General features: G+C 42.9%; 3 protein-coding genes across 6 annotated transcripts; 1 reads left to right on the top strand and 2 right to left on the bottom strand.

Annotated features, from left to right (window-relative positions):
- Positions 1–894: 894 nt before the first annotated feature.
- Positions 895–11,546, bottom strand: LOC306804487 (organic solute transporter subunit alpha-like). The gene is made up of 8 exons (XM_079311182.1): positions 11,444–11,546; positions 9,352–9,503; positions 9,160–9,233; positions 7,671–7,829; positions 4,867–4,978; positions 3,841–3,987; positions 2,381–2,486; positions 895–1,921 (listed from the first exon to the last, which is right to left on the bottom strand). The coding sequence occupies exons 1-8, from the start codon at positions 11,520–11,522 to the stop codon at positions 1,734–1,736; spliced, it is 1,017 nt and encodes a 338-aa protein (XP_079167308.1). The 5' UTR covers positions 11,523–11,546; the 3' UTR covers positions 895–1,733.
- Positions 11,547–30,938: 19,392 nt separating this feature from the next.
- ZFX (zinc finger protein X-linked) lies at positions 30,939–54,918 on the bottom strand. 4 transcript variants are annotated; one of them, XM_079311128.1, is made up of 8 exons: positions 54,786–54,918; positions 48,957–49,045; positions 47,940–48,506; positions 39,092–39,241; positions 38,754–38,897; positions 38,531–38,665; positions 36,196–36,336; positions 30,939–34,765 (listed from the first exon to the last, which is right to left on the bottom strand). In XM_079311128.1, the coding sequence occupies exons 2-8, from the start codon at positions 49,015–49,017 to the stop codon at positions 33,579–33,581; spliced, it is 2,385 nt and encodes a 794-aa protein (XP_079167254.1). In that variant the 5' UTR covers positions 49,018–49,045; positions 54,786–54,918; the 3' UTR covers positions 30,939–33,578. The 4 variants fall into 4 exon arrangements, with proteins under 4 accessions (XP_079167254.1, XP_079167253.1, XP_079167255.1 ...); XM_079311127.1 differs by lacking the exon at positions 54,786–54,918 and adding an exon at positions 54,577–54,729; XM_079311129.1 differs by lacking the exon at positions 54,786–54,918 and adding an exon at positions 54,115–54,340.
- On the top strand, positions 54,204–58,936 carry LOC306798218 (uncharacterized protein; the record flags this gene model as incomplete). Its single annotated transcript, XM_079298170.1, has 2 exons — positions 54,204–55,395; positions 55,746–58,936. One exon carries the CDS (start codon positions 54,204–54,206, stop codon positions 55,392–55,394), a length of 1,191 nt encoding a protein of 396 aa, XP_079154296.1. The 3' UTR covers position 55,395; positions 55,746–58,936.
- Between the last annotated feature and the right edge of the window lie 2,012 nt (positions 58,937–60,948).

The raw sequence follows: 60,948 nt of genomic DNA, 5'->3' as shown, positions 1-60,948 counted from the left end.
ATTTCAAAACACAAATAATTCAAGTTTTCTACTACAATGGAATCCTTCAGTTGTAAAAGTAAATATTGTTTCTGATCTCAATCAGAAAGAAGAAAACATTTTAAGTCAGCCCCAATTTCTACTTTAGGTGGTTCGCTAGTTGTTTTCAGAATTCTTCATTTCCCACCAACTCCTAAACTGAATGTAATGTTTTAATTCAATGTAAACCATAAATAAAGCCCCACTGTGTGTTGCAGTGGGTCCAGAGGAAGGCCACAGAAATGATGAGAGGGCTGGAGCACTTTAGCCAAGAAGACAGGCTGAGGGAGATGGGACTGTTCAGCCTGCAAAGAGAAGGTTCTGGGAAGAGGCCACCTTATTGTGGCCTTCAGTACCTAGAGGAACTGCAAGAAAGATGGGGACACCCTTTTTAGCAGGGCCTTTTGCAATAGGACAAGGGATAAAGGTTTTCAACTGCCAGAGTATAGATTTAGATTAGATATAAGGAAGGAATTTATGAAGTGAGAGGTGTGAAATAATGGAATGGGTGCCCAGAGAGGTGGCAGGTGCTCCATCCCTGGAAACATTCAGGGTCAGATTGGATGGGACTCTCAGCAGCCTGATCTGGTGAAAATGTCCTGCTCGCTGGAGGGGCTTCGACTAGATGACCTTTAAAGGTCTCTTCCAACCCAAAGCACATTGTGACTCTGTCTGCCTGGCTTTGTTCTCTTGCCCTTCTCTGGCCACACTCCAGCCCCTTGATGTCCTTTTTGCCATGAGAGGCCCAAACCTGAACAAAAGATTTGTGGTACAGTTTCACAATCCTGCCCTGGTCCTGCTGGCCACACTGTTGCTGATACAGGCAGGGGCCATTGGCCTCCTTGGGGACACTCTGGCTCGTGCTCAGCTGGGGTGACCAGCACCCCCAACAGTCCTTCCAGCCACTCCCATCCTCACACACCCTGTAAGTGTGAGCATCCTGAGTATCATTATCCCCATTTTCCAAGCAGAGAACCAAAGCACCATGTAACACCACAGACCAGTGGCAGAAGATATCACGAACTCCTACTTTCCTTTTCCAGGTCACTGACAGAGAACCTGCTGTCTACAGAAAGAACACCTGACATATTTACAAACACTAACTGTGTATTTACCAGTTTAGGAGGTGAATTGCCAAGGAATGTAAAAAGTCTTGCCCTAGAGAGATCATTGTTTCTGTACGTGGAGAGTCCACATGGGTGTGGAGATTTCAGAACAAACATATGAGACTGTATTTACTGATCAGAATTAGCTATGGTGAGCTCATGGCATAGAGTGAGAAGTGATCTACTGTAATGGAGGAAGCATGGAAAAATGCTGTGTTGGACATATGACAGCAATCCAGGGGGAAAAAAAGTTTAAAAGACAAAAAAGATGAAAAATAATCACTCTGAATTAACTCTAAATCATAGCCATTCTAATCAATAAAAAATAAAATAAAATAATATTATAAGACAGATTGGCACTACCAAGTGCTCAGTAACAGTATAAAATGGTATGACATCTTATTAAATTACATGGTGTGAAAAGACTCACACCATGCATACATTCTTGGATAATCAACAGGATTATCTTTACTAGTCCTTTCAGTACTACAGCTCACAGGCATTTATGCCAGAAGTTGTTTCAACATGGACAGTAGTTATTTTTGGTGTAAGAATATACAAATTCTTGAAGTTGATCTTACAGCTCCTGCATAGGAGCACAGGAGGCTTCTAAACCTTTGGCAATCCGTCTTCAACAACTGCACCATTCAGGGTAATCTTAGGAATCTGCTTCTTGTCCCTGGGTTCTTCAGCCACACACTCTGGAGGCTCTAGGTCATGGTATTTTCTCCGGTAGACCACTCTAGAGATTACAGTTATCAGAAACATTTCCATGATGAGCAGCTGATGGGCTATATCTGCCAAAAAAAGAAAAAGGGAGACAAAGAAAAGCCCCAAAAAGGGGAAATTGCTATCACACAAAAAATGACTAATTGACTTATTAATTTCACCTGTGCAAAAGGAACAAACTCTGTCATCCTGTCCCCCATCTCCTGCACTCAGCAATATCAGTTACAGAATTCCAGTATTACCCATCAATAAGCATCCAAAACACAAGAGATTTAACAGTAACTATGCAGGTTGATTTCTTTTCCTCTCATTTCTGATTCCAGCTCTTCTCATTATCAAGTTGTTCTCTATGACCATGACAGCTATAAAACTTTTGCAATTGTGTTTAAGCTAAAAAATTAGATTCTCCAATAGCTGGTGATAATATGAAATTTGTATTTTGGGAAAACACCAGAGATTGCCATTAGCAACATTGAGCCAGTACTTTTAGAAGTAAATGAAGAACATTCTTCCCCCAAAAAACTTACATGATCCTCTTACTGTAGAGGAGAGTGGTGGAGCACAGGGAATGATTTTTTGTGTGGCGAGCATGTTGATAATAGTGATCTGCAGTTGGTTCAGAATGACAATAAACTGCACCAGAAAGGGAAAACAAATGCCTTAGCTACCAGAAAGGGGTTTAAAATTCACACAACAATTCTGCTTTAATAACAGAACCTCTTTTGCCTCACTCCTCCTTGCTTGCCCTCCCTTTCTCCCCACCTACCAGCAGGGTGCCTGCCATTCTGCAGAATTCACCTTAAAGTCAGGATGATATTGCTCTGAATAGGAGTATTATATTAATCCTGGACTTGAACAGTATTTCTTCTCAGCCCTTCAATTGGGAGGTACATTACATACAGACTTCCCAGCAGGGATTTCAAATAATACTGCCATCTGATTAATTGGTAACAATGTTCAAAAAATGCCAGTTAATTTGACCCATGAGCTCATGTTCTTCCTTAAGAAAGACTCAAAGAACATTTTGCCTGTTGGGTCTTCTTTTTGCCACAGCAGGGAGATGTAGTGGTCCCCAAATGATATGAGACTGGCTTCTTTGCCAGAAGGTATGAAGGACTCTTCACAGCTTGAGTTCAGCAACCACCCCTTCCACATCCCATTACACTGAGCCAAACCTTCACTGCCATGGAGTTATCCAAGTGCCTTGGTAGCTGCTGGTGGAACTGCTTGAGTCTTAGCCCTCACATCAACAGAGTTTGCTATCCTGAACCTGAATTCACCCCAGCACAGCTTTGCAGGTGTGACTATCCTGTTTATTGCCTTTATAAGTGCTTAATAATTTACCTAATCTCGGTGCACCAGCCTTGATGTATGTCCTGTTCAAGAAGGATTCTGCTGGACTCTATTCAGAGTGATGTGGAAGAGTGTGGTTTTGTCCCTGTGCTTTTTCAATCTAACCTGTGTGGTTCTGTTTCTTACTATTTAATGATTCACAACCAGTATTTTCACTATTATCTATTTCTGAAGTGCAGAATAGTCAAGAAAAATAGTGTTAAAACAGCATATTGTGGAATGTTGAAACAGTTTGAACAAGAGCCACCCACACAATGCAACATATCCTTCCTGAGGTACACAGCAGCACTTTAACATTGCATTTCAGGACACCACATCTCCAAGGCTTCCTTCAAGCCCCACAGAAAGTGCTGTTGTGATTTTCATGGTCTAAAGATAAATAGATTTTATATGATTTTCACATCTCCAGCACTCCTGAGAGACTAGAGATAAATTGGTTCAAAGTGAAACTGAACAGCAGCCAAGGAGAGGGCTTCAAAGGGATGCAGCTTTAATCAGGTAAAAATATGGATTTGCACAGTGTATTCAACAGGAAAAAAATATCATGAATTTTCAACAAAGGAGCAAGAACTAGAGAGGCAGAGTGGTATCAGCAGTTAAGAGAAATTCTTACCAGAAATATTAAAGTTCTCACCTGATAAAGAGCAAACTTTGGGATAATGTTCTTACACTTAAGGAGAATCCTAACTTTTCGGAACATGATTCCCACTGCCCACAGAGCAATAAGGGTGAGGGCACCAACAATGCAGCTGATCCACAGTGCAGGTCCTTTGGGAGACAACTGAGGAGCAAATCAGAAACCTGATAGAACCTTACTTTACTGTTTCCAGGAAGAACTTGTGAACAAGTTAAAATACTTTTTTCTATCTCCATCAAAGCTGCAGCAGCAGTTGCTGGGTTTTGCATGGGGAAACTGCCCAGTCCCAGCTGGAGTGTTGGCACAGGCTTTCCTCCTGCAGGCACCAGCATGGAGATGTGGTCAGTGCCAAGTGACAACCCCTGAATGGTGCAATTGCCAGCCATGGAGTGTGTGCCTTTTCAGACCCCAGCAGCACCTGGCAGTGCTCAACAGTTCATGAGGGCATGTTCAGTCTGACATCTCAGATGGGTCATTCATTTTATACCATGAAACAACAACAAAAATATTACTTCTAGTCTGAGTTATCCAAAAGGTGCCAAATTATTATCAGATACAGATATCTCCATCATCTTGCAGCTGCAAGTTGCATGGTACAAAGCAGAAGTACTGTACTATTTTTTTCATTTTGCACACATATAAAAATCACCATGACTTACTGAAAAACATAGAATTAGGCTTTCTGTCAACATGCCAGTACATAGAATTGTTTCTTAAGGCTGTACCTTACAAAACACAGGGCAGATACACCCCACAGAGCAACCTGCAGTCCTGCTATTCTAACCATACAAGCTGGCAAATGCATTGCAGCATAATATGATGTCTGACCCCCCTGATGTCCATTTTCTTTCCAAGAGAGCCAGGGAAAGCAGAAATTATATGGTACTGGTCTCAAAAGAATACAGGAAGGACTCACTTGGAAGTGGTCTCAGATTTCACAGTTTAACTGTACACTAAGACAGTTACATCAACCCTGAAACCTATGGATTTTGAGGATCTTCTCTGATTAAAATAGTTACTTACATTGTATAGGACATAATTGTCATTAGTCCAAAGAACAATTGACAAAAACACGAGCACAGGCCGAAAGACAGCAAACTGAAAGGTGCTCAGCTGCAGCCAAAAGAGGGTTTTCCTGGCCAAAGAAAAATCAAAACAATAACTAAATTAGTTAGGCCAAGATCATATTAGCAACCTTAATAGCATTTTCTGGATACTGTCAACGGCAAAAGGTTTCCACTCCAGTAGCAGTGCCTAAAATCTGGGGAGGAACAGCTTCAAGATTAGAAAATATTTCCAAGAATTTCCCAATGTTTATTTAGTAAAGTCTCTACAAAAGCAATACTTTCCCTGCTCTGCAGCAAGTACTACTAACCAAAGCTGGGCAAAACACTATGTCTTTCTCTGTCCTGAAGCCAACCAGGAGACAGTAGCTGCATAACCAGTTTCTGAACAATAACACCATTTGCTCTTGCCTTGTTGCCTTATTATTTCAGTTCTCCCATGAAATTGGACAAATCAGCCTGTTCAGCCACTTTCTAGTCCTGTGGTAGATCAAGAAAGGGAATCACACAGACCTAGGTGAAAAGACTGTGGTTTTCCAGTGCATCACAAGGAGTACCATGTAAACATCTGGGTTTGCTCCTCTTTGGTGTAACAGAAGGAAGGAACAGTCTCTCTCTCTCAGCAAATTGCACAAGGCCAGCAGGACAGCTCAGGATTCCTTCACTTCTGTCAGTGTAAAGTGGGTCCAGAACACAGCCTGCTGGCCAGCCAGCACCAAGGGCCAGCAGGAAAGGGGCAGATGAACTTTCTAACAGAGGGCATGAAAGCTGACTGGCCTGAACTCCCCTTCAGCTTCCACAGGAGAAGTTGCAGCTGCTACAGCTGCCTCATGTTTTAGTGTGTTACTATGCATTACTTCCCACACTTTCAGTGTTTTTTTCACTGGAGTTCCTTGACACTGCCACCAGAGATATCTCACAGACAACAGGCTACCATTTAATGTGCTGAAGGGTATAGCCATGAACCAGAAATTACAGGAATTGCTCAATGAAAATAGCTATTCTTGTGGTTACAAAATTATCAACAGCACACGTGGAAAGACCTGCTATGGGCCAGACACTTAATGTGTGCTTTTTCAAAGATTTATTATTCCCAGAGGGCTTTAAAGAATAACACATATGACAAACAGTGCAGTCACTGCAATGCCACGAGTTGTTTCCCTTGTTAACATGGGCCCACCTTCACTGATCACCAGACCTCTTCTGACACATCTCTCCCTATTGCCTCATTGATTATTACATTGCCTCATCTGTACCTTGTTATGTTCCTCAGAACTGCAGATGTATATACATATATTTTTTTAAGTGGATCCTTGTTTTGCCATAAAATACCTATAGAAGGAGTGAGAAACTGACTCTTCTCTCCTATAACTTGCCAATATATTTTTTTAAAGGTACCCTGCAATGGGAAAAGGCTAGAGGTTAGAGGCAGAGAGCAGATGGGTTTCTCAGTGGTACAGACACTGGAAAAGGAGACCTAAGCCCTCTACAGAGCAAAAATCCTTTTTTATTTTTTTTTTAACAGACAGATGTCCTTCCTGCCAGCTATAATAGGCAGTGTCTAGCTCCTGAAATGAGTCCATGCTAGCTGACATTATCCTGCATAAGCTGCCACTGGGCTGAACAACAGAAGGCAGAGTAGGGGATCCTCTCCAATACACAGAGGGTGTATAGATATGGGATATGTATAGATAGCTATACAGAGGGTGACAGACATGGGAAGAAAAACAAATAAAAGTACAATTTTATTGGTTTACTACCTCTTCTTCTTGGTACCTCCTTCATGTAAATATTTTGTGTTACTATATTAAAATAAAAATATTGAAACCAAAGTTTAAATTCTAATACCAAAGGAGGCAGTTTAAGGAATATTTATGGTAATAAAAAAATAGAATTTTTGAAAATGCATCAGAAACCACTATGCTATGTTCTGTTTGATGCTTTCTTTAAATAGATCATGAAGACCCTTAGGTCCCTCTGATGCTTAAGTCTACACCCTGATAGAAAACTCTCCTTTGTACATTCAGTCCTTCAGATTTTGCTTATAAGGAGAGAAAGAGTCTCCTGCTCTATGCCAGTAGGAAAGTTCAGGGAAATACATGAGGCATCCAGGCTGTGGAGAGGTGTGTAAGTGACAGGATGGCACTAAGCAGAGGAGGAGTTCTACCAGGCAGTGCTCAAAGAACAGGTTTATGTTACATTATATGGCTCCTGTAGCTCTCCATCCTTACCCCTCTTCTCAAAGATGCTTTAATATTAAGTTAGGAAAAGAAAACATCTGCTTTTGCCTCACTAGGCAATGGCATTTCATTGAAAGCAAAGCTTTACAAGAATTACATCTACTTTTTGTTCTAAAAATTATTTTAGTCTCAAGTAGTTTTAAAGTCAAAATCAGAATGAAACGTTTCTATTTTATCAAAGTGAGAGAAATTTTCTATCAAAAGAACCTCCATTTGACAATTCTGCTTGTGAAAAATACCCAACCTCAAGACATTTGTTCCCTTCTGGAATGAAAAGAAACTGAAATGTCAGTTTTTAGGTTTTCTAGAGTAGAAATTTCTCCTCCCACGCACTTCTGCATTATAGAAATGAAATAAATTAGTGGTGATGTACAGCCCCAAAGAGATGATACTGTTTAAGAGAGACAGTTTGAGAGGGCCTGAGACTGACTTTTGGGAAGTTTTACCATAATCCTGGCCCTGCCAAGCTGGCTGAATTCCAGCAGCTGTTTTCAAGCTGAGAATCCTTAAAAGGGTGGCTCACCTGGTGATGGGCACACGAGGGAGGCAGGGGCAGCAGCAGCAGCAGGGCCCAGTGCTGATGGTGAAGTGACCATTTTCAAACCTCCTAAGGAGCACCTTCTGGCCTCCACACTCTTTAATCATCATCATCAGAAACTTGTGGATAACTATGGCAAAAAATCTAGGAGAGGAAGAGAATTCCAGCTTAAACTTGCCTGTGTGTCTCATATGCCTGTGCAGGCCAGTGCCACCTTCTGTACAGCTTATGCTTTGCAATCAACACAAATTCTAACTTTATCTTTGAGACATCTTCTGCTTTCCATCAACTTGGGGGAGCAGAGCTGCCCTAACCTCACTGAAAGAGGAATAAACCGAGGCACAGAGCAGGTGTGGGATTTCCCTAAAGCCATTCTGGTGGCTGGTGGCAGAGTTGGTATTAATGCACAGCCTTTCCTGGCCCCAGTCATTCTGTCTGTATTTTTCCATAAGTTATCTTGTTCTGACTAGTCAGAACTCTTTTGAACAAGTCCTCTTCCTCCTCAAACATGGCTTTCAACCAACAAACATGGCTAGGTTCACATAAATAGCTATCACTGAATGTGCTGGCCCAGGCAGGGTGTGGTTCCTCTGCAGACAAAGCACCGATTGCTGCAACCCCACCTCTCCCTCCTTTCCCAGCTGCACATTCTCAACCCTACCCAGGAACTGCAGATTATGCCACTAAACATGGAAATCAAATCAATAAAAGAGGTCCTCTGCTGCCTTGGCTGCAGCTTGGGCAAGGGAGAAGAGGGGATTTAAACATGCTTGAAGTGCCACAGGACTGGATTGTTGGAAATTTCTAGCAATCTGCACTACCTGCACATACTGCTACATGCCAACAGTATTCTCTACTACTGTGTTGTCCCTCCTCTTTTACTCATCTGCAGATGTGGAGTGCTCAGGGCCACAGCATACCCCTACTTGGTCCTGCCCACCAGGGCTGTGCCATCACCTCCAGAGAGCAAGGACCACATTTCTCCCTCCTTCTCTGTGCATGCCAGAGCTGTCATGCTCACATAAAGTGCTTTTATCAGGACAACAGTGGAACATTTTACATTGATATACTCATTGGGGGCTCACTTGGCACCATTAATAATAGACCTCCATGGCTCATCATTTGTAAAAGTGCAGGGAAGAAGTCACAGGCCAGACTCTCACTCCACATGTCATGCAGAGAGAGGAAAGACAGACTATGCTCCAAAGAGACTGTCAATCCAAGGAATCAATTACATGCAAGTCACAGATCCTTCATCCTGATGTGCCCACACTGGGGGACTGTAGCACCAGGAACTGTTTCAGCATTTTCCACCTCCCAGGAAAGAGCTGCCAAGAGATTTCAACTCAAAAAAAAAAAAAAAATTACTGAATTGTTAAATTTATAGAATTACTTGTGTTAGCATGAGCAGCAGATGTTTAAAGGAAGAAATTCAGGGTTTGGAGCAACACCTAGAAACAAGCAGAATACTCACATTCCTGCTGTGAAATCTGTAAACATTGCTGAGCGAGGAATCCACATGCCAATGCATGAAGTAGTAGAGATCACCTAAAGAGAAAAGGGAGGAAGGTTGTATGAAAGACATAAAGCTTATGTGGCTCATGTGGATTTTCAGGAAAGCCCTATTTTCAACATTGAATTTTATCTCATTTCTATGTTAACTTACTGGAGCTGCAGCATTAATCCAAATAATGATTGATCTTTTGGAGGAGGGGATTTTCCTGTAGATGTAGACTGCTTCCTCTATAAACACCAGAATGGCAATGAGCGTCATCAGAGTCAAGGTTGCAAAGAGAAATCTCCCTGGTAGGTCAAGACCTGCAGAGAGAGAAAAGAAAGCAGAAAGTTCTAATTTATTTCATGAGCTTTTCAAACATGTTAGTGTAATAACACTATCTCTGAGGGGCTTCTTTGCCCCACTCCTGCAAATACTTGCATTCATCTCTAGTTACACAGGCAGACCACTGACTCCACAGAACCATTCAAATACTGAACTTCATGACCAAATCTTTCCAGGATCCACAGACAGCAGGTGGGGAAAATATGCCTTCACCTTCTCAAAACATTATGCAATAGTGTCTTTTAGAAAGGGGGAGTTCCGGGACAAATATCCGTAGGTGAATGTAAATACGTAGCAGAAATAAATACATAATCTGGGAACTTTTCCAGGCAGGCTACTAGCAAACATATATCCACTCAGTATTAGTTCTCTGCTTCCATCATATGTTCATAGGCATGTTACATGTAACTTCCTTAGGCAGGCAAACTTACTGGAAGCTCGGTGGAATTTTGTAGGGCACACGAAATATGTAAGGAAAAGCCACTGATAAACCCTGAGATAAAACCTGATAGCCTGAGATAAAACTTGATACCTTCACCAAAAATATTTTTGCTTCTGCCTTAAAGCTGCATATGGATATCAACACTACCCATAGGGGATAGGTTTTATGTCTCCATTGACACTGGGTATGGATATTGACTTTGACCCACAGCTGATGGTGGAAGTGTATTTTCTCCCAAGGGATGTGTTTCCAGAGACAGAAAAAGGCACGGTGGTGGAGTCATGTTTAATTTAGAAGCTCATGCTCATCGTCAGTACTAACTCCCCGCTGGACCTGCAGCCTGTCTGAAGGCAAAGCAGAGCCTCTGCCCCAGCCTCTTTAACCTAACCTGCTTCAGAAAACCCTGGCACTTCCATACTTGGCTGCAGGCGGGGCAGTGCACGTCTCAGTGAACATCTCCACCCTTTAAATCCCCCCGCAAGGAGCCTGAGACGCAGGTCCCGCCCGACCCCGCTCGGTGGCATCGCCACCGCGGCCGGGGCTGGGACCGGGGCCGGGGCTGGGACCGGGGCTGGGACCGGGGCTGGGGCTGGGACCGGGGCTGGGACCGGGGCCGGGGCTGGGACCGGGGCTGGGACCGGGGCTGGGACCGGGGCTGGGGCTGGGACCGGGGCTGGGACCGGGGCCGGGGCTGGGACCGGGGCTGGGACCGGGGCTGGGACCGGGGCTGGGGCTGGGACCGGGGCTGGGACCGGGGCCGGGGCTGGGACCGGGGCCGGGGCTGGGACCGGGGCTGGGACCGGGGCCGGGGCTGGGACCGGGGCTGGGGCTGGGACCGGGGCTGGGACCGGGGCTGGGGCTGGGACCGGGGCTGGGACCGGGGCCGGGGCTGGGACCGGGGCCGGGGCTGGGACCGGGGCTGGGACCGGGGCCGGGGCTGGGACCGGGGCTGGGGCTGGGACCGGGGCTGGGACCGGGGCTGGGGCTGGGCCCGGGGCCGGGGCTGGGACCGGGGCCGGGGCTGGGACCGGGGCCGGGGCTGGGCCCGTGCCGGGCTCTCACCCTGCCCCGGAGCCAGTTCGGCCCCCAGACGGGCGGAGGATCGGCCGGGACGGGCCGGTGCCGGCCTCTGCTCGGGGATTTCCTCGCCGGGGAAGAACGCCGAAGGGGCACGGAACGGCAGAGACAGGGGGATGGACAGTGATAGGGACAGCGACAGGGACAGGGGAACGGACAGGGACAGGGACAGGGAGACGGGTACGGGTACAGGTACAGGTACGGGTATGGGCAGAAGCAGGGAGAGGTACAGGGACAGGGACACGGGCAGGGACAGGGACACGGGCAGGGACAGGGACATGAACACGGGCAGGGGCAGGGCCAGGGCCAGCCCCCGCATCCCTGCCCGAGGGCGCTGCCGGGCAGGGGCCGCTCCCGGGTGTCCGGCGGGCATCCCCTCTCCTCCCGCCCCACACTTACTCCGGAGAAGCTCCTCCGCGTAGGGCGGCTCCCTGGAGCCGCAGGTCGTGCGCAGGGTCCCGTTCGCCTCGCCCTCCATGGCGGCCCCGGCGCGGTGCCCTGGCGGTGCCGGGGCTCGGACGAGCGGCGGGGTCGGTGCGAGCCGGGCCGCTGGTCCCTGGCGAGTGCGGGCGGCGATCAGCGGCGCGGTGCCCGCGGCCGGACCCGGTTAATGATTACCCCGGAGCCGGGGCGGGCGGGAGGCGCAGGGACCGACCCTACAGGGACCGACCCCGCAGGGACAGACCCCATAGGGACCGACCTACAGGGACCGACCCTACAGGGACCGACCCTACCTGCCCCGGCCCGCGCACGTTCCCAGCTGTTCCCCTCTGTTCCCCGTGTCTCTCCCCGGTCTCGGTGGAGCTGCTCACGGAGCTCAGCCGCCCCCCCCCCCCCCCCCAGCCCCAAATTCCCATCCCCAGAGTGTTGGGGCACCTGGGGCCGAGGCGCACAGGGACCGGCCGGGGGCGGGCGGGATGCCCAGGGCCGTGTCCGCCTTCGCTCCGGCCGCGGGGCACGGGCGGAAAGCTGCTCGGGAAATGGCGCAGGTGTTGGAGGGATTTTCATGGAGCCCTTCACCAAAGGGTTCCCGATCATCTTGGCTGCAGCGAGGTGAGACGCTGAAGGAGAGCACAGTGAGGCTAGGAATATACCGAGACACTCTCCACTTTCGCACACGTTTCATCTGCTGGAAGGATTCTTTTCACAACCTGAGCATTTTCAGGCTGTTTCCCAGAAAAGGCAATGAGTAGTGAAATGATGGGATTTGGTGACCCACCAAGTTGTTCGGGATACTCGGGCTGAAAGCTGGCTAACCCTGATGGTTACAGCGCTGAGTGACAAAAGGGCAGGGACGCACCGTAACAATGAGCAGAGAGTGGTGTCACGGGGAGGACAGTCCTAATTACCCGTGCTGTGATAAACGATTGCCACTCACGAAAAAGATCCTGAGGGCACTGTGGGTAGTCCTCAAACAGCAAGAGTCAGTGTGGGACAAAATGTGAAAGACTGTGAGAAATTTGTGGATACATGAAGGAAGACACAAAACAGGGGAAATCATGTGGAGGTCTCCCTTCACCATGGTGGTGTTCTAGAAAGCTGAACAAATTAAAGTGAGGTGGTGGGGAATTTAGGGACATTTTTAAACACCAAGAGCCCTTGTGGTAAAGGCTGTCATCTTGCAATTTTCACAGGATTTCCAAAGGTTTTACAGGAAGTTTACTGAAACACTGCTTGATAGCACAAGGAGCACAAGGATGCAGGGGAGAACTGGACTGCTTACTGCCTAACACCAGCACCCAACTGAGAGAAGGCAGGCTCCTTCCAGAGTGGCAGCATTGGGAGCAAGACAGATGAGGCTACTGGCAGCCTGTTCTGTTACTGTCAGAAGAGCTTGGTTACACATCAAAGTAATTTATTTCGAGTCCTCCTTGGCATTGCTGACATTGTTTGCACTGCATTGAGAGGTGAGGATGAAAGCCTTCCAGTTTTACCAGAAGGGATGCAACAGTGAGTAGCTGTTGGAATGAGGTATCTGCCCAATTTTCAGAGTCTGCCCAGAGCATTTTCCACCCAGCACATTTACTGCTGCCCAGCTGCAGAAATATACAGGCAAAATCCATGAAACACTGTTCCAGCTTATTTTCTATTTGAAAGTCTGTTTTCTCATCCTGAAGAAACAGTTGGTAGTAGAGAGGGAAACGACCTTAAAAGACCATTCATTTTCTACACAGTTTGCTTGGTTTTTTTTACCAACTATTTTTAGGTGGTCACATATTCCAAAATGTAACTGAAAACTCATTAGGATTGCTGAGATTTAAGGATGGCCCAAGGCCTTTGAATGTTCTTCCTGAGCAGACACAACAGGATTCCCATCTGTTGCTGTTTTGGTTTCCAGCTCCTTGTATTCCATGAAACTAAAAATAAAAACCCCTTACCTGTGAGTTCCTTTTTTCTGAATGAGGCAGGTTTGGCATAGCTTACATTAAAGACATTTATACACTAAGTAAAAGAGAATCAATAATTCCTTGAACTCAGTAGTCATATTGAGTCACTGACAGTCATATTTAAGCCATTCAGAAATACCAGTTTGGAACAAATACTGCAGCAGACACTGAACATTAGATAGTTTCCTGTCTCAAACCTATAGAAAGTTAATTGGTTGAAGTTTAGAGGTTAAGGATTAATTCCTATTTGCTGCTGTAGGGGTCCAACTCTCCAACTCTCTTCTTCTACTGGAGATTCTCATGCAAAATAAAGTCAAAAGAGAGAACCACAGACCTATTGTGATTCCTTTTTGTTAGAAACATCATTTGCTATTTTTGAGTCAAACATTGGACCCACTTCCTTAAAAGCTGCCATATGTCCTGGGAGGAGTGTGCATCACCTCTCCCTCACATTCTGGACTGTGTCTTGGCAGCAATATTTGCCTGCCAGTGTTTAGATGTAATAAAGCAAACTGAAGAATGTGCCATGATCCCTCAGTTACCACAGCCACAGGTCTGCTGCTCTGTGCACACTTTCTTGGATCAGACTCTTCAGCAGTGCCCTCTCTGCTCTGCTCTCTAAGCCAAATGCTGTGTCTCTGCATCAACAATGGATCCTTCAAACTCCCATAAGCCTGAATATGCTTTCCTCCCAGCTTCACAATTCCAGTTTTTTGTTGAACATTTTAGTTCAATATATTGTATTAAAAACCAGCCAACCAAACCCCAAAGCACTAGAACAGTATTTATAAATGGATCACATATCCATTTAGATGCATCAAGAGATTGTCACAGAATAAAAAGCACCTTTTGAACACAGTTCCCTGCCTCTGTTGACCAGGGGCTTTTGAGAATTTTGTGGTTCAGCCCCTTCCAGACAGTGCACAACTCAGACTTGTTTCTTCTTAAGAAATATTTGCTTCTATTTTGCCCCCTTTGCTTCTACTTATGTTCATCTTTTAAAGAGCACTGCAGATGCTTATCTTTCTTCCATTTTTATGATGACTTTCATTTTCCCCTGTCTCACTGCAGGGATTACTGGGTCCTCTCAGCTCTGTGCAGCAGGATGCCTGCTGTGATCATTGCCCCATGGCATGTGGTCCAGAGGAGCTGATGCCATCTGTGGTGTCTCCCTGAAGAAAGAATACTGGCCTCCAGAAGGTGACACAGTCCCTCTACCCCATATTGATGTACCCCATAGAAAAAAAACTGATGTCAGTCCTGGCTCAGAAACTGAACAGCAGGAGATCCTGCTGTTATCTCAAAGCTCCATGGCACAGGATACACAGGACAGGCTATTTATTGCATTTTGGTAGGAAGTGCAGCAGACATCAGCATCATCAGTGCAGGTGGGAAAGGTGGGAAATGCAGCCCCTCTCACAGAATCATTGGGTCTGGGAAAGACCTGTAGGATGATTGTGTCCAACCACAAACCTAATATTGCAAACAGTTCTGAGGCAAGATTAACTCACCTCCTGGAGGGGTACACAAATTCAAAACCTTTACATTCCTTTAGTCAGTGAAAATGTACATCACCTGGAGAGGGTTCCAGCTAATTCTGAAAGGGCCTCAACAACTCAACAACCAGGGACAGATACCAATATCTGCTGCATTGGCTAAGTGAGGTTAAAAAACAAGGTAGGCACTTCAGTTGTAGAAAGTAAAGGATTTGAGTTGTAGATGAACATTCTCCAGAGGTGGCAGAAGGAAATGTTACTATTCCTACCTGATTCTCTTCTGCTGACAGTTCTGGTAATGAACTCCAACCACACAGGTAAATCAGCCAGTTTGACAGAGACAAATTATTTTAACTGTTTAACCTCCTCCCACTGTATTTGCTTAAGACAATTTGGAGACTAACTGATTCAGAGTGGTGAACTGAAATCATCCCAGAATGAGCCTAACACTCATTAATGGGAGAGGTAATTATTCTTTTAAGTGCTGTTGCTGGATTTGAAATGCTACATTTTTACACTAATTTGATGAAAAAGGAGGTAGAGTTTGAACAGAGCTAGAGCAGAGCTAGAGTGTGGACACAGGGAGCACTATAAAAGTACTTGCAACTATGCTTATATGAAAGGATGTGGTCTATACTGATGCAAGAAACTCATAATGTCAGTAAAACTTGTGTAAAGGAGTTTTTAAACTTGGGTTAATATTTCAATGCAATGAAAGCATCTGGTTCTTCATTAGTTTTTCATTAATTTCATTAATTTCATTCATTTTGTGATGGACAGAAAGCAAAAAGAAATAAGTATAAAGAAAGGAACATTCACAGAAAGGAAAGAAAAAATGAAAGATGAGAGGAAAAATAATACTGACTGATGATTTAAATAATGCCAAACCAGAGATATCCCCAATTCCCTTTAGAAATAAATTTAAATTCTCCCTGTGTGCACAAAGCTATGCTTTAGTGAAACATGAAGCACTAGATGAAAATTCAGAGGAACAGGGTGAAAATTTCAGGAAAGGGAAACCCCTTTTTGAGGTTTTGTCCTGTTGAGCAGAGTTCAAGCTAACAGGACAAATTCAAAAAAATTAGACAAATTTGACAAATTAGAAAAATAAGTCATCAATTTTCAGTGCTGTAGAGGACTGTACATCACATTTCCCACAGGTTTGGGTACCCAGATAAGAACCAGGAGAGTCAGCTAAAATTGTTCAGATTCCAAGGGAATGTACATGTTTAATAATTAAATTAAATCTTGTTTTTCATCTATAGCATAACATACAGTTGGGCATGCAAATCAGCCTTTTCCACTGTAAATCTGTTGATTTTTCACCAGCCACCAGTAATAAACTACTCATTTCAGGAAAGATGGGTCATTAATGTAAGAAAAAGAACACCTATATCACTGTAAAAGAAATTAATAAAGGGATTTGCTTGTTATCTGGATCATGACAACAATAATAAAAATAAATAAATACAGTCATGACAATGAAATAAATTAAAATAACAAAACTGAATCATAATTTTAGTGCTTATTCAGGTGGACAAATTTTTACCTTAAAAAGAATATCAGGTGTGCCAGAAGCTTCCATGCTCTTAAGATGAAAGCTTAGACAAAGACCCTTATCAGTACAGAAGCAATAAAAGAGGAAAGAGGGAAGCTTTCATTCAATCTGAAGCTAACAGGTTTGATTTTATCTTACTTCCAAAGTAGCAGGTCAGTTTCTGGCAGTCAATGAAGGGGAGAAATACAGAGACAGAATCAAACCATTAATTTTTTAATGTATTGTTACACTTTCCTCCAGTTGCAGGTAATTATTTGCCCTCTCTTACCCTTTTAAAGTAACTTAGGAGCAATTGCCTGTGTCAGTAGAAGAACAGAAAGGAAATTCAGAGCACTTCATAGTAGAACAAAGAGCTGAAAGAACCTTATAAAATTAGGAGCCCAAGTTGGTGGTAAGGGGGGCAGCCAACAATCAGCATCCTGAGGGAGAGCAGAGGCAGGGAGTGCATTTTCCCTGCCATTGCTTTGATAAAGTACACATATTTGATTGCAGAGCTTTTCAGCAATGGGAGAAGTTTTTCCCCAAAGGAGTGTTGATGAGCAGTAAGACAAATATGCCTTAAGGACCAAGTAAATGGCACTTTGAGAGCATCTCTTAGGTATCCTAGGGCACTGATGGGCAAAGACAAACCTCACAGATCTTGAGCATCAAAAGGAATAGATAAGGATTGAGAAGTTCTGTCTCTCGGGTGAATTTCTGTAGATTTTTCCTTTCCAGTCTTGATTTATAACCCCCAACTTCTAGAACAGGGTTGTCAAGGATTTTGAGATTTTGTGTCAAAAATGCCAGTTCATCTGAAGGAAGACTTCTGATAAGAGGGGTGATTTTTAAAAGATTTATTGCCAGGAAGCTATTTTGTAACTTTGGTTTATGTAAAAACATTTCAGCTTGACATTTCCTACAGGAATCTGCTGTTTAAAGAAAATTTTGAAATATGAAACATTTTGAAAATAATTAAAATAAAAAAGTAATGTAAATATGTAGTGTAAATAAAAAAGCAATGCTTCAAAATGAGAAAATTACACAAATTCATTGATATTGATATATTGATTTTTTTTTTAATGGAAGTTTCTGCTTTTCAGCTTGATTCAGGACACCAGACCTTATAAAACTGAGGACATCCTATGAAATAGAGTTTCTGGAGTCAAAAGCATGCTGAAGATCATGGTTTACAGCAGTTTCCTGGAGGGGAGAGCAGGGTTCCCTTCAGAAGTTATTGATGCTAATCTGGCTGGGGCATTTCAGGCACTCTGCCATTTATGACTCAGACTGATTTTTTTCACAACAGTCAGGTGCTGGGCAGGACAAATCATGCATTTCTTCCAACAGGTCATAACATGATAGAAATGTTTTCTGCTCTCTCTGTACTGCTGTTACTGGGAAGGAAAAAAAAAACCAGTGAAACCTAAAAGCGTAACATGCACACACAACTGAAAAACTGTAATATAATATTACAATTAAAGTATAGTAAGATAATTTAAACACAAACAAACATGCTTCAAAACTAGGAATATGCTGTTTTGTGGAACAAGCAGAGCACCCATTAGCAAGCAAGGAGAAAAGAGCACATATGTATATATGCAAAATATTGTCACCATGGGCTTTAGTCACCATGGCAGTGAGACTGCCTGTGCCAGCAGCCTGGGCATGGGCGGAATCCTGCACTGAATACCTACAAGATCAGTTCTACAGCCTGAAGCTGTACTTTTTACCTTAATATAAAGACAGCCTGTGAAAAAAAACTGAAGCTCTTACTTCTTTTTTTTCCCTATAAGTAATTAATAGAAATTTTATTTTGAATGTCACAATCAGGAAAATGTTTGTTGCTGTTTGAAAACTACCTCAGTGCTATAGCTCTTTCTATATACATGGGAAATTCACGGTTTAGAAAACACTGAAAAGCCACAGGCAGTGTCTGAGTTTGTAGTGAACTGTGAAGGTTAAAGAAGGGCACAAACATCCATATTGAATTTTGAAATTTTGTCGTGTAGTCCATGCACAGAGCCAAGTGGAGAGGTGAATAGGTTTGGTAGAGAAGCAAGAGCATTTGGAGAAGTTTGGCTGGAAACAAAATACAAAATTGTGCTTCAAATAAACATTAGGCACACATTTGTAACAGCTCAATGATGCACTGTCTGCAGATGAAAACTGGAAGCTGTGCTTCAGACAAACACCTGAAGTGTGCAGGGATAGCTGCAGGGTCAGGGATGTTAGGAAATAATACACAGGTCACAGTAAACCAGAACATTATGAAACTTTTTAGCAAGAGAAAGGCTGCATGGCTGTTTGTAGTGCATCTCCCTGTCTGTGCAAATGGTGTCTGTGCCTCTGATCCACGTGTTGAGGAAATGTGCCCCTGACATAGAACTGAAAATCCAGGGGCAGCTCTTGTCTTGAGGCTGAGGATGCCCCACTTGAGGACTTACAAACCTTGCTAAATTGTAGTTCTGCAAAAAAGGAAAAAAAACCACCCTGAAACACTAACTTGCAAAAGACCCTGCAGCCTTTTTCTGCACACCCCTGGATGTTTTTGCAACCTCTGACACCTGTGGTGACCTGTGAGGGTTTTCCCTTCTGGAATTGGTGTGTCTGATGCACCTGCACTGCCACCCCTGAGGGTTCCACTGACTCTCCCCCAGCTCACAGAGACAGGCAAGGGCAACCCAGGCTCCCAGAGGGAAACAAGGCATTGAAGAAAGAAATTGGGTCCTTCCCAAGGAAATGGTCATTTCTGCTGATTTCCAGTATAAAACAGCTAAATACCCACATTGTGCTGATATTGCCTTGATAATGAATAACCTGTACCACCCTGAGGGTTCTCTTAAAACATTTTGTTTCTGTTGTATCTTCATTTGGATAGAAATAGGGGTCTTGTGAATACAGTAAAGGAGATTTACAATAGCTGTGGTATCTGTTTACTTTTGGCAAGAACTATTTTGGAAGTCAAGCAGCCTGAGTTTGAGCTTTTTTCATCTGTGCAGTGCAGAAGTGCACTTGTGTGGAGGAAAGGGTCCCTCCAGAGATGGATACAGGAGGATAAGAAGCATTAATGTTTCTTGATCATCACACAAATAGACAAGTGAATTCTTCTGATGCTTATCCTATTTGGAAATGCATCATTTTCCAACAATACTTTAAAAAGTGGCAATCAAATCCAAATATTTGTTTTTGCTGGGCAGAATTGTTATGATTTATTCCAAAGTATAAGGTTAAAAGTATAAGGCTTGCAGAGGGTGTCTGGATAGCTTTATTATCTGGCATTTGTATTAGCCAAAAGATTTGTTCAGATTAGCTTACTCCTTGAGCATAATGAGCCATAAATTACTAAAAATAATCACATCCTATCAGCAGATGTCACATCATTTTAGCAGCTGTCAGGGGGTACAGCTAGGAATTTGTGGCTGTCCAAAGAGAAAAATGGAGTCTGGAGTATTATAAAAAGTCATCACCAAATAATTGTAAGAATAAGTACACATCAGGCTTAAAAATAAATAGAGAGCATTATATACTGAACATATATTTATATTTATTTAGAAGTTTAATTTTCTCTACCCTTCTGCCCCCTCAAATCTTTGAATGGAATCTGATAGCCATGCTTTATTTCTTAAGCTTCAAGCAAATATGCTGCAGAATGCCACCTTCTCCTGATGCAGCTCTGCTGAAGCAGCACTGACACACTCCTGACAGCATTAATTCTCGTGATCCATTGATATGGAAGATTACAAATTAAGCAAATTTGCTAAGACCTGTCAGAGATGAAAAGCAATTTGAAGTGGAATAGGGTTCTAATGAGTATTGTCATCTACTATATACAGATCTTGATTTTATCTGAGTGCAGTTTTCTTCTATTCCTGGCACACATTCATCCTGCTTACTTCAAACTGTTGATTTGTCATCCTCTTCTGTCCTGAGCAAACACATAGGCACACACCACAGCCATTCTGAGTGGAGACAGGCTCCTGAGTGACTGTGGATTTGGGCTGCAGTCTGGAGAAGTCTGCAGAGCAGGATTTCAGGATATACCTGCCATAACCCAGGAGGGGTCTCTTTGGCAAAGGCTCAATGCCCATTTCATTAGGTGAAGCTCAAAACCTGTCTTCACATAAGGAAGTAAAAGCAGTATCTTTCAGTAGACAGCTTGGAAGGTCCTAATTGTGTCTTTCAAGCTGAAATAGAAATTCCAACTCCATTTGTCAGATTTTTGGCTCTCCTGCATTTCCAGAAGGTCCACACTGACCTGGTGGAACATTGGGGCAATAAATATACATTGAGGTGACTCACCTTTGCCTTGGTACATCTTGTGCATCCCACTTCTGCTCACTCTGTAGGAAGGCTGGGGGGAAGAAGGAGAGATCTGTGAGATGTTTCTAGTGAGGTCTGGGACCTTGGGTGTGCAGGGCTTGCTTTGGGCTCTCACCCACAGCCAGCAGCTGGTATTTAGCAGGAGACCAAGCCTATGGGCTGCTCTGAAGGCAGCAAGCTGATTTCTGTAGTATTTCTGCAGCAATGAGGACACTGCAGCAGCATATCCCAGATGCCCACCCTGTCTGGGTACCAGCAAAGCCTCTTTTCACACCTGTCTCAGGACACTACTCTCCCAATGCAAATGCACATACTGGATCAAGGTGAATTTCATCAGCATCTGCTTCAGGAAGGAAGGAGATAATTTAGTGCCACGAGGTATTGCACTGCTGAGCATTTTCTCCTTATTTCTTGAACCATTTTCAAAACAGCTGTTACTTATTCCTCTTACATTTCATCATTTCAGGATGTGGAATAGATATATATTCCAGAGTTCCTGAGGGGACAAAATTCATTGTACAGAGATTGTTAAGAAAATAAGAAAGAGACAGAAAAACAGATGTTTTGCATGGTAGTGAGGCAAAGTTTTAGGAAATGATAATTTTATTAGCCTCACTTGGGAAAACTGGGAAAAACAGGAAAGTTTTTAGATGTAAGAACCATCAGAGGCAGTGGAGTGCCAGTGACATGGCTCACACTATAACCTTGGACAGCAACTAAACTCAAAAGGCAGAAGCAATTTTAACATACTATGAGCTACACTATAGAGAGACATTTTCAAGACACCTTTCTCTTGTCTTGACAAATTCATTAAATATTTCCAGATACTTCTTGCATCCTGATAGCCTCCTTCTCTTGTCCCCTCATCATTTTGTTATTTTCTTAGAATATATTTTGTTTCACAGTAGACATTGTTCATGTTAATGTGTAAGTTGCAGGGTGTGTGGTCTCTCTGAGACCCAAGCCAGCTTTTCTACTCTTGCTTGGCAGTTCCCATGGCAGCATCTGTTATCTCTCCCTTAGTCTAACATCTGTCTGATTTATCTCTACTTGCCTCTTCTATTATCTCCTCTTGCCACCAATTTCCTCTTTTCTAGCATCTGACAAGTTGACTAGCACCTTCACACAGCAGCTATCACAGCTTCCCCAGCATCCTTCAGCCCTTGCTGACAGCTGAATAATACGGTACCTGTCCTGGTTCAGAACTGTCATTCCTGCATAATAATTTTCAGAGAAAAATTTCTCTGATGCCCTTTGTTTCTTTTCCCTCTCTTTCTCAATTCTACCTAGTCAGTTTACAGTTTCTCTGATATTTACTCCCCACCAATTCATTCTGACTTTGTAAGTGGAAGCAAGAATTTGAATAAGTTCCACCCAAATGCTGAGTTGTGTATTTGGGGGTAAGGGGGAGGTGTTGAAGTCTCATGACAGAAAATTATTACTTCGTCTGACTGACAGGTAATACTTAGGGGGCAATTTCTGCAGTGCAAACACATGCATGTCCAGAAAGTAATTAGTAAAAACATTTGTCAACAGTTGCTTAGCGTTTACTATGACTGAAAACATTCATGACAGTAAAGCTAATTCAGTGAAATGCTTGCAAAAAGCCACACTGTTATCTTGGTAGAAAAAAACATGAGCCTCAAAATACTTGGTGTTTAAGAATTAAATTATTTTAATAATTATTTTTTTTCTTATGTTCTTATATTCTGTGAAAATCTCAGCTGTCACTCAAAATAGAAGCCAAATTTTAAAAGCGGTTTTTGTCAAAAAAAATATTGAAAATGTGATCTATATCCTGAAGAAAAAACAAGCAAACACACACAACAGAAAAATTAACAGAATACTGTAAAAGGGGTACATATACATATACATATACATATACATATACATATACATATACATATACATATACACATACATATACATATACATATACGTGTATGTGTATGTATTTAAATCTCACAGTTGTCTGAAGTAGGCTTTTATCAGCTCAGTCCAATAAACTAGAATACTGGAGAAAATGTATTTAAACCAAAATTTTATATAATATTTTTATTGTATTAAATATATTATTATATAATATTTATATTATATATATATTTTTTTAATAGTTCTTGGTTATTTTTGCGGCAGCTGACAAGCCAGTTTCCTTTTTAAAAGTCAGGTATAATGCCTCATGTTTTATAATGCCACTTTTTCCTGTGGCCAGAACACCCAGAGACAGCAAGTGATGCTCTCTTGAGGAACCACCCTCTTGTCATGCTGGATTTCATGGCATTTCAGATTGGCTGAGGGCTTTTGAGGACAGACAGCACCCTCAGAGAGAATCTGTTCTGCTTTCCTGCTCAGGGCAGGGGCACCTAGAGTAGTTTGCTCCAGGTGTGTCCAGCAAGGTTGAAGACAGAAAATACAGAATAGAAATAGAGAAAAAGGCAGGGTTCAGGCATTGCACAGTTTGTGAGCTCCAATGAAACTGGAAGATGGGGTTGTTCTCATGAAAAGTTCTTGTTTAAACAAATATGTGGCGATTATGATGAGAAAATTATAAAGTCAAAAGTTCTAACAGCATGTATTCTCAATTCAGATCTACAATTCTTTGTTCTTTCATTCCTCAGAAAACCAGTACATTTTTCTTCTTGTTCTCTTTTTCTTTAGAGAAAAAGTACCAAACAAAACGACAGAATAGCATCCATAATTTTGTAAAGAATCCTATTCTCTTGCATATTATTTTTGTAAGGGCCAGCCATAAATCAACCTGCCACTGCACTTTTTCCTTTCAGTGAAGTGGTAAAAAGTGGAGCTCTCTGTAACTAGGAATGTAGTTGTAAAGACATAAATATTGTATCCTTAGCCATCCTAGGAATACTTATCCCAAGATGTGTCTCTGTGTCCTTCAGAGCAATAACTGTAGCAACTGAGAATGGGATGGGGGGAGTTAAATGTGATCAGCAATCACTCATTTGTTCCCAGCACAGGCAGTGCACTTCAGAAAATCCACAATGGTCGTAACATAAGAGACACTGTCATGTACTGGAGAACCTTCAAAACAGTTCAAATTAAAATACAAACCATTAAAGCTGTTCAGGTACTTTTTATCTTCCTGTTTAGGGCACAGACACTGAGGATCACAGTTGTGTTACTCACTCTGATATCTAGCAAAGGGCTGTGCCTTCAGAAGTAAAAATCCTATACACAGGAGTGTATTTTCCCACAGAACAGTATAGTTTATAAATTACTCCAGAGACACAGATAAAAAGAATGGGAGATGCATCATACATAGCATGTGTCTGAAAGATAAGCAGTAAAGCTAGAGACAAAGAATCAGATGGATGCACAGTAAAGTGATTAGTTCTTACAAACTGGAGGAAATCAAGACTGTAATTCAGGGTCCTTTAGGATCAATATCTGCTGAGAAATGATGGCTTTTGCTTATGCAGCATTGCCCAAGTTTATAATGAAGACAAGAAGTTTCCAAAGGCTGCTGGATTCCTTTGGCACATCACTTCTTTAAGTCTCTTACCATCACAAAGAAAACTGTCACACAGCTTGGAAAAAATTCCCTCCATCAGGTATTATTCTTCACAAGAAAGCTATACTGCAGTTTAAATTAGCTAGGTGCTTCTGACCCCCTATTTAAAATGTGTTTGCACTGACATCCCAAGAAAAGAGTTTTGTTATTTAATTGCACTGTCAGTGCCAACGCTTTCAGCTAAACCCATCTGGAGTTAGACCTTTTAATAGAAAGTGACAACTTAAATTGCCACGATAGCGGCATAAATGGTGCTTAAAGTCATTATTAACCTGATGCTGCAGTTGGCTCCAGACCAGTATATTAAAGCAAAATCAAGGTGGAGGGAGGAGGGGAAGAGGAAATTAAGTGATGAATCATTAATTCCTTTGATATTCGCTGAAACAACTGTGGCTGTGGTGAACGAATTTGCCTGTGCGAGGGAGGCAGTGAGCGATCCCGTGCTCACATTGCCTTGAGCAGCATCCCTGGCGGAGGATCGGCGGCCGCGGTTTGAGCTTGCTTTCCCATGGGATGCTGTCCTGCTCTCCTCGCCCACAGGGCGGTCATTTTGGGGTTTTGTCCGGTCCGGGGTTTAGCAGGACACGAGTCACGCTGAGCCTGAGCAGCAAGTTTGGGGCAGTCCCCCTCTCCGGCTGCCAGGGCAGCTCCTGTCTGACTCCGCCTGGGCTCGGGCAGTGTGCCGGGGCACCAAGGCTCCCACCGCCCGCGGGGCTGCCCGAGGCTCGGGGAGCCCTGGGAAACAGCTTTGGAGCAGGGTCCGGGACACAGAGGGAGGAGCAGGGTCCGGGACACAGAGGGAGGAGCAGGGTCCGGGACACAGAGGGAGGAGCAGGGTCCCGCAGCTGCGGGGCACAGCGGGAGGAGCGGGAGGAGCGGGGGGAGCGGCAGGAGTGGCAGGAGCGGCGGGAGCGGGGGGAGCGGCGGGAGCGGCGGGAGCGGCGGCAGCGGCGGGAGCGGCAGAAACGGCAGAAACGGCAGGAGCGGCAGGAGCGGGGCTCCGCGGGCCCTGGAGCGCGGGGCGGGATCGGCGCCGCTCGGTGCCTGAGGGCCCGGCCCTGCCCGACAGCGCCCCCTGCCGGCCGCGCCCGGACACAGACGGGACAGGGGAAGGGAAGAGGCGGAGGCAGAGACAGACTCAGATGCAGACTCAGATGCAGATGCAGACTCAGATGCAGATGCAGACGCAGAGGCAAAGGCAGAGGAGGCTTCGCCAGGAGCGGCTCGGTGCTGCCTCAGCCGGGCTGGGACCGTGACTCTGGCAGAGCTGCAGCAGCCGGGCTTTCCAGCTCCACCCGAGCCGTTCCTTCCTCTCTCCCCTTCTGCCTCTTGCTGGCCTCAAAGAGGAGCGCCACAGGTCAGGAGCACCCTCTGCTTTTTAAGCGCACACCAGCTGGGAAAGCTGCCCAGCCTTCCTCTCGTTTGGAGACGTTCCCCAGCGCCTGTCCCCAGAGCTCTCACGGTGTCGGTGCGGTCCCAAACCCGCTCTCTCCAGCCGGGAGCATCGCACGCCCGCGGAGCCTCCCCCGTGGTGACAGAGGAGGAGAAGCCGTGCACTCCTGACCCGGCCATCACTTGGTCGGTCAGCAGAGCTCAACTCGGCCAGGCCAACCAAAAACCAACAGGAAAACCTGTGATTTCTGCCCCTAGAACTTGGCAGCCCTAAGAGGGAACAGGACTCCTGATACTGGTCCCAGTAATGGGATTACTGATTAAAGACTCATAAGCCTCTTAATACTAATAAGCTGGTCTGATAAGGCTTTGGATACAAGAATTTACTCCCTCATGAAATGGAGAAGAAAAGCCCACGTGCAGGGAAGCAGCAGGGTTCAGTGGTTCAGATGATATCCCCATTATTGCTGGGGTGATCTTGCACCCCAGGAGGGACCCTGGGCAAACAAACATGCAGAAACCACCAGGGTGACTAAAGGATGCACATGATGCCCTCAGCATTGATTCTCTCCTTTAGAGATGTTTTTCTATTATCCAGCCTCCTGATTACTCTAGGCAGAGCCATCAGGACTAGTTGCATGTTACCTGCTGCTTTATGCTTTTCCAAAAATTATAAATAAATAAATAAGGAGAGCAAATGTTATTTTTAGGCACTTGAAGCTCAACTCTAAGAGGCTGCTCTGTAATGTGGAATCACTTTCAAGTGTCAGAGTCAAGATCACATTAGTTTCGTTTTCTTTTAAGTAAGAGCTGTGTCACACTGAAGAAACATCACTTGCCAAGGCTTTTTGTCTTTCAAGCACTGGTGTATTTCACAGATGGATGTGTATTCTGAGGGACATCACTTGTCCTACTTATATTTATTTGAAGGCAGATGGTAAATCAAGTTCTTCCCCTCCCTGAGAAGCCAGGGATGGTCCTGCATGTACAGGGCTTTCTCTTTGTTTTAATGGTCTCCTGCATTGGGAAATGAGAGGCAGTTGGTGCTTAGCTGCTGGTGCACCCTTCCAGCCTCCCTGATGCAAGAAGGAAATCCCTTTTTATCCAGTCCTTTCTGCAAATGACCTCCTGCATATGGCCAGGCTGGTATTTGGGTTTCATTTTATTGTCTTCAGCTCCCCATTTGAAAAGCTCCCAATGAAGAAAAGGAATATATAGTAAGAAAAGGAGTTGATGCTCAGCTACTCTTGCCAGCCCAGCAGCCATTCCTCCTTCCAGGCAGAGCCAGAAGAGGAGAGTGGGCTGATTCCATCTCTGTGTGCAGTTGTCAGGAGGCCCCACGACAAATTGGGACTCCCAGGAAAGTGTCCAAACCAGGATCCTGCTTGCCAGCCTTGCCAGAGCAGGCACTTAATATGCAAGTTGTGGGGAAGGTTTTGGTCTGAATTTGCAGGTAAAGCTACCTGGCCTCAGTGGCATGGATCCATGGCCCCCCAGCCACATGCAGGAGCCAATCCTTGCCAGGATTCTCTTGAGGCTTGCACAGAAATCCTGGCCCAGGACACTTGCAGCACAGGCTGTTTGTCTTTCTGCAGCAGCAGTTTCTTCTGATCCTTCAAGGCTCTGCGCCTGCACATGTGAAGTATCTGGATTTGTGGTGACAGCCCTGAGCCCCAAGCTGCTCTAACAGGAGGAGGGTCAGGGCTCCTCTTGCTCTGCAGTGACCATGAGATCGTGTCACTGTCCTGGCCTGCAAGGTCTTTCTGCAAGGTGTTTGTTGCACTAAGGGAAGATCTTTTGCATGGCAATATAGAGCTGTGGGTGCTTTCTCCTGCATCCATGTTAGGTTTACTGTGGAACTGGTCAACTGTCCAGTGTTGTGACAGCTTTGGGTACTGCTGCAAAGGAGCTCAGTGAGTCTGGACAAGTGTTGGCATTGCTCTCACTACCCACAGAGAATTCACATTGCTCCATGCCAGAAACTTTACAGCAAAAATGCAGCATTAAAAGCCTAAGAAGTAAGGAAACCAAAGTGTTCTCTTAGATGATAGATAGGAAAAATGGTATTAATGATACCATAATGATATTTAAAAATAGAGTAAATATATAAAGTATATATTATTTTTCCTCATTTCAAGCACTTCTTTATTCTTAGCATTCTCTGCCTCTGCCAGTCATTTGACTGGCTGTAACACCCCAGCTTCTATACCTGTGAGTGCTTGTTAATTATGATTCATGCTTTCAAATGGATACAATCCTAGCATTCTTTGTTTTCCTGGGCTGTGTCAAACAAAGTATCTCCTAGTTTTCTTAGAACTAACTTTACAGTATCAGACTTAAGAAAAAAAATTTCTCATGCCAGTGCAAGAGAAAAATCAAGTCTGTGTTATGTCCTTTTGTCTGTCATGAAGTGTCTTTGCATCTGTTCTTGTTTCTGGGCACACCATCATGCATAGATTCCCCTCAGGACCTGGGAGTCCCAAAGCAATCAGTCACAGGTGGCTTTTGTGCCTGGATGTGAGCAGCTGAACTATGACCAAGAAATCTAAATAGGACAAGGCAGGACAAGGCAGGACTTTCAGACCCTGTCAGACACTGTGCTTGTAGGTTGGTCTTTGAGCTTCTAGCTAGCCTGCTAGACTTTAGTTTAAAAACCTCAAAATGTGGCTTTCTGCTTCCTAGCACAGGAACACCTATGTGGCCCCTATTAGAAACACTTTCAATGAGGTTGGTCCTTTGTGTTGGGCTTTGACTACAGAGAACAAGTTTTTCCATCAAAACCCTGATTTCAAGCACTTGGCTCCTCAGCCCCTGACCAGCACAGGAGCATTGTCCTCTCAGGGCAGTGGGCCTGACAGGCATTTCCCAGCCAGGAGGGAAGGAGAACAAGCACCACAATGGGAGTCACCTGTCTGGAGCTGTTGACACCCCACCCGTGGCTCCACAGTGGAGCTGGTTAATGTGAACCTCCAACACTGGTTAAACCACAGCAGAAAATAAGGTGAGGGGTGGAGCAGGGGTGAGCAGTGGTGGTGTGTGGGGCTTGGCTCTGGAGAGTTGTGCTGTCACACCAGGGACAGCCCAGCACACGACCCTGCACCACCACAGCACTGGAGGAGTTTGTTTAAAGGGCATATGTGCTCTAACTATAATACAGGATGTGTTTGTTGTGTTTAACTCTTCTGTTCCCTTCTTTACTTGGTTCCAGCAGCTGTAATTCTTTATCCTGATTTTGCCTGGGCTGGTGCTGAGATGATTCTCAATTTTTTGTCTTTATTAGGACAGTAACATTTTGTCCAGATTTATAGATTTTTTAGTAAATATTACAAAAGTCTGTGTTTTACATGGCCTCTGAACCATCTGTGCTTGCAATTTTTAAATGCTCTTGGCCTATAGCATTTTTGATTGTCACAGGTCTGGGAAAAAACATCCCTAGCCTTATTTGATACTTATGCTACTTCTATAAAAGAATTAACTACCAAAATGCTTGCCTTTTCTGCATCAGCACTTACAGGAAACCAAATCAACCAATCCCATCTTCAAAGATCTCAAAAAAACAAAGGCAAGGTTTCCATTTTTGTGTACTAACAACCACTTCTTTGCCCCTGACCCCTCTATTCACTTCCTTATTGGTTCCAGCCAGCCCCTCCTTGGTCAGTTTTCTACCTGTCCTAATTGTTAATGTATTCTTTGTATTTCCTACTAATGATATATTATTAAATTTTAATTACTACTTTAACAAGCCAGGGAACAGCACTGAGCAGCTGCTTATTTTCCTAATTAGTGACACAGCCTTTGGCTTGGAAGTAAGGCTGTTGAAGAACTCTCAGGCCGGCATCCAGGCTCTGCCTTGGCTACTGTGTCTAGTGCAGGGAAATGACCCATGTGGGCTGCAGGCACCTGGGCAAATGGAGGGTCCTCAGGCAGAGCAGTGAGGCTTCCACAGCTACAGCAATCCAAGATGAAGAAGGGGAGATCCTAGAGAAGGGGGGGACTTGCTACTGTGCAGGAGCCTAGAGCTGGTAACTGCTCCTGGCTCTTCCTCGCAGAGTGAATATGCAGCCAGAAGCAGGTACATTCGTTCTCCAGTGCCCTGAATGTCTCTGCTACTCAATGTACAATTTCCTGATGAGTGGTTGAGGAACATCAAGTGGGTGGAGGAAACAAAAAACCGAATCAAAGGGAGATTGCTGGCTCTGCAGTGTGACAGATTGTTACTGTGAAGAGCTCCCCAATGGCAGTGGGGCTGAATCACTCAGGAGTAAGTCAGCATTTCCAAAAGATACCAGTGAGAGTGAACTCACTGGTACAAATGTCCTGACGGTATCTGGGCCAGCAGACACGCCACCTCCTCCCCTGGCAGGCAGGTGCAGATAGAGGGCAGTGACACCCAGCAGCACCTCTGGCACCGTGGGACAGCGGGCTGGCACCGGGTGACAGTGCAGGACAGCCTGTGCCAGACAGACCAGTGCCAAAGGAGCTCCCACTGCCCAGCTGGTTTAACTGGGCTGGAGCACTCAGAGAGCACTGGCACAGCCCTCCACAGCCCAGCCAGCCACTGCCTGCCCTGCACAGGGAGCAGCGGCAAAGCTGGGCAGAGCCCAGCTCAGGCATCCTCCCTGGGGAGCAGGAGATGGGCAGAGCCCAGCTCAGGCATCCTCCCTGGGGAGCAGGAGATGGGCAGAGCCCAGCTCAGGCATCCTCCCTGGGGAGCAGGAGATGGGCAGAGCCCAGCTCAGGCAGCCTCCCTGGGGAGCTGCACCGTGCTCACCCATCCCAGCGGGAAGAGGGGGAGCTGAGCTCCTGCTCAGGCTCACACAGCAAAAGCAGCACAGGAAACATTTATTCAGTCCCAACAACAGCAGCGCCTCTCATTTGTTTCCAAGTCTGGTGGGGCGTTTTGGGACAATGTAGTAGCACTTAGTAGGTAATCACCTTGCTGAAAAACACAAAAGCATTATCAGAAATTTATCAGATGTGAATTCTTTAATACAAAAGCAGGCATTAAAATGGATTTTGAAGAGCTGCCATCCCTTTTGCTTTTGCAGACTTCCAGGTAAAGGAATGTTTTAGTCACAGCAGAGACTGAATCGCCCCTGCCCCAGTGCTACACAGAACGAGCTGAAGAGCAGGGAGCAGAAGGGAAGTTAAAGCAGAGCTGCAGACGACCGTGTCCCTCAGAACAAGGCTCCACCTCAGAACTGGCATCAAATAGACTAAACGTTCATTAAAAGGAAAATATTTTGAATTTTATTTTTTTCACGTTATTATCAAGTACACAATTACAATAATGTCACACATCCCTATATGGTTCTATGTATTTTGTTTTTTTCTTTTGTCTTTTTTACAAAGTGTACAGAGGGAAGGACATATACAATATTTAACAAGGTATTTTCTACAGAACAATAATTTATATTATGTCCTTGTAAAAATCTGTACCTTTTTTAAACATTAAACTGAAACATCCATTTTATAGCATTTGCTAAGCAAATTATTTAAGAATTAAAACTAACCTGTAACTAATGTCAGTACATTAACAATAACTATAATTTCATTTTCTCTTTATACAGACAAATACATTTTACAAAATCCACTTGACCAAACCCTTAATTATTAAAAAAAAAGTTTCAACATTGTGCTTTAAAAAAAAAAAAAAAAGGTGTATGATTCCAGGCTACGTAAGAGAAAGAAAAATGCGTTAAATTGTGTTCTTTGTCTTTCAGCTTATTTAAAAAAATAAAGTTCAAAATGGCTAAAATCCTCAGCACTACTATGGGAATTTATGCAGATTCTGTACACTTTCCAGGTTTCCAGTTAGAAAATGCTTGGACATAAGAGAGGAAAAAAAAAGTAGTCACAGGCAGGTATTTTGCAAGAAGCGAGTGGGAATCTCTGCTGGTTTTACTGCATCTGGTTTGGCATCAGCAGGCAACAGACACTACGGCCATGTAGGAAATCCACTGGCTTCAGCGGGGATTTCAAGGAAGGCACAATGCAGCACAGCCAGGAATTACACACTAAAGGGTCACGGCCCGCTAGTAGCAATATTACACAAGAGCACACCTGGCAAGTCTGGGGGCACTGCAAGCAGGCAAAGAAAGAAAAAACCATCCTACAACAGTGACATGGCATTGGACTCTCCTGAACTGCACACTACAGACGAGAATTTCAGCTTACAGTGACACAGGAGGAATGAGAAGTGGGGGCAGGGCTCAGTAACAAGACAAAACACGAAAGGCCTAGAAGATGCACATCCAAAAAGGAAACCTTTCTCCCTCCGTCACCCCAGACCTGAAACCATCACTAAAATTGCTGTTTGATTTCAACTGCAAGTTCACCTGCCTAGAAACAGGAATTAACACTGGCCCAGTCTCTGAAGCTTTTCCATTAGTGAATTGTTGGTTACAAATCTATCCTGATCTGGCAGGCAGCTGGGTCTGAACTCTGCAATCCATCATCGAACAGTGGCTGGGGTGGGAATTTGACCAAGGGGAGCAGGGCCAGGTTCTAAAATCTGGCCTGTAATTAAAATGGTTCAGGCTTTTTGCTCCACAATTGCTCTTAAAGTATATGACTTTGTGCTTGGTACTTTACACTGCAATTAGCAAATGATATGGAGCAAGTTTATAGTAGTCTTCAGGTGGCAAAATTACATCTAATAATTGTAGTATTCTCCCAGCTGTTTATAAACAGATTAAAAGAACTCGGTTAATTCTGGATACTGTACTACTTAATAAACAGCAGCTGAACACAACTACTAATGGCTCAGGAAAAACATTTAATTTAATAACAAAATTGCATCTATCATAAGTTACTTTTCTTATTAAGGATATCTATGTTACAATGTATCTACTCCTTATGAACTCATCTGCTCCGCTCCATTCCCTTCTTAACTCTCACTGCCCATATTGGTTTCCAAAATCGAGGCACCTTTTGGTCTTAAATTTTATTTTAAAACAACTAACAATAAAAATGTGACTTGAACCACAAACTGCTCTTTCAAAGAAATATCAACATACATAAAAGCATAAAGTTTGAGGTACGTTTACCAGCACATACAGACAGTTGTGATCTACTGTTAACTCTGCAAATGGAACAAGAGTACTTTACGTTTCCAACATTTAAGACAGGAGTAAAGTGGAAAAATCCAACTCTTTTGTAACACACAAAACCTTTCAAAGACAAAGAAGCACAGAACAATAAATGTAGTATTTGCGCATACTTTTAAATTTGCCCAGGAAAGATAAAAACCGCCCCAAACCATTTTTTAAAATATTTTTCTCTCTGAAACCAGAATGAAAACATGACATGAGATTTGTAACTCCTCAACCGGAAAATAGTCAACCTGCCACAAAGTCTGTATAGTTAAAACAGGACAATTAGGTGGGCCCTAGTGACTTTACTGTCAACATGACAATTCCCCATTTTATACACACCTCTGACAATTCTATCAAGAGAAATTTTGTATTTTTAAAATTCACGACAAAACTGCATTAACATGGACACTGTGAGTATCAACGAGGTCAGTAAGATAAATATACTTAAACTATTACGGTTGAAAAATTCAGTAAGAGACAGGGTTTACTTTATTAAATGCAACTTTATTGTTGCCATCTTTTCTTCATTTATTAAACAAACTGAATAGAATTCAGAACACGCTATTGAACAAAAGGTATAAAAGTCAACTACAAGCAATAATCCTATTTTTATACAGCAACAAATCAAATGCACAGTATTTTTTTTGTTGGATTTTTTTTTTTTGTGTGTGTGTGTGTGTGTGATCGCAGGTGATTGGCTTTAAAAGAAGCTAACTGCCTGAAAGGCAAATTTCCTTTATAATTCCAGCCACAAGTCTGTGAAAGAGACTTTAAGGCAGCCCAACATCTTTATGATGTCGCATAATGTGCTGGTTCTTCTCTGAAGGCCTTCGGAAACCTTTCTTGCAATACTCACACCGGTGAGGGTAGTCTTTTGTGTGAATGGAAATCACGTGCCGTTTGAAGCCTGAGGCGTCTGTAGTGCTATACTCACAGTACTCACACTGATAAACTTTCCTGCCACTGTGTGTTTTCATGTGTTTTTTCAGCTCGTTCTGTTGCCTAAAGCCCTTTCTACATCTCTTGCACCTGAATGGAAGATCCTTTGTGTGAACCGAGAGTATGTGGCGACTCAGAATGAACGGATCTGCAATTTTAAAGTCACAATGTCTGCATTGGTGCAATTTTTTACCTTTGTGAGCCGCCACGTGTTTTTTCAGTTCCGAAGGCCTGTGAAAGCCTTTATCACACATATCACACTTATGAGGATAGTCTTTTGTGTGGACTGAAATAATGTGTCGTTTCAGATCACTCGAGTTTGAGCTCTTGTGGTCACAATGCAAACACTGATGTGTTTTACTCTCTTGATGCATAAGCGTATGCTGCTGTAGCTCTTTGGTATCTGAAAAAGTCTGGAAACAAATATCGCACTTCAGCGGCGTTTCCTTACTGTGTTTAGTCTTTACGTGTGTTTTCAAGTTGGAAGAGTCGGCAGATCGGTATTCACAATATTGGCACTGGTAGGGCTTCTCGCCAGTGTGGATCCGCATGTGCTTCTTGAGCTCCGACGGATGGCGAAACCCTTTGCCACACTCCACGCAAATGTGAGGAAAGTTCTTGCTGTGGACAGCCAAAAGGTGGTGACTCAGTAACCCTTGTTCTGCTGTCTCATAATCGCAGAATTTGCACTTGTGCATTTTATTAACTCCTTTGTCCCTGTGCACCATCTTGTGAGTAAATAAAGTTCCTGCATGAGAGAAGGTTTTCCCACACTCATCGCATTCAATAAGCTTTTCTGTTTTGTTGGTCAGCTTATGACTCTCCAAGTGGTTATGTAAACTTATTTTTTTATTCGTAGTGTAATCACAGTCTGTGCATCTGTATTTCTTCTTAGTAAGAAGGTGCTCTGGGTGGTTTTTCATGTGCCTTTTCAAGAAACCTCTGGATTTAAATTTCTTTCCACAAATCATGCAGGGGTAGACTGTCAATGGATGACCATCGGGGCCAATGATTATTGCTGAAAAAAAAAACCAACAAACCCTTTTATCAATATTATACAACAATACTACACTTCAATAAATGTCAGATGTTACCAGTAAGATGAATTGTTGAGAAAGACGGCATATATATGTTTTACTATACAATAAGCAAGCTTGTTACTGAGTTAGGCAGAAGAAACTGAGGGAATTACTATTTTCAGTAATTTTTATTGCTAAGAGAAAGGAAGCACAGTTTTTTGATTGAGACAACCAAAGATGTTCTTCACCTCAATTAATTCTGTTTTGAACAATTCTGGCTGAGTTCACACATTAAATATACTCAGAAACCAATAGCTGGTGCAAGAACAACAGCCAACTTTTTAAACTGAGTATCATCTAGTAAGCAAAGCACATGATCTTCTCTTGACTCTCCACAAATCTGTAGATAAAAGCTTAATCTGGCAGTTTAATCACCTACCACTGACTACAATTCAGATGCCCCCAAACTAACACCTCCTTTTTACACCATCTGTCACAGATACAGTCTGAAAAGGTACCAAGCAGGAATCAATAAGAACATGTTTCACACACAGAAACTTGAGAGCTTTGGAAATGCTTTGCACTCATCTATCATCCTGATTTGTTTACCCTGAATTTGCCTAAGCATGTTAAAAAAGCTGTCTTGTCCAAAAATGTTTTATAAGGAGAACTGACTAGCTGGAAATAGAAAAGGCCAACTTTAATTTGCACAGTTTACTAACTCATGCCAAACAAAACAGAACTCCTACAGTTAAGTCACAATTTGGAAAGAAACTTTTAGTATTATTTAAGGCAAGGCTACTGAAGAAAAAAGTTGTGGTTTTTCAGCATTATCAAAGCAAATAAATATTCTGACCGTAACACAGTAACAGCAGAAACCAAATTATGCCATAGAACACTTCTGTTCTCACAGATGAAAGGAAAAAGGGGCACAAACACCAAGGCAATTTTGTTTTACCATTAAAGCAGAAAAGGGTATAGAAGCTGTACAAATGAATGTTAATATACAATGTTCAGACTTTCCAGTTACCTACTAAGCTGATATAACGAAATGCATTGTTCGATGCATTTTTCAATCAAGATAAAAAGGGTTTTTAAAAGGCAGTATTACAGAACATCATTTATCTAAAATCACCTTTTAAAAAGTTACATTAAACATTAAAATGGGTGTGGCAATTTAAGTACATAGCTTTGTACCCTTTTGCTATGATACTTTTTCCTGTGTCAGAGATGGCTTCCTTTACAACACCTGCCACAATCCAAATCACCCATGAATTTAAAATTTGTAAAATAAAATATGCACTCATTTATAAAGCAGAAGTGTTGTCAACCAAGTAATTCCCCAAAATCCTCTTTTTACAAGACACTCCACGTGCATCTGTTTATGGGCAAGTGCCTGGATGAAGGAGAGCCAGGACCACATACTCACCTGTCTGATACTGTCTGGACTCAGGTCTCCTCTTCTTCTTTGGTTTTTGCTTGGCCAGTCTCCCAAGTCCAGATGACTCATCTATGTGCAAAAGAGCACTCGCAGTGCCATTCCGACTTTCGATGCCATCGTTATTGTTACCTACCAAGGGAAGTTGAAAAGTTACCCACCAACACTGCAGGTAATTTGAGCACAAATTCTACAATGGTAGCAACAGAATTAAAAATTATTATCTGGACATTTAATCAAACTGTAATCATGTACAGCAAAAGCTGCAAAATATTCCACCATGTAACTTAGGAATTATGGAATATGAGCATTAGCTTTGTTAACCTAATTTTACAGCAGTACATAATGCAAAGGAATTAATGGCTTTTCATTACACAGAGAATTCTCCTTCAAATGCAGCATTTTAAAATCTCTTTTGTTGCTAATTATATCCAAAATGTTTAACATTAGTAAATAATAGCACGTCACAGTATTTACTGTGCCTGATTTTCTTCTCAGTCCTGAAATACTTTTGTGTGTGAGCTCTCATTCACTTCTGTATGTCTGAATTCACCTGACTGAAGTTTGTCACACACAGTTTCTGAACTGGAGCTGTGATCCAAAAATCCTTCTGAAGAGCCCATAAAGTGGCAAACAAAGTACATTACTTACTATTTCTACACCTGATGGTTTAGCACTGACAAATTATTTCTACTGGGAAAAAAGTGCAAGCTCAGTGTTGTGCAACAGAAAGAAGGAAAGAATCTTTGCCTCACAGAACTTTGTGTTTAATACACAAATGGTATCACTGTATGTAAAACAAACATGAAAATTACAATTACATTCAAGAAGGTATTTATTGATAATCAGTTCAACATTGGTGATTTAAGGGCATAAGTAAACTTTTAATAATAAAATTTGTGGTCAAGTATTTACTTGAATCAATAAAAGCCAAAATTTCCTAGTGAATGCAAAGCACACAAATAAGACAGGAAGACTGAAGTGGAAGAAAGTACAAGATGCTCAATAGCTGTTCCTTTCATAGAGCACTGAGAATGAGTACTCATGATTAATGTAAGGAGACTCAGAGCCAGGCACATGTGTAGAGCCTGAAGATTCTCATCTATGTGCTAGCTCAAGTGTTCCTCTGCCATTTTCAGGCCTTCAGGGCATGCTTAATTTCTCCCTGTCCCCAACATCTCTCACCCTGCATGCTAGGTTGCTTACTGCTGACAATGCAACCACTTCACTCTTTCCCACATTCTTAAATTCTGCTTTCAATTCTATCTCACTGTTTTTAATACATTCTGCTCAATTTTCTCTGCCTCCTCCAAAAAATCCCTGAATGTTCAGAAATCAACTTTTCAAGTTCATTCAATTTCATTTTTAATGCCCACTCAGACTTAAGTAATTTCCTTCTTATTCAAACTGGGCTCACCAGTATATGGCCTAAGATAAGGCTTTGGGTACACTACCATCCATCCCCCAAGTAACTTTTAAACACACACTGCTCCCTGCAATCTTGTCCTTCCTGACTTATGTCCAAGATTCCAGCCCCCCAGTATTCCCAGCAGAGTATCTGCTGGCACCATTACCACAATCCACATCATGCAGACATGTAAGTTTTGTCCTCTACTCCACTATTTCTTTTGTTTTGTTTAGAAGAAGAAAGGGGCAACACAGAAACATTTTTTCAGATGAAATTCTGGTCTTAAGCTTACAGAAGTTTGGGAAATCAGTTTGTGCACCAGTTGGTGTTCACATACCAATGACCAAGAAAAACAGCTCTGCATGCTGGAAATACTCGCAAGGTTCTGCTACAATTTTAGTATCTCCCTCCAACTTCTTGTCATTAATCAATTAATTGATTTCAGTAGTGAAATCATGTATTTATATGATCCTTCTAGAAAGCACCTAATCAAGCTAGAGCTCAATGTTGCTTTTCACTGCTACACTGAATCTTGTATGTTCCCATCTGCCTTTTTTTGCCCACCCACCCCCCCCAATAAAAATACTCAGTTCCATTCCCAAGCCAGCTTTCACTGCATCCTAAAACTCTGAGGAACAGATGTACTTGAGATTCAATTTTTTAGCTGGAAGCTCATGTATTTCCCCTTTCATATGAAAATATGAAGGAAAACGTCTGTTAAATAGGAGCAAGATAAAGTTGGCCTTACAATTTCCCTCTTCCTTTCTTTTTAAGGCTCACTATGTTAAGAAACCATCCTCAAACTAAAACTCCAGAAACAAACACAAAAACACAAATACTGTGGACTATCCTCCAAAAACCAATCCCTGGCACTTTGCTGCAGTGTCACCAAGAATAATTTTTTTGAGTATTACTTACCATAAGCTGCTGCCCAAGCTATGGGCATGAAAGTTTTAATTTCGGTGTCATCGATTTGCTGTTCATGGGCGGCTGCAGCATCCTCCTCTCCTACAATCACTTCCATATAAACCTCATCAGCTATTTCTGCAACATCTAAGAGAAAAAGAAGTTTAAAAAAAATAGGAATGCTGCACTGCTGAAAGTGAAAATCCCTGCTCCCAAAGGAAAGCCACCTACTTACTTAAGTCTTCGTCTTCATGCTGAGAATCATTTACAGTCATGTAAACCATTTTCTCCCTTGGAATACGAATACTGCTATTTTGATCGAGCAATCCAACTGCGTGGTCATTCTCTGGCTCACTCTCCACAATGTCTACTGTGCCCCCTAAGTTTGGAAGACCAGAGCAAAATATTTTAAATATGCTTGACCAAAATCTATGCTAAACCACAAAAAATTGGAAGTTGGTCAACTCTTTAATATCAGACTCACAGGTCTTTACAGACCACTTGAGAGAAACCACAGTCTCATGCAAAATTTCAAGTGTCAGGTTGGAGTATTCTCAAACAAGTGTATTTTACCTAAATCGTCTTCTCCAGGATCTGCTTTGAATATATAGACCTTGATGACTTCTGGACAAATGCCATCCACTTTACAAGAGCCACTTTCTGACTCTGCTTCCATGGTAATTTCAGCAGAACCTTCGTGTTCTATCTTACCAGCATCATCCACTACAAAAACAAGTTATTACAATTACCCAGTCATATGCAGACAGACATATATGAAAGAATTTATTAATTTACGACTCAAATTTGGAAGCAGTTTAAAACGAAAAAGCTATGATAAAAAACCTACCCATTAATATTTTTTTCATATCCTTGAAAACAGTGACAATAAACACAAAAATAAATTCCAGCTGTTATCTTCTAGTTAAGGTGGAAGTGCAAGAATGCTGCAGTGACAGAACTAGAAGCATGAGCACCACACCAGCCAATACTAATAAGAAAACTGTGATCTGCAGCAAGATGATGGTAGGAAGAAAGTACACATCAGTACTTCACTCTGGCATAATTTCACTTATTCTCCGTTTTACTTGGTTTTTCCTTCACAAACAATAAGCTATGAATTGTTCTTTTCAAAAGCATTATCTGTTCCCTGCCAAGCACTGGTACTGATGCTTTTCTAGCTGCCAGGACAGGAAACCTGAACAGCAACTCCAGAAGAAACTCTTGCACTTTGCTCGTGCCCTGCACAGCTGGGGATGGAGCACAGCCCTGAGCGCTGCCCTGCCCTGCAGTGCTGGGAACCTATCCCTGGAGCCCTTCCTGACAGAGCCCTGCTCTGCATTCCTGCTGCAGCCCTGTGCACTCCCAAACTTTGCTCTCCCACCTCCAGAAGGGCACCCACACCAAGCTCCAGCCTGAACTGCCAAAATTTGCCCAGAATCTCACATACCCATGGCTGACAGCCAGCTTTACGAGGAACACATTTGGATTTTTGAGGCGTACTGTACATGGACACCTCCTCCATCTTACTTTATCAAGAACAGGTTTTCAGGAAAAAAACAGTAAGTATGCATTCACAAAAATCAAATCCAACGTCTCAAGACCTTTGGAGAATCTTCCAATTTTAAGAAGTCCCTGGTGTTTCTTCAGATTATTGAGATTGTTTAAGAATTCTTAATGAGACAGAATACTTTCTTAATTTGTCACTTTACTGTCACTCCCTCAGAGTCATGAATTACTTCAGTTCATGACAGAAAAGACATGGAATCTATCCTTATAGAACTCTAAGAACTGACCTATAAATGGTGAAGAATTTTCACCTACCATGCCTAGCACATACCAAATACTTCACAAAGTATGCTTACTTTACTAGTACTCATTGAACTATCCTCATAAACAAATCATACCTTTACTACTCAGTAACTGCATTCTTAAATTTAATACATACTTAAAAAAAGCTCAAAATGTTATTACTATTATTTTCCTGTCATGAAATCAATAAATTAGCCTTTGAATTAGAAAAACTATTATATGTTCTGTCTCATGTATCAACAACTGTACTTAAGCACAATTTCTGCATCAGGCATCATTACTCACAAAAAATATGAATAACATTAATTACAAAGCATTAACATGAATTAGTCTATCTCTCTCCTTACCAAAAGGACAGCAGAAAAAACATTAAATACTCGAATACCAAGATCATGATCAGTGGCCACCATACAGAACTGTTTCAAGCAAAAGGATATTTAAAAAATTCCTTAGTGTCACAGGACAACACAACATCTTGTAGCTAAACCCCAAAGCATTTAAAAGTAAAAACCTCAAGATGTTATTCTGAATCACAATAACAATGTAGCTCCAGTGTGTATATTCAGTTACCAACAGACTTTCATGACTTCTTTGTCATATCCATGATATACCAAATGTCACTGGAACTCTGACAAAAAAGAAAACTTGCTTTTGCTCCTACACTCCATTTATGCAGTTGTATCCCTTATCTTGGCTGTTTCCAGTGTCAGGCACATGTACTTGGAAGGCTTTCAAATCACTGTAGACTGACTTTACACCTCTGAAGCCAAAAGGGAAGACTGCCACTAAGATCAACTGATGCTGGAACATACCCACAAGGAAGGAAAACCATGGCTGAGTCAATCAGAGAGAAAAAAAACCTACATGCATGATGTGAAACAGGCCCATTTCTTTTAACCAAACCAGAGTTTATGAATTCCATTTATATATAAGTATATAAGTATCCATTGATAATTTTCACATAAAAGAAGACTTCTAGGTCTTAAAAACATGCTCTATTCAGCCTTTGAAGTAAGTTCTCCAAGATTCTAAGTCTAATTTTAATTGAACATAATAATAAAAAAACACAATTTAGAGTTTGTTTATCCCTGAATCCCCTTTATATTCAGCATTGTTTTAAAAATAAACAACTGGTTTAAATATTTTTAACAAAGCCATTAAATGTAAGGAAACTGATGTGTAGGAGGTATGAGGCCAACTTTTCTTATCCAAAAGGAAAAACATTCACTCTTGACAGGTGGTAATACTTTAGAAACTTAAGTCCCTGATTATGGCATCAGCTGTAGGGGTTCTGATGAGCTTGAAAAGCAGTAATATTTTTACACTACTAACAAACAGGTAACAGGATGAAAAATAGGCTGGAAAGAAAAACATAGGAAAAAAGATAAAAATCAAAGGAAGAGACAAATAAGGTGAAAGAGAATGGATATCTATTACAGAATGTACCATTTCCAAGGTAATTTGTCCTGTGGCTACACAAGCATTCATTTATACTGATTCACTGGCAGCATTTTATGAAATTTGCTTTCTATTTAACATTTGCCCAAAGTTTTTGAATTCTCTATGTATCTCAGTCTCACAATCAGAGAAAATGATATTCAGAAATATTTGACTGATCAATGTTTGAAGTTGGAGCTCTGATCAGATAGTTAATTTTTCATTTGAACTCATAGCTCATCAAGGGGTGCTACAAATTACCATCAACGACTGATATTTTTTCATATAGCTCCTCTCTGACACGAAAAAAAAACCAACAACAACAAAAAATCCCCAACCAAACATAAGAGTACTTAAAAGAATTAGTTAAGCTTCTAAGAGACCACATCCTTTTAAGTAGAGCCACTGAGCATTACTAAACTAATCACAAGGCACAAGCTAGAAAAAAGCTCAGGCTAGCATATTCCAGTGCTGTCATACTTTGTGCCTCCATTTTATCAGATATGAATTGGACACTAAAAACTTCACATCTCTGATTTTCTTCCTCCTATACTAGCTGGTAAACAAGTGGATACAGACTAAATCTCAGAGTTAAAAAAAAGCAAAACAAAACCAAAAGCCAGAAGAATTACTAGACACAGTATTATTTTACATGAATTGCAAGAATGCAGTCTATGGTTAGTTTGCCAAAATTCTTCACAGACTTCACTGATTAGAGCAGCCTGCTCCTTGCATATTATGAGCTGCAAGAAACAAATAAGTATGTGTTTCTCCAATGTTGCAATAATTGCTTCCATATAAAGATAATGACAGAATTCTTATTAAAAGAACAAACAGATGAGAAGGAAAAGTGTCACACAACATGACCATGGCATATTTAAAACTGTCTAGTTAGCACTTATAAGGAGATCAACAAGAGACCAACAGGTAAAAAATGAGTAAGGAATAAAGAATAAAGCAAAGAAATAAAAGATACATGTAACAACAACAGCAGATTCAATATGATCTATCACAATGATAGCACTTGTTTCCTAGAAAGTACTAAATTTAATTTTAAAACATCACACAATAAACTAGTAACAGCCAAAGAACAATTATCTCCAATATCTCTACCCCTACTATTAAAACACATCCAATGGCATTTTTGGGACAGAAACAAGCTCCTATGCATTGATAATAAACTCCATATTTAAAACCCGGCTGAGGCCAGTTTCCCCACAAAGAAGTATAAATATTAGGCCAAGATCTTGACTTGCTTCAAAAGAACATCTTTTGTTTAACCATGACACACACACTTTCACCAAGAAGTTGCTTTTAGTTTTTTATATCAAATATTTGAGGGACAAGCAGATAAAGACTTTGTACCCTTACAGTGGTTTATTTCTAATTAAAAAATGCAAATAAAACTGCCTTCATTTTTAATGGATTCCATAACTTTTTAAACTTATTCTTTCCTATGATTTCTCCTCTGTGTGGGATAAATGAGGAAAATAAAAGAATTGTGCAAAATAAAATTCACTTAAGCACAAAGCTTTTTCAAGTACCCACTGCTCACTGCTAAAAAACACACCAAAACAACCTAAGGAAAAGTCTATCTACACCAGTCAAACAGATATTAAAAATGTGTCAGCAGAGCAATTAGACAAGTATAATCTATTTTGTCAGCCTTTTTGTTCCCAAATGGTTCTATTTGCTGCTAAAAAAATGTGTATCATGAGACATTTATCTGCTTACAAAATAAACAACCCTATTTACTCATTCTTAACGAAAAAAGCCATTACTAACTATCCTCACTAAAACAGATTAAAAGCATTCTGTTTTTCCCCTCTGTTCAGTGATTTGTGACAAAAACATCTACTTCACTCAACAGCAGACAACTCCTAGTCCACTGAAGAAGCTATTTTTAGCATACAGTTATTTCTTGAATGGCAAAGCAGGTTTCCTAAACCTATGGGAAAAAAGAGATCTGCCCCATTTTCATTTTAATCCACTGCCTTTACACGTGAGTATATTCCATGCATCCAAAGGTCCCTCCAGGGTACTAATCTAGCAGAGGTGCAACTCCTGAGCTCCCAACTGGGGTCTAACACTTGTCCTTCTTGTCCTCTGCCCTTAGCACACAAACCAGACTAAGCTCTGGTACATCACTCAGCCCAAGGTAACTCTTATTCCATCACCTCTCAGGGCTTCCTCCTGAGCAGCTTGAGCTGCAACAACTGTTGGTGGCACTCCAGTGGTCAGACAGAGGCATGGCAGCAAGTCCTACCTCTGGGAAAGAAAAATGTAATTTCCTGCATCTTTAGTAACCTCCAGGGAAAAAAGGGGGAGAGATATTTACACCAAAAAAGCAATTAAAAACATTTTGCTTTCTTGACTTGAAGTCTATTGGATGGCCCTAAGGGAAGGCATGAACCCTGTGGCTTGGTTCATCAGATCCACTGCTCTCAACTTGAACATCCAACAAGGATGAAAAAAGATTGGTTTTCATAGGCCTAGGTGAAACCTTTCTCTCTCTGTGAGTTACCCTGGGTTTGGACTCCTGTAAGGAAAAGTGTTAATTCAAATAAAACAAACAAGAGACATGTGTCAGTCAGAGAAAAGCAAGGGGATGGATGGATGGATGGATGGATGGATGGATGGATGGATGGATGGATGGATGGATGGATGGATGGATGGATGGATGGATGGATGGATGGATGGATGGAACACAGCTCCCTTATTTGCAAATATTTAAATTCTTAAAGCTGCAGTTTAAGCCTTGTGACTCTGCCCTTCACTCTTTCCAGACTACTCTTGTCAAGCTTCTGTGGCTCATTATTTTTACTGCAGTAAGAGTGTATCAGGATACATTTCATCTTATAGAATCAGTTAATGCCAGAGGATGTATCTACCTTTGCCAAACAGAACGAAATCAGATTTTTTAAAAAATTTCAATTTCCATCTTGCCACTATTGCCAGGCACAGGGTACTACTTTCCTTGGTTAGTAAACGCAGGATTTTTTTTTTTTATAAACACCAGCTAATCTCACCACTACTGTTTCACTTAACAGAGAAATGGTTTTCCATGCTACCAAATAATTAGTACCAGTGTGAGTCACAGCACAATCTATACTTTCCTGACCTAACTCATAAACTGGCTTGTTATGGAACATGCAAAAGAAAAAAAGAGTATCAAACCCGAAACTCCTTTCATCTTTTTCTAGCCACTAACTGCTAGGTTTGTATTCTGCTCTGCTGTGAGTGCCCCAAATCTACCATAGAACAAGAATTAATCTTGAGGGCAAAGACAAAGTATCCAAGAAAAAAAATTTAGTACATCAAAAAATAATTGGCGATATAAAGCTGTGCCAAGAAACATTACCCTGAAAATGAAGACAGCAAAGTGATATTAATGCCAAAGTTAAATTAAATCTAACTGGAAAAAGAAGTATTAAAATACTAAGCTCATTGAAGCAAAGTCACAGAAGGAAACCCACAGGAACTGTACTCATTGAAAGGACAAATCAGCCTGAAACCAAGAAAGAAGGTAGAAACATAACATATAAAAAAATGTACACACAGATTCATCACTTCAAACCACAAATTTTCAGGATAAACCTAAGAAATTTATCTTAAGAATATATATGTATACCCAGCTCATTAGGAACAAAAATGGAAACACTTAAAGAGAGACACAAAATAGGAAAAAGCAAAAAGATTCTGCCAATATCTTCCACTGAAGAAAACAGATGGAGAAACCTAGGACAGAATGAGCATGAAGTGACATCCCTTGCTTTTCAAGTGCCTATCTACAAGAAGACAGGCAAAGGCATTCTCAAGAACACAGTCTAGCTCCCAGCTCTTCAAAGCAGCAACATTTGGCTACTGTAATGGCAGACAAGATTACACTCCAACATCTGCCCCTGCAGTTCAGGAGGTTTGCCAGAATCAAACACAAATTTACAAGTTAGGATGAAAACTGAAGTGGCTGATGTTACTACCTTTTGAAAACTAACTAAATTCAACTGAAGAACTGAGACAGGCATCAGATCAATGAACATATACACTGCTGATGCAAACACAAAAAAAAAAAATTTAATTCAAATCATATTTTTCATACAACAAAGACAGTTTGGCAAGACAGCCTTTACTTGATGGAAAAGCACCAGACTCTGCCTTCACAACCAGAAGAACTTGTTATGCAGGCTTTAAACACAGTAGGTGGTAGTAGGGACTTCCCTTTAAAATGAACTGTAGAACATTAAACACAAATAGAATGCATATTTTGTAGCATAACGATTATTTAAAATGCTGGCTTATTTGAGGTTCTTGATCTAAACAAAGTACATTGCAAGAGACATTTAACAATAAATAAAGTATGAAACTGCAGAAGTATGTGACTGAAAATGGAGAATACCCCAGCACAAGCGAACAACTCAATTCCTGTGCTTCCTGCCAGTCACCACTGGCAACTGGTACATCTAAGAAACTCTCCCAGCTAGATAGGGATCATCCAAAACAGCCTCTACCAATACATTCTGTCCTTGCTCAGCCACTGCCAGCAATGAACAGGACACACATCCACCCAGCCCTCTCCGTGATTTACACAGGAATGGTTTGCAAAATGCTCCATGGCAGCAGCCCAGAGGCCCTGCTCTGCTGCAGGAGGGGTGAGCAGAGACAGGAGCAACAGTGCCTTGAAGAGCTACAGACAGGGGTATGGAAGAGGGAAGGATCACCATCAGAATCAGGCCTCAATTACCCATAGGCAGATTATCCAGTTTATTGCCTAACTATGCAGCAGGTTCAGGAAGCATTTGAGCTGCTTTCATCTGATTTAACTTGGGTTCAGAATCAGAAAGTTTTATCTGTACCACACCAGACAAGAGTGCATTTATCAGTCTGGACCAATACAATTTAAGAATAGATCCCCTGACCTATTTCACCTCAGTACAATCCTGCAGTTTAATTTACAATATTTTGTGTGATCCATATTTTGTATTATCCCATTTCATTGTTTTCCCAGATAATAGAGAATTAACTGTACCTCATATAAACTCAAAACATGGCTGCAACAAGGTTACTCAAGGAACTCAAGAGATGATAAATTAAGAAATGCAGTGATCCTAGGTAAGGAGAAGCAACATTAAAATGTGTAAGTACAGAATATAAAATTAAAACAAGTTATTATACATTTCAAAAATGTGTCCAATAAAGGAGGGGGAAAAAGGGGGGAAAAGAAAAAAAAAAAAAAAAGAACAGGTAACTGAAGCAGAGCACAAAGTACACCTCCTCAATGGAATCATTTAACACCACACAAAACTGAAGTGCCTGAAATGGCAATTAAACAAACCAGCCTAACAAGGCTTTTCTATTTTCTATTCTATTTCTACAATAAATAAATGCTCAGCATGACACTGTGATGTTCCTAGGTGCTGCACGATAATAGAGTAAACTCTAGCTCACACAAATGGATACCCTCAGTAGAAAAAGGATTGATGATATGCTCTATTTTTCTCCACCCTCTATTTAAGCCTTTTGAAATACAATTCAAATGGATCATGCCACTGCTCCTAAGGGAGATTAAGATATTCACTTCCCAGTTTCTCAGTTACGAGCAGCAATAGCTACACTTTTTGTTAGCTGCATACCTCTGTCCTTTGCTTAATCAAGAGAAGAAAACAACAGCAAAGAAAACCATATTGCCATCTGTTTCCAGCAATAAATGGAGTGCAAGAGATGGGGGCTTAGCAAAAAACAAGACAAGGATCAGATTTTCAGAAACTGTGAATTTTCACTCTTTCTTTTCCATGAAATATTCTTGTTTCTTTAATGTCTTGGTAGTCATCTTAGTAACCTGCACATATAAACACTTTTAAACATCATCACATTAATTTTCTTTCAATTCTTATTAAGTATATGGCATTTGGTTTACTGGAATTCTTACTCTTTTGTTCATATACTATAAATTGCTACAGAAATAACTGATAATCAGAGGAGCATTTGCCAGTATTTCTCTCCATCAGCTTCACCAAAACTTCTAGCAGGTACACGGTCCCTCTGTGTGAGTACATTTGTGAGATCTGCCTTTCAGTAAAAAATAGAGAAATTCTGCTTCAGGTATGATCTCAAGCCCTCCCTCAGATATTTCAAGCCCATATCATAAGAAATTTGATGGTTTTACCCAAACACTTACAGGAAATCATAAGATAATCATCACAGTTGCCCTTCTCATCTTGATGTTCCACAGGGATTCCATTGGCATCGATCACTGCCTCTGATGCACAGTCTGCCACCAAGACTTCCTCAGAAACAACATCTGTTCCCAGAGTATCAGTAACAATATCTGCTTCTTCAACGTTATCATGAACTACATGTTCTACGTGTCCAACTTCAGGTACATGCATTGACTCAGTTGTCAGTACATGTTCTGGTATAGACATTGTCTCTGCTGTTATGTCAGAAGCTAACACATCATCCGGGACAGTGCAATGAGCCAAAGAAACCTCTTCGGCCACGTCTGTGTCCAGCACTTGTTCAGGAATAATGACTGTTTCAGATACATCTGGCTCGTCCATGATATCTGGGCACTGAACATCCTCAATAACAACATCCTCAATGACATCCTGGATTACTACGGAGTCTGGATCATCAGGAACAAAATTATGAACAGTTATATCTGAGTCGACTACATCTGAAACAAATACTGTTTCCTGTACTTCCACAACAATCTGATCTCCGTCCATATGTGCTGCATCAGCCCCTGAAAAACACAATTCAAATGGCACTTAAATTGGAAAGCTGTCTCACATGAGGCAGTTAATAATTTAAATTACTTCTGTTTCACTTTGACTTTTACAACATGCTGCATTTTAGTAAAACAAGAATGAATAACAGTATATGAACTATTAAGACAGGTAGATAAAGCAAGTCCTCAGCAGATACTAACATAATTAAGATGAACAAGATTTTCTCTCCCAGAAAAGATCTGCAATTTTTAGACTCTCCCCAATACCCAAACAACTATTACTTGACTGAAAGAACAGTAGCCCATTCATATTGCTCTGAGTAATAAAAACAACCCAAACTCAAAAGCAACTACTCTATAGAAAAGCATTGATGCAGCACAGCACTTCTAAGCAAAGGCAGAATAAACAATAGTCAATTGCATCTAATGTGAACACTCTTATCTACGTATTATCTCCTTACAGACCTGTTGGATCAAAAAATGCATTTGGCTCATGTGGCTGCAATTCAAGCCCATCTTCATCCATGGCCTTTAACTCTCATCAGTCACAGTGTCTGTAGAACATAAAGAAGAAAGGTTATTTCACTTGTATTAGGTGAAGAAGGTTGTCTCTGTCTATGCACTGAAACTTGAAATTTTGGGTGCATGGAAGTTAACACTTTCTGATGAATCAGATTTCACTCAGGATCCCTCAGTCTGCAGTTCTAGAAATACTACTCTGGATGACCAAACACCCACTGTGTGAAACAGAGTGTGAGGTCCAACACTCTGGTCCATTTCTCAAAACCCTATGGCTACACAAACAGAGAAGTAGCTCATAAAGCAATGTGAAAATACTATTTCCTTATAATCTTAAATTAAAAAAAAAAAAAAAAATTAAGACAAAGCCTAGACATATTCCTACTGAAGGAACTTAAGTCCTTGTTGGATGAGGAAGAATACAGAACTGTCAAATCATTAAGGCTCAATATAAGTTAAACATAGAGAGCTCGTTATGTGAAATGCACACCAGCTCTGATGTCCTCATGTTCATTCTTGGACAGTCAGGGACAGTTCACTCTTATGTCACTTCAGGAACTGAAATCAATGTAAACTGCTTCCAGAGCATAACATCAAATGTTTGCCAACCTAGATCTGTAAATACTTTCAGAACTCTCACCCTAAGATAAAGTACCATAAGTATCACAAGTTAGTTCTCAAAAATTACCAAATGTCAAGTTCTACCAAAATTTTTGAACAGCATGCCAACATTTCAGTGCAAAATGACTTTTAGTATTTCAATCTTCTTAATGAAAGAACCAAACAAAACCACAAAGTTAAAATATTTGCAAAAATGTGAAACTGCAATCTAAATTCTTTGGCTTACGTATGTGCATTACAACAGGCAAACCTAGTTAGACAAAATGCAATCTAACATAAACTTCTACTACTCCCTTGCACTTAAGTCCAAATATTTTCCTATGTGCAGAATGACAAGAGGCAATAGAATGCTGCTTCATGTTTCTGCTTGTATTTCTGTAGAAGATGTTATTTTTCTTCTTCCCAACATTTCTCTCAGTCACCTCAGTCACATGGGGAGGCAGAAACCTCCCCATTTCTGGGATACTTTCACAAAAGACAAAAAAAAAGAAAATCAATATTCTACCCAAGGTTTCTAAAATTACATCAACTAACATTTACATTCATTAAGCTTTTATCAGGGAAACTGCTATACAAAAGAAAAAATTAACTAGTCCAAGACACAAATCTAAACCCATAATCTAGAACAAGTATTTTCTTAAACTTGCCCCATTTTTTAGCCCAAATTTTCTCAACTCTTCACCTCTGGAACTCTCCCTTGGGTGCTGTCCAGCCTCCAGTGCAGTCACTCAGGCCTTGTCTTTTATAGAAGACCCGAAGAAGAAATATAGCCAGACATTGAACTGGATGAAAAATAGTGAACACTAATAATTTTCCAAGGTGTTTTATATTTGTGTGATGCTCAGCTGAAAGGCCTCTGCATTTTAAAGACAACTGTCCTAACAAGTCATTGTGGTATCCAACTGGACATAAATCACCTTCCAATTATTCTGACTGTCAACCAGAAGTGCCCACTATTAAGAAGAACAGCTCTTCACCCAATGCTTTTATTCAGAACCAAGAGCTGAAGTGTTTCTCAGCCTCAGATGCAAGAAATAGCTTGACTGATGGCAATCAACTTCTGCCATGCCACAGAAACAAGAGTAACCAAATTCCATACAGTAATTCTAGCAAGAATTATTCATACCCAAATTGCTCTCCTTCCATCTATTCAGTAAACACCCAGCCAGTCTACTACCAATGCCCTTCCCATTCGTCTTGTCGTATTTTCCGTGTTGCCTTCACTGCTTAGTTTCTTCTCTTCTGTTGCTTCTTTTCCAACTTTTGGTGTTTCTGCACCAATATTATGTTCACTACCTCACCTTGCTCATTTCATCCCTCCAGCTTCTAACCACAGTAGACCCCCATTATTCACACAAACCTCTGCTACTCATGAATTTGTAGCCAAGATTGTATCAGCAATTAGGAGGGGTTTTATATTGGTAGAAGGCAAAGGGGTAGGAAGGGTTGGCAGAAATACAACTGCCTTACCCCTCAGAAAACACACACAAAAGAAAATGGAACTCTGTGTCCGGCTCTGTGGGAAAAGTTCAGATGCCCTTTGTGCCTGTGCCTTTGAGGGCTGTGTACATACACATCACACACATCAGCCTGTGATCTGCTGCGACCTGACCAGCCTGAAGTGTCAGTTCACCACCAGCTGCTGCAAGAACTGGCATTCGTTTTCTTTGCTTCCTGCTTTCACCACCCACCTGACCATCATTCCACCACAAATTCCTACTTCTTATGATTCATGCCTGTACTTTCTCTATCTATCTGCTCCCTAAATTCCTCACCTCACTAAGTGTCCTCACTTTCACTGTCCTTCTGTCTATCCTCTTCACCCATGAGATGCAGAGGTCTCCATCACTATTTTCCAGCTTCCTGTAAGTCCTGCTGACACAATCTCTTCCTGTTATTCTTGCTGCTGCCTGGATTCCACCAACAGATGCTAAATCCAAAATGTCCCTGTGGTGCTCTGGAGTGCAGTTTCACAGCAGTGACAGCCCAGCACACCCTCCACCTGCACACTGTATAACTCAGGCCTTTTCACCTACACTGGCAAAATGTGCTCAAAACAAAGGCTCAGGCTCCAACAAACCAAATACAGTTCCTGAGCACATGGGCTTTCAAGTCTGAGTGTTAAAAAGGCAACCAACATTTGCTTTGGTGGTTGTTCCAGAGTAGAAACAAACTTCAATGCTTTCAATCAGTGACCTCCTACTAAATAATGTTTCTCATAATGTGCTTCAGCATACAGACACAGCCAACACATCAATGCACACCAACTCTTACTCCTGTGCAGGACCATAAAGAGTTTGAAAATGCTCCACAAGGGCACAGGCCCCACATCCACAGAAATTTGCCACAAGAAGACCAAAAGAGGATACAGGCACTTAAAACAGGAATTAACTGAACTATCTGAAATAAGGAAAGTATCCAAATCAGAATCTGCAGCCCAAAAAGGCATAAAGGCATCTATGGCTGAGGTAACAAAAAATTCAAAAATATTCCCAAAATCACTTCAGGGTTTGATGATTCTAACCAGGAGATGAGAAAACACTGTTTCCTCCTGCTTGCTCTTCTGAGCAGAGCACGAGCACAGGGGCATAAGAAGCAGCCACACAAAGGAAGGAACACCACAGGGCCCCATACCTGTAACAGCAGCTCTGTGACAACGAGAAATACCAGAGCTGCTTCTTGCAAGCACCACAGAGAACATCTTCAATTCCCTGGCAAGCACCCAAAACTCTGTGGTACCATAAAGGCCAGGAAGCAATTCCAGCTGTTCACTTTCCTGCAAGATTTCAAGGACAGAATCTAGTCCCAGTCCTTCCAAAACATTCTAGCTGACACTCACCTCAGGACTCGGTTGTGGCATTAAAGCCAACAGAATCAATTTTTCAGTTCCAGCTTGGGAACCCAAATTCTCAAAGAAAAGCAGGTGCCCAGCCATGTCCCTGTACTTAGTCCTTCTCAATTATGTGGCTCTTTGTTCAAATGTCAGGAATTCTGGTAACACTTTTCTACCACTGTGACAAAAAAACCTGAGGCACCCAGAATCAGGTCTTATAATCTCTGAAAAGAACTAAACATCTACACCTTTTACTTGGCTTGGGTCCAAGTAAATGGGTCAAATGGATCAAAACCTAATACAACTTATTGCAATACACTTAATTCTGTTCATACAGTTACTCTTTACAAATTAATTTTTACCTACTTACTGAGACTTGGCTTTATGGTTTTGGCTTTATGGCAGTCAAGGTAACATTTTTCAAGTAGAAGGACAGATAGAAAATAACAGATTAATGGAAGAAAAGGTATTACTATATTAGCAATAGTCTTCCAAAATACAAATGATCATGAGAACAGTCAAGAGAATCAATGCAGACAGTGCACTAGTCCTGCCACATTACAGATCCTTGATTCAACAGACCTAGCAAGGTAATCAAGATGAAATAAAAAGAAATAGACAAACTGTCATGTTTTAAAGAAGGAGAAATTCTAAAAATACTGCTCCTTAAAAGAGGTTTAATATTCCACAGAAAGTGTTTCTCTGCTCCCACCGAAAAAAGGAAAAAAATTGGAAATGGAGAAAAGGAAAAAGAAAAAAAAAACAGAAAAAATGGAAAATTTCAGAAAAACCATTCTAGAGAAAAAAAAAAAAAAAGATACTTAGCACAGTCATTTGCCTGCTTCTAATTTGCAATAAGGCCATAAACCAAATATCCAGGCAGCGAAACTCTTACAAACCAAGGCATAAACCATCAAAATTCCCCACGTGCAATGCTGGCCCCTACCCACGCTGGGATGACTTAGTGTACAGCCACAACCATGTTCCCGTCGTGCCTTGCTCCATCCCATTAAAAGCTGCGGCACGCCCGGCATGTCCCAATTGGGTCGGAGCCCCGAGCCCCGAGCCGCGGCCGCTCCCGAGGCAGCTCCGCGCTCAGGCCGCGCCGCCGCTGCAGTGTCACAACTCGCCTGACGTGACCCACTTGTGGGGAGCGCCAGCGACACACACACAGACACGCACACTGCCCTCGGTCGCACACACACGAAAGGCAAAAAAAAAAAAAAAAATTACCCTATAGGATTGAATTCATGCCTTGAGAATGACCCCCGTTACTACTAGGTGGAGAAACAGAAGAATAAAGACGATGTTACAAATGTAAAAATGTGATCGTTCTGCTGCTAATTTCTTGACGCACCTCCCTCAGTTTTGGCAGGAGAATCAGCGTTGCTGTTCTCATTGCAATTCGGTAAAAAAAACCCCTCAAGACATTCCCCTCTTTGTTGTAGTGCAGTGGTGGGGTATTTGCAGAAACCGGTTAAAGAAACAGGTTTTCACCAGATTTCACTGGGATGTTGTGCGCCAGGCGACAGTAATTCCAAAGGAAATAAGCTAATTCTTAACGAAACCTGAATTAGGGAAATGACCGATCCCAGGAGCACCTTTGAACCAGCACCAAGGGGGCCCCAAGGGGATTAGGGGGCTGCTTACGGGGCGAGTGGGCGAAGGCGGCTGCGGGAGAGCTCTCGGCGCAGCCGAGCCCGCGCCGCCCGAATCCCCAGCCGGAGGAGAGGAAGGAGATGGCGGGGCAGGAGAGCACCCGGCCGGCAGCGCCGCTCGGCCGCGCAGGGAGCCGCCGCGGGCCGAACGCGCCTCGCTGCGCTGCGCCTCGCAGTGTGGCAGCGGGAGGCGGGGAGGGTGTGCAGGCTGCAGGCGGTCCCTGCCGGAGCCCCGAGGCTCCCCCGCCCCGCCCGGCCCAGCCCAGCCCGGCCCGCGCGGGGCCCCGGCTGTGCGAGCGATTAATTCAAGATGGCGCCGGCGCCCTCCGCCCCCCCCCCCCCCCCGCGCGCCGCCATTTTGTCTCCTCCTCCAGACACCTCCGAGCCCCCCCCGGCCGGGCCCGCGGCCCCTCACCGGCCCTACTCGCCTCCCCCCGGGCCCGCGGTCACCCACCTCCACTCCGCGTTCCTCACGCCAACTCCCCCGCCGCCCCGGGCCGCGTCGGGCGCGCAGGACCCGCCGGCGCAGAGCCCGCGGCCCGCTCCTGTGGCGGAGCCCTGTCGCGGCCTAGCTGCGGCCTCCTCGCGGCCTGCGCCGCGGCCTGTGCGGGCAGGGGGAGGCCCGGGCCGGGCGGGCGGCAGGGCCCGGCCTGCGGCTCTTACCGTGCGGGTGGCGGGCGGCGGCGCTCGCTCGGCGCGGCCTCTCTCAGCGCGACTGGGCCGAGCGCGGCGGCGGCGGCGGCGGCTGCGGCGGGGCGGGCGGGCGGGCGGGAGGGGAGGGAGGGGCCGAGCTCGGAGCTGAGTGGAAGCGGCCAAGCTCCCCGGGCCGGGCCCGCCGTCAGCACGTCACGTCACTGCCCGAGAGAGCCCAGGAGCAGGCGGAAGGGAGCGCGCCGCCACCGCCGCCTCGGGCCGTCCGCCCGCCCGCCCGCGGGGCCGGTGCGGCCGAGTGGGCCGGGGGCCTGTGCGGGGCGGGCGAGGCGGCGGTCGGGGCGGCGGGCGGGGGCGGCGCGGCGGCGGCGGCGCTCGGTCCCGCGGCTCCTCCTGCCGCCGCCTCCGCCGCGGCTCGGCCGCGCCGCGGCGCCCGGGGCTCGACGTGCGCCCGCGGAGCGCCGCGGTGCCCCGGGACCCCCTCCCCGCCCGACCCCTCCATGCCGGGCGAGCTCCCCCCGCGCGCCGCCAGGCCCGCGGCCCGGCCCGGCGCAGGAGAGCGGGCCGGAGGCTCGGCCGCAGGCTTGGGCTCGGCTCTGCGCGGCGGGGAGCGGATTTTAGGGTGCGGGTTTTTAGGGTGCGGGGACTCCGCTCCGGGGCGGACGCGGGCCGAGGGCCGCGGCTTGGCTGGCCTCGGGTCACCCCGGCGCGGGGCGCGGCTGCCGGCGGGAATTACTGGGAACAACAAGGACTGCGGGAAACAGCGGGGTGCGGTGCCGGACCGCGGGTCCCCACGTAGAACACGGACGGCGCTCCGCGGGGGCTGCGGGCACTCACGTAAAAGCAGTACCGGGAGGGGGGGGCGAGGGACTATGGAAAATTAGAAATAATTTGGCGTTGGAACCTAAGGCCTGTCTAGAGGGGTTTTCTCATCCTTGTTATAAAAATTAATGAGATTTTTTTTTTTTTAAGGAGAAAGTTGCTGTTGATCCATGGAAAATGCACCCTTAAGTTTTCGAGGCATCAGTAATTAAGTGGGTAACCCCATGGATGTGAGGAGGTACCTTCAAATTGGTTGCATAATTGTGAGGCCAGGCCTCGAGGAGGTTTCTTCAAGAGGCACTTTTAACGCTGAAGGAAACGAAGGAAATTGGCTGTTGCACTTATCAAATGATGCAAATGTGACTTATCTGGGTGAGAACAGCAAATAGGTAGTGTTTGTTTTGCCAATTAGCCTCTGGTTCAGCTTTGACTCCACTTTAATTTTGTATCCTAGTCGCTTCTATCTTAATACACAGGCATAAAACTTAACTTGGGCTATGCTTGGAGTCTGTTTCACTAGAGTGTTTGATAAACATGCACCCTGCAAAGTTTAACTATGTGTCATGGGTTGACCCTGGCTGGATGCCAGGCACCCACCAAAGCCGATCTGTCATTTGCCTTCTCAGCTGAACAGGGAAGAGAAAATATAATAAAAGCTCATGAGTTGAGATAAGGACCCAGGGAGATCACTCATGAAATACCTAAGGGCAAACAAACTTGAACTGGGGATATTAATTTATTACCAACAAAAAATCAGAATAGGATAATGAGAAGTAAAGTAAATCTTAAAAAACACATTCCTCCCACCTCTTTCTTCTATCCAAGTTCTACCTCCTTTCTCCCAGCAGTGCAGGGAGATGAGAATGGGGGTTGTGATCAATTCTTCACAGGTTTGTTCTGCTGCTGCTCAGGGAGAGGAGTCCTTCCCCTTCTCCAGCATGGAGTCCTTCCCACAGGAGATAGCTCTCAATTAACTTCTCAATGAGCTCAGCATGAGTTCATCCCGCGGGCAACAGCTCTCCACAAGCTGCTGCAAGGTGGGTCACACTGTGCATAGGGTGCAGTCCTTCAGGCACAGCCTGCTCCCATGTGGGTCTTCCAAAGGGTCACAAGTCCTACCAGGAAGCCTGCCCCAGCATGGGCTCCTCGTGCTGTGGGTCTGCTCAGTCCCTGCCAGGAGCCCTCACCAGCAGGGGCCTCCCATGGACTCACAGCCTCCTCTCAGGCATCCATCTACTTCAGCCTAGGTCTCCTCCATGGGCTGCACCACAGGCTGCAGAGGAATCTTGGCTTCAGTGCCTGGAGCACCTCCTGCCCCTCCTTCTCCACTGACCTTGGTGTCAGAGTTGTTCCTCTCACATGTTCTCACCCTGCTTTTCTCTGCCTGCAGTTATACCTTCACAAAAAAGTTTTTTGTTTATTTTTCTTTTCTCAAATATGTTAGCACAGAGGTGTTCCCACCATTCCTGATGGGCTCAGCCTTGGCCAGCAGCAGGTCCATCCTGGATCTGCCTGGCCTTGGATCTGCTGGATGTGGAGGAAGCTTCCAGCAGCTTCTCACAGAAGCCACTCCTGTAGCATCCTTGCTACCAAGACCTACCTGCATAAACCCAACACACCAGGATACTGAGAACAGAATGGAAACAATAATACTTCAAAAATTTATTTTATTTAAATCCATTAAGGCGATAGTAAAACTTTTGTAGACTCAGCCCAGATCCTTTCATGGAGGGTTCCTAAAATACTGACCTTAACAAAATTTTCTGAGTTTGACCATAGGTGTAATATTAATGTAAAATAGTCTTAAGTAAACATTTTTGCCAGGAGGGAAGAGGCTAAGGGAAAGAACAGAGAAAGATGATGGTTAGTTCACAATCAATAGCAAGGTAACTCTAATATAGATAAGTGAAAAACTAGAAAATTTATTTCTTTGTCCTTATATTTTAATTTAAGACTGAATTTCCTTGAAACTGTGGGACATGTTTCCTGTAGAAATTGTGAAGCCTCTGGATTTGGAGATGCTCAAAACCCAGCTGGACACAGCCTTAAGCAACCTGCTGTAGGTGACCCTGCTCTGGATGGGAGGGTTGGGAAAGACAATCTGCAGTGCCTTCCAAGTTGAATGATTCTACAATTTCTAAGCCAGTGTTCCCATAAATGTGAAGCGCATAGAAAATTCCAGTGAACAGCACAATATCCTAGAAGGTCATTGGTTCCAAGGATGTTATATTCAATTTTTTTGTTCACATAGGCAGTGGAAATCCAGAATGCAGGGCATGTTGCCCTCAAAAATTCAGTGTAGCCAGTTGTCATGTTATTGCAGGGGAAGAGCTTCAGGAAACTATAATGCCATTGAAAGGCAAATGGCTGGATGTTTTGCAAGTCCTGAATCCTAACTTCTTGACTGGCTGGCCAGCTGTTCATCTTGTCTGTATATAACTATTTGACGTTTATCTCCTTGTTCTTCACCACCTGGGAGCAAGACAGAAGCATATTTTGAGTCTTTTGTGTAATTTTTGTTTTGATAGAGCCATTACCTCAATGTTTTCCCCAGCCACTCTGGTTTTCTCTAGCCACAGATACCCTGGTGTGGTCAGAAACAGGGTAACTCCCATGGGTGCAGCTGCCAGGAAGGAAGCCGTGTTTGCAGCTGATATTCACAGCCTTTTCTGCTCCCACTGTCAACAGAGGTATCCAAAGGCAGAACACACTTGGAAACTACAGGTACCATAGGTGTGCTGGCACCATATTGGAACAACATAGGTTAACTTACCTGCAGAAATACTTTTGTAACTTGCACTTTCTGGAATTCAGTAGGAAAGGGTAAAACTACATTGTAAGCCATAGGATTTCTGAGCTTGACTCGTGGTTAGATTTGGTACACCAGAGAGAGAATACAGCTTGTATATAAAAGTTTATAACTCAGTTGTTTTCAGTACAGTGAACAGAGCCCTTGCAGTTCAACTCTAATTTTACTTGTGATCTACTGTTCCTTTGTGTTTTCCCCTAGAGTTTTTGGTGTCACTCAGTGTAGGTACTGTGCTGTATCTTTTTCCTCACAAAAGCAAATGAAGTTGGTGGCTTTTGCTGAGTGTCTCTTACAGTCAACAGTCATTGAGTTAGTTATGGAGATACCTGCTGCTAATTTCATACTCAGACATTTATTTATCACAATGGCTATTACAATGTTGTGATCAGGTTCCATCTTGATAATCTTAAAAGGAGTTACTGTGTCTGTTGAGTCATGAAAAATGGGTTACAGTTCCAAGTCAGTGTAACTAATGTTTTCATCCATCTTGCTGATAATTTACTTGTCAACAAATTATTGTAGTTTTTATTGAGCCATTTTCACTCGTGGTTCCTTCCCTTTTTGGTGTGTATTAGTTTGATTATTTTCCAGGTACTGGCAATGTGCATAGCAAACACCATTGTGCTGGGTAACACTCCCAGATTTCTTGAGCTGTAGTTCCTCTATTGCTAAGCCTCAGGTTATAAGAGAGTAACTTGACTTTTGTCAGCTTTCTGGTGATTGATTTGAAGATCTTTACGTATACATGTGTTTGGTTCTTCATCTGTGAAATAGATGAAATGGAATTATTTTACCATCCGGTTATCTGATCATGTTCCAGTAACCATTTTTTGACCTTGACAAACCCCTCAGCTGGTGATGAGGGTTTGTTGTGAGCTGGCTACGTCACTGCACAGTAAACATCAGCCTGCTGAAGTTATCTTTTCATGTTTTTCCTATGCAGCTGCAGTAATGGAGGTTGGGTAGGAAAGAAAGTGAAGGGAGATTGTTCTAATTTCTCCCAGAATAATCCTCTGGTAATATATTCTCATAGAAATTCTGGAATATTTTTTCTCTCTCCTAGCTTCTATTTGAAACTTGTCTATAAAAAGGAAATAATGGCATTTTACCCAAGGATTTAATTTTCCATAATGTTCTGTTTTGATTGTTAATAGTATTGCAAGTGCACCAATATTTACCTGCAGTCATTTGACTAAAAATGAAGGAGTGAGTTCCTAGCAGTAATATGAAGATCTGCTTTATGACTGTAGTAGCTGCTGACTTTCATGTATAGTGTGTTCAGGACAGTTGCACTGGAAAGGAATCCTTGTAAAAATATGTCCCAGAATGAAAGGTGTATGAGGGATAAGCAGTCTTTCTGTTGGTAGTTTAATCTGCAGATCCAGATGATTCTCAAGTCTTAAAATTGAGTGCAACAAAGAAGAAGCTGTCAGGCCAAAAGTCTGTAAGACCTCATAAGGTGTTTCAGGTCACTCATCAGTATGAAATGCCTAGTGAGAAGTAAAAGTATAGGGAAATAGAGAGTTATGTGCTTTAAAATGCACTCCTGTCTGCCTTTGTCAGCAGAGGAGCTATCAGGTTAATTTATAACAATAAATCTCAAAAGGCTTGAGCCACTTCAGAAAGGGTGATATCAGCCTATGCCCATTTGTCTGAGTTGGGTAATAAGCTGGCTGTCATGTTAAAGTCAGTTATTTCAAAATAATGGAAAAGAAAACATGGGATTTCTTTCATAAGGAATAAAAGGGTAGAAATGTAACTAGTCCCAGTAAGTGTGGCTTAGGGAAAAATGATCTTGGCAGACACATCAAACTTCACTACTTGAGTGGGTGAGAAGCTTCAGCACATTAATTGTGTAGATGGAGCAGAGTTGGGTAAGGTGCTTTACACTACACACACCAAGTCTCCCTTCCTTTCAGTATGATATATTAAATGGCTTAAAAGCTGATGGACTGACAGTTGGGAAGAAATACATAACATTGCAGAAATAACCAAACAATTGCATTGTTCAAAGAGGTGGAACCTTAGTTATGGCCCAAGGCTTCCATCATGATCTAGAAGTCATCAGAGTCATTCCTGTTTTTATTTGTGGCTGTGACAAAGTTGCTGGAATAAATACAGATGATGAGGAAAAGACAATAATGCAGAAACAGAGTGCATATTTCACACAGAGTGGATTACTCTGTACATTGAACCACTTAAATAAGTTATGTCTTAATCTGTCCAAGTGCAAAATTAAGTGTCTAGGATTAATGAAAGCAAATCACATACCTAGAGGATATTTCTGAATCCTGGAAAGCAGAAATTTCAGAAAAGATTAAAGAAACACAATCACACAGCACCTCAAAAAGAGCCTTTTATACATGGGGGACAAAAAGGGCTGGTGCTGTTTGGGGATACTCACAGTGGAGCAGGTAGTAGAAATAAGGTGACTTTGTATCTGCTGAGTTCTATTTTTTAAATAGACCAAAAACTGGAGAGGCCACAAAGAATTATAAAAAAACTTGGATGCTTAAAGGGTCATTAGCTATTTAATACCAACAA

This window comes from Erithacus rubecula (genome assembly GCF_903797595.1).
Source record: "Erithacus rubecula genome assembly, chromosome: 1".
Lineage (NCBI taxonomy): Eukaryota > Metazoa > Chordata > Aves > Passeriformes > Muscicapidae > Erithacus > Erithacus rubecula.
The sequence above is the reverse complement of the archived record's forward strand: the minus strand, read 5'-3'. Positions and strand labels throughout refer to the sequence as shown.

Excerpts from the sequence above, each read along its gene's own strand:
- ZFX (XM_079311128.1), bottom strand. The coding sequence starts at position 49,017 with ATGGATGAAGATGGGCTTGAATTGCAGCCACATGAGCCAAATGCATTT. Across the intron at positions 38,898-39,091 it reads TCCTGGAGAAGACGATTTAG|GGGGCACAGTAGACATTGTG; the intron begins GTAAAATACACT and ends TTCCAAACTTAG. Across the intron at positions 38,666-38,753 it reads GCATGAAGACGAAGACTTAA|ATGTTGCAGAAATAGCTGAT; the intron begins GTAAGTAGGTGG and ends TTTTTCTCTTAG.
- LOC306804487 (XM_079311182.1), bottom strand. The coding sequence starts at position 11,522 with ATGGAGGGCGAGGCGAACGGGACCCTGCGCACGACCTGCGGCTCCAGG. Across the intron at positions 7,830-9,159 it reads ACAGATTTCACAGCAGGAAT|ATTTTTTGCCATAGTTATCC; the intron begins GTGAGTATTCTG and ends TTCCTCTCCTAG. Across the intron at positions 3,988-4,866 it reads ACAATTATGTCCTATACAAT|TTGTCTCCCAAAGGACCTGC; the intron begins GTAAGTAACTAT and ends TTTGCTCCTCAG.